General features: G+C 42.3%; 1 protein-coding gene across 2 annotated transcripts; it reads left to right on the plus strand.

Moving 5' to 3' along the window:
• Window positions 1–21,918: 21,918 nt before the first annotated feature.
• Window positions 21,919–59,981, plus strand: FERMT1 (FERM domain containing kindlin 1). Of its 2 annotated transcripts, XM_081346643.1 has the most exons (15): window positions 21,919–21,978; window positions 26,241–26,395; window positions 29,251–29,484; window positions 36,001–36,153; window positions 38,892–39,105; window positions 40,174–40,276; window positions 43,424–43,531; window positions 46,254–46,385; window positions 47,023–47,072; window positions 47,817–47,941; window positions 49,061–49,167; window positions 52,004–52,225; window positions 53,055–53,179; window positions 56,333–56,474; window positions 57,652–59,981. In XM_081346643.1, exons 2-15 carry the CDS (start codon window positions 26,245–26,247, stop codon window positions 57,823–57,825), a joined length of 2,040 nt encoding a protein of 679 aa, XP_081202769.1. In that variant the 5' UTR covers window positions 21,919–21,978; window positions 26,241–26,244; the 3' UTR covers window positions 57,826–59,981. The 2 variants fall into 2 exon arrangements, with proteins under 2 accessions (XP_081202769.1, XP_081202770.1); XM_081346644.1 differs by lacking the exon at window positions 43,424–43,531.
• Window positions 59,982–60,948: the final 967 nt, after the last annotated feature.

The raw sequence follows: 60,948 nt of genomic DNA on the forward strand, positions 1-60,948 counted from the left end.
GCTCAAGAGCTCTGACAGCCCTCAAAGGATACTACAGAGGAGATTTAAAAAAAAAAGCACAAGTGCTGTAAATATATATATATATATATAAGAAAAGGTCATACCATCCCTTTAACGGGACACGGTGGCTCAGTGGGTTAGGACGCTGAGCTTGTCGATCAGAAGGTCGGCAGTTTGGCGGGTCAAATCCCGGGTGCCACGTAGCAGAGTGAGCACCTGTTACTCGTCCCAGCTTCTGCCAACCTAGCAGTTCGAAAGCACGTAAAAAATGCAAGTAGAAAAATAGGGACCGCTACAGTGGGAAGGTAACAGCGTTCCATGTGCCTTTGGCGTCTAGTCATGCCGGGCACATGACCACGGAGACGTCCTTGGACAAGCGCTGGCTCTTCGGCTTTGAAACGGAGATGAGCACTGGCCCCTAGAGTTGGAAACGACTAGCACGCATGTGTGGGGGAACCTTTACCTTTACCTTATCCCTTTAATATCAAGTAGCACCAACCCACTTAGTCAAGCAACCTCAAAGGGCTTCAAAGCCCTTCTTAATAATAATTCCATATTGACCGCCTTCCAAAGTGCAGCCAGGGTGGTTGCTGATTTGACCAGCACTCTATTCAATAGAGTGGGGGCCACCATCTTCACCAGAGCCCCATTAATCTCACCTCTTTTGGAGTGGAAACTCATAATATTTCCACTCAGGACAAGCATATATGAGAGTCATTTCTGCCTAGAGGAGGTTGAGTGGTTAAGCCCTTTTTAATAAAGTTGCATGGGTATCCATTAAGCTGGAAGATGCTACATAGGCGGACTGCTTCCTCTTTTTTGGTGTTTTGGGTTGTTGCAATGCATTTGTGTTCATCTGAATGATGTTCTTACACAGCTCCTCTTGCGGGAGATTGGGCTGTTATCTTAATAGTGGGGCACTCAGTTGGTGCAGGTAGTTTTACATAGATTTGCTGCCATTTCCTCTGCTGATCCCTTCTCCTATAATGGCTTGGCACATATTTCCCACCATATCCTGCGCCAGTAGGAGCTATTTTGTCACAGTGGTTAGAATACAGTATTGCAGACCAATTCTGCTCACTGCCAGGAGTTTGATCCTGACCAGTTCATGGTTGACTCAGCCTTCCATCCTTCTGAGTTCAGTAAAATGAGGACCCAGACTTTTAGAAGCAATATGCTGATTCTGTAAACAGCTTAGAGGGCTGTAAAGCACTATGAAGTGGTCTATAAGCCTAAGTGCCATTGCTATCTCCCTCTTTCCATCACAACTAAAATTCACTCACCTCCCATATAATTTTTCCCATCAACCCAAATGAGGAGGCACCTTGCATCCTTTTGCTAACAACAGAGTTTCCCAAAAAGTCATCACTCCCCTGACATCATCTTTCCCATGCCTTTCACTTCACTCAACACTTAGAAAATGTCCATCCCCTGTCCTTGTGAAGTCATATTATTTCATTCAAATTGAATTTAATAATTTATTTAAAAGGGAGAAAAATGTTTAATACTGTAGATGTATTTCATGAAATCAAACATACACACAGAGACACAACACATACATTTATACATACATACATACTATAAACTTTGAAGTAATAAGATAGAAAAAATATTGATCTAGTTGAAATTTGGTGTGGGAGAAAACTCTTGAGATATCATGCACAATCAAAATATCAAACGAATCATGAAAGCAATCAACCTAGAGTTCTCCCTCAAGGCAAAATAACCTGGCTTAAATTATCCTATAGACACACTATGTGAAGCCCCAGCTCTCTGGAAAAGAGAAGAAAGGATGATCAGTAGCAAGGTGGATGGATTGAATTACAATGGTCATAAATACATAGTTGGGAGGCCTAAAAGACCAGGTTAAGGACTGAGAAAGAGACAGACAGATTTTTTATCCCATCTTTAATATTTTTATAATTAAGTCAAGGTGGGGAGCATATATAATAGTTTGTTCTCCTATTTTTCCCACAACAACAATCATCGTGGAGAAAATCTATGTCATCGCTGGGACCCAACACTGACTAATGGCACGTAACCAATATTCATACTATAAACAATATATTACTTCATATTTTGTAATAGTAAGCATCTTAAAAGGACTGATGAGAAATAAATGAGTGACAAAACTGACATTTACTGCAAAATTTATTCTAAACCTATGTTTTGCTCTAAATACATAAAAGGTTATTATTGCCCATATCAAAACAATAACAATGTAATCCAATGAATGTCTACTGCTAAGGGTGCCAGTACTTACAATATTTGTAAGTAAGTTATAGTACTTACAATACACTTCTGTAGCAAACTTTCTTCAGGAAGAATAAACCTGAAAACATTTTCTGCTTTTCTGAATTGTAAATCTTTGGCGTCAGCTCTTGAAAGAGACCAATAAACAATGATGTAACCATTCATTTCCTCAACTCTGCCCTCAGAGTAATTGAATGAATCACTATCTTGTAAACATTTAGATAACTTATCTTATTTATGCAAGATAATGAAGTTATGTGGTGAGAATATGGGATTAGAGTGACTCTACAGACTAGAAGTACTACCGCTTTTTTCATTGATTCATCCCTTATCCACTTAACAGCAAGGTGCAATACATCTTTAGAACGAATTTCATTACACTAAATTCAGTGGAATCTGCTTATGCATGTTCAAGCTGTGAGCGAACACTGAGTCATGAAGTTGTAGGACGTGCGTGAGTGAGCCCTCCATTTCTCCCAAATCTGCTAACAAATTGTCCTTTTGGCTTAAACTACTGGCCACTCAAAGACAATCTTGCCTGTTGGTGTAGATAGAGTGACATCTACTGATCATAATAAGCCACACATTTCCCTTTTTCCAGCCATTCCCGACATAGCATCCAGTAGATATACTCAACTAATTCCTCTAATCTCTAGCCTGGGGATTATGGAAATAGAAATCCAAAATTTTTAGGTAGTCTATCTGGGAAGGGCCCTTTAGTTCATTTTTTTTATTATTATTGTGTAATTTTCCTACAACCTCTTCCAGGGTTTAAAATCCTTCCCATATCTGAGTAAATTCGAAAGATGGTACTTTTCTAAATTCACCAAAGGAATTACTCAAAGGATTTGCATTTGTAATTAATAATTGCCGCATGAATAATAATATTAATATTATTCCACTTTAAAAGCCAAATAGACGATATAATTAGTTTTATATGGGTCAGCTAAAATTGAGGAAAGAGTTCTGGGGGAGGAAGAATCAGAATGGTAGCCAGATTGCTAGTTTAAGGGCCATACACTAAATTTGCCATTGACCATGTTGGCTGAGTTTCTGGGAGTTGAGGTTTGGGAGGGATGACATAGACTGTGTGAAAACAACAACAAATGAGGTTTATTCCTGTGAACCATAGGCTTCTTTCCAGATAATCAGTATTTTCAGCCTCAATAACCTTGAATAAAAAGTCAATTCTTTAGTCATCACAACAAAGACTTGAGAATAGAGAGAAGAAGCAAACTAAGGACATTGAAGGAACAAAATTTAAAGAAGGTTTACACCTGTTTGGGAGAATGTGGCTGTTCTCCTACCTGGGCTTTCAATCGCTGTTCCACCTCACTCAATTTTTCTTCACTTTTTTCCATAGAAAAAACAATCAGGAATTAGCCTTTGAATTCCCAAAAGTACATGCAAGTATGACTTTGTTTTGGTCTAAGTGTGTTCCCTAAATTTAGGCAGTTACTCCTTGCTACTAAACAGGGGTCCCCAACCCCCAGTCCGTGGACCAGTACCAGTCTGGGGCATGCCAGTAACCGGTCCACACAAACAAGCAAAGCCCCATCCGCAAGATGCAGGCAGCACACAAAACTGCAGAAAAACCTCTCTCTACGGAACCGGTCCTTGGTGCCCAAAAGGTTGGGGAACTCTGTACTACAGTATCTGCCAAAAGACAGTGCGACTAAACTACAACTCCCAGCATCACTCACCACTGTCCAAGCTGGATACATTTGCTGAGGCTGTAATTCAGCCCTACAAGGAGATCCCCCAAGTTCCCCACCCCTCTGCTATGGGATCTGAAAAGAAGCCTGCCAGTGAAAAAGGCAGGGCCTCGTTGCCACTCCCAAGGAAGCAAAATCATGAAAGATCTAACCTTTAGACAGAGAAAGCTAAGTTCTTTGCTTGAGCAAACCAAGTTGCCAGAGAGTCTGCCAGCCCTGCAAACCTTGGGCAGAAAATTCACACGGTGGCAGCTTCTGGCTGCTTCTCATAACTTCTTGTCTGCCTCTTTCTTGCACACCTAGCCATAATGGCTCCTTCGTTTTGATCCTTTGCAGGCTGGCCTTCTAACTTCAGGCTCAGCAAGCTCCTGCTTGCAGTTTCTCAGGGAAGGCTTTGGAACGATGCCCCTTGCTTGCTAGCAGGCACGTCTCCCTGATGTTGTCGCCAATAAACAAGGCACAATCTGGGACTCATCCAACTGGGTGTAAATAAACAAGAGGGGAATGAATAGGTTGTGTGTGTGTGTGTGTGTGTGTGTGTGTGTGTGTGTGTGTGCGTGCACATATTCAGAAGCAGTGTGAAAATATACTAGGGTTTTAGTTATTTTGGTTGTGTTTTCCTGACCTGGGACTACTGACTCTCTTTTGAAAGTGTTGCTAAAGGTTTTACAAAACATACTGTGCAATTATTTGGAACTTCCTATGTTTAATGAATTGTATCCGGATTTGCTTTGATTCTAATCATAAAAACTAGGGCAGAAATTCTATAATAAATAAAATGTATTTACCTTAAAGAAATATGCAGTGTGGGAAGTCAGCCCCCAGAGAAGGAAATATTAAAAGGACAGAAAAATATAAAAGGATCTTAAAGTGGCAGAAAAGCATGCCCAGTTTTTCTTAATAGCCCCAGGTCTCTCTCCCCCAAACAGAAACCAGCACTGTACAAATGCAGATGTAAATCCAGGAAGGTTACAGGCCCCCATCTGGGAGATTAAGAAGACAAAGACACTTAAAATCTACATACCCCACCCAAACTCTAAGAGTCATCAGCCCCAGCCCCAGGGAAGCAGGATATGACCTTTGGGACATAAAAGGATTAACCCATCACCATCAGAATACCAGAAAGGCACACTCAAACTCAGGCCAAAGTTCATGCCACAGGAACAACTCCAAACAAAAGGCTCCACAGGGTATAAAAACCCACTCCCTACGTGTGCTCAGCCCTTTTTCTGCCAGAGCCATCTTCCTGTCTGGCTCTCCTCTTCAATAAACTACAACCTTCTTCCTAAAGTAGTCGCCATGTTTATTCCCAGCTTGGACTGAACCACAATGAAGACTTTTCTTTCAACAGCAGTCTTGATTCCCTGGAGAGTATAATGCTTACTATGATCTCTCTGCAGGTAGTAACCCCTAGCCAACCTTGTCTAGGCTCAAAGCTAAGAAGTCAAGCCGGATTAATGTTGTGATGGGAGACCACTATAAAATCCCAAAGTTGTGTTTGCCCCAATTTCTCTCTCTCTCCTTCTCTTCTACAATCTATTAAGGGCCAACTGAACTTTAAATTACAATTTCTGGAACAGCACTTCCCAATTTAGGCATCCTCCAGATGTGTGGAATTCAACTCCCCAAGTTCCTTGGCCAACAATAGCCATTCCTAAGAATTCTGGGTGTTGGTTGACATATTTGGAAAGTTCCAAGCTAGGGAAGACTGCTAGTTTTCCAGAACTATCTTAGCCTTAACCCTCCTGAGACATTAGTTGCACGTTGTTCAGTGGAGCTTACTTTTTAATACATTTTGGAGCCTTAAGAGTGTAGAAAAGTATTTCTGGATGAGTGTAACTTGAACATGATTTTACAACTGCAGTTTTGGTGCCAGGAAACACTTTCAGAAACAAATCACCAAACAATTGCCTCAGGACTGGAATATATTTGTCTCTATTGAGCAATTACATTGGCAGAAATGCCGGGGAGCTCAATGGAAGTGCCCACAGTGTAAGTACTTTTCCAGGTGGGGCAGGAGGGAAGGACAGAAATGGAAGTCCTTCACACATCTTGAAGTAGTGATTGGGAGGAATAGAAAACAAGAGGCCTTTCTGAGATTCTCTGTATATACCTACACCTATGATGCTACATGGAACAAAACTATGGCTGAACCTGGATTCAAGTTGTGAAGAGGATGTGTAGCGTCCCAATCCTGCAGACCCTTGTCAAGCAGCGCTTATGTGCCATGTCCTGGATAGAAGGAAGCAAACTACCAATAATCTTTTCTGCCATCCTCAACACTCTCTGCACCCCCTTCCTGTCTGAGACAGTAATGCTTCCAAACCAGACAGCAGTGCAGTATGACAGGATGCTCTAAATTGTCCCTCTGTAGAAAGTGGTAAGGACAGGGGAAGGAAGATGTGCTTTTTTCATGTGATGCAGAAAATGCAGGTGCTGCTGTGCCCGCTTCACCAGTGTCTTACTGTTAAGCGACCAAGCTAGTCTTCTAGTTAGCTGCACACCCAAACTTTGATGCTGCTAACCACCTCCACAGGAGAATCATTAATACACAAATGTATGTTGCTGTGCCTGCCTTTTCTGATATCGACAATGATCTCTTTAGTTTTTCCTACGTTTAAAATGAGACTGTTTTTGTTACACCAGTTCACCAAACCCTCTACTTCCTTGCAGTGAGCACCCTCATTGTTATCTTGAATAAGGCCCACTACTGTTGTATCATCCGCATACTTCACAATATGGTTGGTGCCAAACCTGGCACAACAGTCATAGGTCAACAAGGTGAACAATTGCTGCTAGTTTTCCTGCAGAACCATTCTTTTTTCCAATCACCTTCATCAGTCATTTACAACAGAGTAGACAACTTGCAGACAAAGACCTGTCTCTACTTGTACCTAGCCATAGCACAATCATATCCTGGCAACACGGAGTTTCCCCAACAACCCTCCCTTCATCCTGACCCCAGGACATGACTCAAATTGCCCTAGGTCAGGGGTGTCAAACTGCCAGCCCGTGGGCTGGATGCGTCATGCAGAAGCCGCGCCCACCCCATTGCCGACAATGGCAAAACAGTCCCAATACGTCGTGCGACGTCATGTGACGTTGTGAGTTTGACATGTCTGCCCTAGGTTATCATTAGCTGTATCAATGATAAAATACAATAGTATTTTTCCTGCTTACTATAATATCATTCAAGGAGACCCTCAAGATGGGTAAAATCTGTTAGGTGTAGAGGTAAACTAGCAGAGGGTGTGATGAGAGAGATGTTTGTTTGGCATTTCACACTAGTGCAAACAGGTGTCCTCTCTTATGCTCAGCCCTCTACTACCATTCTTCAATACTCTCCCAAAAATTTGACGTGCAAAATGTTTAAAAATATTATTCTAACTGAATTGAGTTCTAAGTTAGAACTGAAGAAGCTTCTTGAATGAGAAGCGAAATGTCTTCAAGGAGAAAAAAAACCCAAGAAAGTCCAGTTGCCTTTTGAAGAGCACCTTTGGGACCACCATGACCTGAATGACTGAGAATCTCCATAGACATCAGTCAGGCTGTGCACCCTCTGAAACCAACCTGTTTAATTAAGTGGAGAATTCCACCCTATATTTGTTCCTTCATCCCAGATCTAGGAAAATAGAAAGGAAGTTGTTAGGGATCTTCCTGCAAAGTTAAGAAAGTTAAGAAACATACTTAACACATAACAGTAATGATCCTGAAACACAAGGGGTAGCTATACAACTGTTCTACCTGATACATGGTAATGTTGTCTGAGAAATTACGTTACTGGAACACAAGAGGTAGCTATGCAGCCATGCAAGCATATAGAAATGAAATGGTGGGAATATTCTAGCTCATCTTATCACCCATTAACACCTTGAATAAATTTTCCTGGGCCTCCAGTTTCAATCCTGATAAGTAAACTTTCTTCTTACTCCTTACTCTTTTTTTTTCTTCCCTGTCCCCCTTTTTCTCTTTTAAGGAATTATCTCCAAATTCATACACTATAGGAGATGAGGGGGAAACAGCCTCTTGGGGAAGGTAATGGTAGCTTTGCCCAGGGACTTTTCTTGGATGCCCTGGACCAGTAAAGGAGACATTGTCTAGGTCAGACATATCCAACCCACAGCCCATGGACTACATGGAGCTCTGGACAGGTAGTAATGCAGCTTCCCGATAATGTAAAATATAAAAAAATAAAGTTTGTTATTTATATAGCGTAAGGTAAAGGTAAAGTTTCCCCTGCACATGCGTGCTAGTCGTTTCCGACTCTAGGGGCCGCTGCTCATCTCCGTTTCAAAGCTGAAGAGCCAGCGCTTGTCTGAGGACGTCTCCGTGGTCATGTGGACGGCATGACTAGATGCCAAAGGCGCACGGAACGCTGTTACCTTCCCACCGTAGTGGTCCCTATTTTTCTACTTGCATTTTGACGTGCTTTCGAACTGCTAGGACAGGTAGTAATGCAGCTTCCCCATAATGTAAAATATAAAAAAATAAAGTTTGTTATTTATATACCGTACATTACCTATAATATATTGTACATTTTATATGTGGCCCAAGACAATTCCCCTTCACTCAATAGAGCCCTGGAAATCCAAAAGGTTGGACAAAAGGCTGGTCTAGATTTAAACTGACCTCCCTAATGGCCTTTAATGCCACCAGTTCTGCCTCTGCAATTACCGGTATAGTATTAATTTATTTCTAACCGTTTTCTTATTATCTGGCTAGGTGGGTTTCTTCCCTGACAGCAGGGAAATTGCAGCTGGATATTTAAGATTTTTTCCAAACTGTTTTCCACAAAACCTTGGGATTTCAGGAGAACTTCTCTTAAGCCAGGCTGATTGTCCATTTCTGGAGCTTCATCTCTTGATCAGCAATTCCAAGATTTTTTTATTTTTTATTTTTTTTTTTGGCTAACAGATTCTGTGGTCTGAAAAAGTTTCAAAATCTGTGGTTTACGATGCATAATGATCTACTGAATCGATGTCAATTCATTCCGTAGCCGAATTAACCTGCAACATAACTCTATGAATCATCTACATCCCGAAAGGAAGTGCAGGGCTCCATGGCTGGTGGGGCTCAGCCTAGATATCCTCTGTTAAGTTCGGAAAGACGAGCGGAGACAGCGAGGTAGAACAGGGAAACGTTTATTGAACTCACATGGGTCAACTAGCTAGCAGCCGTTGAACCCTACCTTATATACTGGGTTCCTTTCAAACATAACCAATCCCCGGCTCAGAATCTCCCGCCGGGAAGTAACAGCCAATGATTGCACTAGGTTTTCCCGCCGAAGGGAAACCACTCCCATAACTCTGGACACAACACCCCTTCCCCCCTGGATAAAATTTACTATTTGACATAGTCCTTCAGATAACTAGGTGGTTTATGAATCCTGGCTGGGTATCTGCTGGCCATACTAACTGCTGAGGTGTCTTCAGTTCCGCCATTTGCTCCCGCCTCAGACTCTGTTGTGTGTAGTGCTGGCTCTGGTGGTATTTCCCTATTGGGTTGTTGTTGATGTTGTTGTTGTTGGGATTCATTGGACTGACTGGATGACCCTGGTGGGCTGTCAGGGGAAGCTATTTCTATCTCTGCATTACAATTCTGGGGGTTTGCTTCTACTGTCCTGAATTGTATTCCCCTCCCTTCACCCCCTGGTGCTGTGTTAACCCTGGCTGGGGGGGAAACAGTATCTGATGTAGTGATTTTCCTCTCTTTGTTAGCCTGTACGCCTTCCGGGGCCCTTTTCCTTAACTGATCGATGTGTCTCCTAATCAGCTGATTCCCTTCCCCCTCAATTAAATAAGATAAGGGTCCAGTTTTGTCAATTACTACTCCTTGTGACCATTTGTCCCCCTGTCCATAATTTCTAGCCCACACAGTGTCCCCAATGTTCAGAGACTGGGTCGAGGTGACCGGGTCATGTTCTGCAGGTAGCCTGTCAGGGTGTAGTCTGTCCAATTTTGTTATCAAACGCCTGCCCCACCTCATTTCAGCAGGGCTCTTCCCTGTGGCCGTGCACGGTGTAGTGTGTTGGGCCAACAGGAACTGAGCCAGTCTCTGATGCCAGTCGCCTTGGATGATTCGTCTGAGGGCGTCCTTGGTTGTTCTGACGTTTCGTTCTGCCAAACCGTTGGAGGAGGGGTGGAAGGGTGCTGATGTCGCGTGCCTAATCCAGTTGGCCTTGAGGAAGTCCTGAAATTCATTAGATGTGAATTGGGGCCCATTGTCAGAAACAATTACGTCAGGTAACCCGTGAGTGGCAAAGAGTCCCCGTAAGACCTGTATGGTTTTGGCTGACGTCATGGACTTAACAGGCACGACCTCCAACCACCGGGAGTAGCTATCCACTACTACTAGGAATGTGAGGCCCTGGAATGGGCCAGCGAAGTCAATATGGATTCTAGACCACGGATTTCTGGCCACTTCCCACTTGTGTACCGTCGTGTGTGCTTGCTCTGGTCTGGATCGCTGACACTGATAGCACCCAGCTACTTTGTCCTCTATTGCTGTGTCCAACCCTGGCCACCATAAGTGGCTCCTTGCTAGGGCTTTCATACGCACATTTCCTGGGTGCCCTTCGTGTAATTCCCCAATCACTGTGTTTCTATGACTCTCTGGGATAACAACCGTGTTTCCCCACAAGATACATCCTAAGTGTGATGACAATTCGTCCTTCCTTCTAAAGTACGGTGTGAACTTAGGGTCAGGGTTTTTGCTAGGCCACCCCCCTTGTACCCACGCTGCTATTCTGCTGAGTATGGGGTCCTTTTTGGTAGCTGCTGCAATGTCCCTGGCAGTCAGAGGGCACTCAGAGAGTTCTTGTAGGGACATGATTTGCCCCCCCGGTGCGGGGTCTGTGCCAGTATCCTCTAGAGGTAACCTGCTGAGGGCATCAGCGTGCCCCATTTCTTTGCCCAGTCTGTGTTTAATTGAGAATGTGTATGCAGAAAGGAAAATTGACCATCTGAGCATCCTGGGTGACATAATTTGTGGTGTCTGTCTATTGGTAGTGAATAACCCTAGCAGGGGTTTATGGTCAGTGTAAATGGTAAAGTCCCTACCATACAGGTAATCGTGGAACTTTTTTACGCCCGCCACGATGGCCAATGCTTCCCGGTCAATCTGTGCATAATTCCGTTCCGCCTTAGTTAAGGTCCTGGAATAATATGCTATAGGCCTCTGTTGACCCTGCTCATCCATGTGGCTTATGACTGCTCCCACTCCATAAGGAGAAGCGTCACACGCTAAGAAAATGGGTTTGTTTTCAATAAAGTGGGTGACTGTGGAGTTGCTGGACAATATGTCCTTTAGTGTTTGAAAACTAGTCCTGTGTTTTTTCTGCCACTGCCAGGGGGTCTTCCTGTCCAAAAGTCTATGAAGGGGTTCAGCGATAGCTGCTTTGTGAGGCAGGAATGTGTGATAAAAATTAATTAAGCCTAGGAACGCTTGTAATTCCGCCTTGTTCTTGGGTTCAGGAGCTAATTTAATTGCCCTGATTTTTCCTTCTGTAGGGTGAATGCCTAGTGCATCAATTCTAAATCCTAGAAATTCAGTAGATTTTACCCCTATGCAGCACTTATCCTTTTTTAATTTTAACCCTGCCTCTCTAAACTTCCCCAATACCTGTTCTAGTCTCTCAGCTAGGATGTCCTCAGTTTTTCCAGCGATTAGGACATCGTCGAAGTAAGGGCATACACCTGGAATGCCCTTCAAGGTCCTCTCCATCACCTCCTGGAAGATGCCTGGAGCTGCAGCTATCCCGAACTGAAGTCTGTGAACGCGGAACGCCCCCTTGTGGGTAACTATCGTTTGAGCCTCGGCGGCTTCCTTAGACACAGTAAGTTGCAAATACGCCTGCGCCAAGTCAAGCTTGGCGAAAATGGCGCCGTCCTGGATCGTCGCAAGGACCTGCTTCACCGTCGGAACCGGGTAAGCGTGTTTTTTCATGGCTAGGTTCAGGGTGGCCTTATAGTCGGCACAGATCCTCACATCCCCGTTCGGTTTCAGGGGTGTGACGATCGGTGTCTCCCACAGGCCCCCCTCTACGGGTTCTAGAACGCCCTGGCCCACTAGCTTATCTAGTTTGGCCTCGATTTTCTGTTTAAGGGTGAAAGGCACCCTCCGGGCCTTAAGCCTAATGGGCCTGACCGCGGGGTCTAGATTAAAGTTAATGGGGGGTCCCTTGTACCTCCCTAATGACCCGTCGAACACGTCTGCGAAGTTATCGCAGACAGACTTTAGGGTTTTACTTTGTATAGTGTTAATTCCCCCAACCCAGATGCCCAGGGCCGAGAACCAGTTAATGCCTACAAGGCTAGTTCTCTGGCCCTCAGTGACTAGGACAGTTAATAATCCGCTAAACCCTTTGTATTTAACCCTAATGGTAGCCTCTCCCACTAATTCTATAGGTGTTTTCTGGAAGTCGGCTAATTGTAGTTTAGTGGATTTAAGGGGAATTCTATGGCCACTTCTGTTTTCTATGTACCTAAGGGTGTCCCTTGAAATTATAGATACTGAGGCCCCGGAGTCCACTTCCATCTTGCAAGGAATGCCTTGCAGTTGGACTTCTATTCTTAATTTAGGCCTCAAAATGTGATTAATTCTAGGGGTGTGATTTAGTCTAGGGGTTCTCATGTGATTGACCCCCACCCCTGCCCCCGGGTTGGAAGTGCGTGCCTTAGGCCTAGGGATCACTCTGCCACTCCGTTCGGGGGTTACCTCACCTGAGGCCCACGCGTCGAGCTCATGGAGACGGTTGTCGTGCGGTCGGCTTCGGCAGATGGCCTGGATGTGGCCCGTTTTTCCGCACCCTCGGCATTTGGCATTCCTGAACCTGCACGTTGATCTGAGGTGATTTCCGCCACAGCTTCCGCACCTCGTTTCTGGGTCGCGAGGTCTGGTTGGGTTGTCCCTCTGGGGTCGTTGGAACGCAGGGGGTTGCTGTCTTCTGCTCTGGTCGGGTCCGTCGGTGCGTGGTAGTCTCGATGCCAACTTCCCGAACCTTCGGGCGATCTCGGCAATATCGTCTTCCCACTGGTAGTCCACCTCCCCACCGTCCACATGGCTCTCAAGGTTTACTTTGGCCGAGGCAGCCATACTGTTGTAGGGGGGGGTCGCGTCTGCCTGTAGACTCGTACGTGAGTAGCTCGTCTAAGACTTCTTGCAGATTGCCTGTGGGCTTGGAGATAATTCGGTTTTGCAAGTGTTCGTCTCGCAGCCCCAAAACTACTCGGTACCTAATGCGAATCTCGAGGTTGTCGTATTTACAACGCAGGGCCGCTTCTCTGACTGCTGCCACAAACTGTTGGATTGATTCGCCCAGCCGTTGGTTCCGCTTCTCGAATATCCTACGCCAGAACAGTTCCGACCGCTTAGGGGTGAAATGGACTTTTAGCTTGGCCAACAGGTCGGCGTACGATACGCTGGAGACCAGCAGGGGTTGGCACAGGCCGACGGCCACCTGGTAAACCGGAGTGCCGCTGAGGGTTAGGAGAGCCGCCGCCTTCTTCCGGTCCTCCGTTATCCCGTTGACCAGCATGTACCCCTCGACTTGACCGACGTATTCTTCCCAGTCTTCAGGGTAATTAGGGTCGAACTCCTTCAGGGAACCGACTTGCGCCATCCTGTAAGTTCAGTTCGATTGCCGCTCGGTTGACTGTGATTCAAAATTCCTGCTTTTTTGCTCTGTTGGCTTCCGCGGCTCCTTCGCTGTTCTGCCGTCGGATCCCACCTTCGTCACCACTGTTAAGTTCGGGATGACGAGCAGAGACAGCGAGGTAGAACAGGGAAACGTTTATTGAACTCACATGGGTCAACTAGCTAGCAGCCGTTGAACCCTACCTTATATACTGGGTTCCTTTCAAACATAACCAATCCCCGGCTCAGAATCTCCCGCCGGGAAGTAACAGCCAATGATTGCACTAGGTTTTCCCGCCGAAGGGAAACCACTCCCATAACTCTGGACACAACACCCTCCATCTGAAAATACGAATTGTCCTAGTTTAGCTGCATATCCCAAATGTCATGGGGAGGAGATGGTCATCAACAGAGATCGAGACTGACAAGTGGCTTGCGTTTATGCTGGCATTCCTGCGAAGTTGGCCTCCCTATTCCTTGAATAACACAGGCCCTTCAAGCCCATTTTTTTTTAACTAAAAGGAGTAGGAATATGGGAAACCTGATATCACACACGCATTGTGTGCTTATTTGAACAGGATATGCCAATAACGCCTCTACAGCATTAGTTTTAACATAAAAGTTATCCCAAACAAATATGTGCTTTACAGGTTTATAGCAAGATTTCCTGTTGCATAAAAATCAAAACTGAAGTGCCTGCATTAGTCTACCTTGTGAACGATAACCTGCCTTTATTTATTTTTGTTTGTTTGTTAATTTTGGTGGCACTGACTCCAAGATAAAAACGTAGTAAGAAGCAACCAACAAAAAAAAGGAGAAAAAAGAAAAAAAGTGAGAACAAAGCTGATGGACATTCAAAAACATTTCACCAACATCTAACATTCAGTGGCACTAGCCAAAGCCTGTGATAACAGACAGGTCTTTATGGCCCTCTGAAATGCAACAGGATAGGAACCACTTGGAACTGATTCCAGAGGACTGGTGCTGTGACAGGGAAAAACACAAGAGATGGTGTATTCCTGCCCACATAACTTCTGAATCAAGCAAGCCTATTTCACTTTGGCTGGAATAGGTGGTGAATGAAGGCCAACGGTGGGATTCAAATATGTGAACAGCCGGTTGTCTCTATGGATGCTGCTTCTAGAAGTCCGTTCTGGGCTTGGGCAACAAAAAATTAACTACCGGTTCTGCCGAAGTCGTGTGAACCGGCTGAATCCCACCACTGGGTGAAGGCCATCATCCATAAAATTCATAACAGTAAGGGGACTTGGTGGGTGCTTTAGGGAGGCTGTCAACATGCCACACATAGAGACAGATGAAACTGTGGTAGAAGACAGTATTTCAGAAAATGCATATCCAGGTTCTTCCCCGTGTACAGGTAGTCCTCGACTTACGACCTCAATTGAGCCCAAGATTTCTGTTGCTAAGTGTGATATTTGTTAAGTGAATTTTGCCCCGTTTTACAGCCTTGCTCGCCACAACTGCTAAGTGAATCGCTGCAGTTGTTAAGTTAGTAACACAGTTGTTAGGTGACTCTGGCCTTCCCCGTTGACTTTGCTTGCTAGAAAGTTGCAAAAGGTGATCACATGAATCTGGGACACTGCAACCATCATAAAGATGAGCCAGTTACCAAGCGTCTTGCCCTTGGGGATGCTGCAACGGTCATAAATGTGAAAGATGGTCATAAGTCACTTTTTTCAATGCTGTTGTAACTTCAAACAGTCACTAAATGAACTGTTGTAAGTCGAGGACTGGCTGCATTGGCTTCCAGAGCCTTACACAGAGACGGTTCATGAAGAACTCCCTTTGTACAGACAGTTCTAGGTTAAAGTCCACTCATTCAGTGACTTTAAACTGGGTCACAACAGTGCCAAACAAGTGATATGAGCAATCCTCAAAATTTCAGCCATCCCAGCACTTCTATAGTCAGGTGGTTGAGATCTGGGCACTTGGCAACTAGTTCACACTATAACAGCCATGTCCTCTGGTCACACGATCACCATTTGCCACCTTCCCTGCTGGCTTCCCACATATAGGTAGTCCTCGACTTACAGCCACAATTGAGCCCAAAATTTCTGTTGCTAAGCGAGACACTTGTTAAATGCATTTTGCCCCATTTTACGACTTCCTGCCACAGTTGCTAAGTGAATCACCGTACTTGTTAAATGAGTAACACGGTTGTTAAGCGAATCTGGCTTCCCCCGCTGACTTTGCTTGTCAGAAGGTTGCAAAAGGTGATCGCATGACCCCGGGACACAGCAACCGTCATAAATATGAGTCAGTTGTCAAGCATCCAAATGTAAATCATGTGACCATAGGGATGCTGCAATGATTGTAAGCGTGAAAAACGGTCATAAGTCACTTTTTTCGGTGATGTGGTCATTTCAAAGGTCATTAAATGAATGATTGTAAGTTGAGGGCTGTTATATACTGGGTTCGTTGCTTGATTGACGAGACGAGGCGAGTGATTTCAGCAAGAGTCATTCTTCATTTAGTTACAGAAGCTGAACTGAGAAACAGGGCTGTGAATGCAGCTATTTATACCCTGGCCTCTAGGTGGCGGCCAATAGGTTTAAAGCAACCTATTGGCGCCCTAGAAGCAGCCAATGGCGGCGCTGGAGACAGATTGTCTGAGGAGCTGGGAGCTGTTAGCCAGCTTCCCTGCTTAAACAACCTTCCAGCAATTAACCCCACATGAAACTCTTTAGTGAGACAAAAACCCAATACATTACAAGGGCTACCTGTATAAAGTCAATGGGGAAGATAGCAGGGAAGGTCACGAGTTAGTCCTGCAAGTTGTTCTCGCTTCCATTGCTTTTTCTCCGTAGGAGCCCCACTCTCTCATTTTTCAACTGGTCAGATGTAATGATAGGAGCAGTTTTAAAACATTTTGGTTTCCATTGGAAGACATCTGGTCTTCCTGGATCTGGAGACCTCTGGGTTTTTTTTCAGACCAATTGTTTTTATTTATAAAATTATAAACGAAGCAAGACCAGGGAGTATAAACCCCATGCATTCCCAGTAATTAGTAGGTATATGCTGTCCACTTCGTACCCCTAAAAAGAGGAATAGCTTTTCAGACAATTCTCCCCTTTCCATATATATCTTTTGGTGCTTGTTGTTGGGGGATTTTCAAACAACTGCTTCTTAAACACAAGCTTTGATTTCCTCTCCTTCTTGCCTGCAATGCCCAGGCCTAGACCCTTACTCCAGCCAACCTTCTTCAGGAAGGGTAACTTTACTTTGCTGTAATTTGCTGTTTGGGGAAGATGTTCATTGGCTATATTGTCCATAGCACTGAGCCAAGTCTCAAACAAATGTAATTTAGTCCCAGCCAGCGGTGGGATTCAAATATGTGAAGAACCGGTTCTCTGTGTGGATGCCGCTTCCGGAAGTCCATTCTGGACTACCGGTTCTGCTGAAATGGTGCAAACTGGCTGAATCCCACCACTGGTCCCAGCTATATAAAAAGAGGAAAGCCTTCTCCCCACATGGGAGATTTACTAGAGAAAGCAGCACCTTCTTTTTTATATATATAAAAGTTTTATTATTATTTTTAAAATTACAGTCTTTAGTGCTTAGTAAACAACATGTTGTCTGGGTTCAGATATTTAACATTCACTTCTTCAATATAAATCTGTTCAATACTACACAATCCAGTATTTTTTCCCTGATCCTCCTTTCTTCTCCATATTTTTTCCATTTTCCCTTCAATACACCATTACAATTTTTGGGTACTGTTAATGTATACAAAGTTAGATATAAGCATCTTCATTGTATTTTACTAATATAATACAAATAACAATAATATCAATTCACAAATCAATGTTTGATTTCCCATCAGTATTTGAAATGTCTTTATCAGTTATGATTTTCTATTAATTACATTTACATAGCTGAAAGTTTTATTCAAATCAATCCTCCTCTTATCTTCATATTTCCCATATCCAAAAAAAGACAAAAATGCTATCTTAATTCTAAATCATATCTTGCATTATAAAGGGTCTAATTATATCTAAGGGTTTTCTTTTAATCTTACTCAAAGAAGTATTTAAACAGTTAGTTCCTGACAGTTAGAACAATTAATCAGTGGAACAACCTGCCTCCAGAAGTGGTGAATGCTCCAACACTGGAAGTTTTTAAGAAGAGACTGGACAGCCATTTGTCTGAAATGGTATAGGGCAGGGGTCGGCAACCTGAAAAAGGAAAAGAGCCACTGGGAACCGGTTCCATCCCACATAAAAAAAGGTGGGAGCCGTGTGCGTGCGTCCATGCACACGCATGCGCAAAACGGCTTTTTCTTGCACATGCGCGGACGCACACGGTTGCCATTTTTTTTATGTGTGATGGAACCGGTTCCCGGTTGCGCGACGGCGACAGCCCGTTTGCAGAGCTACCGCCTTCGGCACCCTGTAAACGTGCCGCGGCAGCTATCTCAAAGAGCGGCACCGCTGCCCATTCGCACGGAGGTACGCGCGCACCTCTCCAAAGGTTTGGGGAGGTGCGCATGCACCTACGGTCGTTCGGAGAGGTGCGCGCGCACCTCTCGGAATGGGCAGTGGCGCCGCTTGTTGGGAAAGGTGCCGCGGCCCGTCTGCAGAGCTGCCGCTTTCGGCAGCCTGCAAACGTGCCACGGCAGCTTTCCCAAAGAGCGGCGCCGCTGCCCGTTCGCGCGGAGGTACGCACGCACCTCTCCAAAGGTTTGGGGAGGTGCGCACGCACCTACGGTCGTTCGGAGCGGTGCACGCGCACCTCTCGGAATGGGCAGTGGCGGCGCTTGTTAGGAAAGCTGCCGTGGCCCGTCTGCAGAGCTGCCGCTTTCGGGAGCCTGCAAACGTGCCGGGGCAGCTTTCTCAAAGAGCGGCGCCGCTGCCCGTTCGCGCGGAGGTACGCGCGCACCTCTCCAAAGGTTTGGGGAGGTGCGCGCGCACCTCCACCCATTCGGAGAGGTGCGCGCGCACCTCTCCAAACGGGCGGTGCCACTCTCCATTTGGAGAGGTGCGCGCGCACCACTGCCCGTTCGAAGAGGTGCGTGTGCACCGGGCGGCTGGAAGCCGCAGGAGATGGCTCAAAGAGCTGCAAGCGGCTCTGGAGCCGTTGGTTGCCGACCCGTGGTATAGGGTTTCCTGCCTTAGCGGGGGGTTGGACTAGATGACCTCCAAGGTCCCTTCCAACTTTATTATTACTATTATTATTATTATTATTATTATTATTATTATTATTATTGTTATTATTGTTATTATTATTATATAATGCCCCCTCTAAAAGGTCAAATCTTCTGTTTTTTAAATCTGACTCTCGCTTTCTTTGCCAAATCGCTTTCCAAGCCAGGGCAATTAGATCACCCAAGAACTTTCTATTTTTGTAAAAATTGCTTGGCATGAGGAAGACAATTTAGGTAGGGCATTTTTTATATTTTTTTTGGGGGGGGGGGAATTCCACCCATTTATATTCCTTAAACAACTCCCAGTTCCTTTCTCCCTCCATTTCTCTTTTCAATCCCTGTCTCCCAAGTTGTGACATTTCTCTTAATAGCTCTATATTCTCTTTTTAAAAAATCTTTTTTCCTTTCCATCCATTTTGCAGAACTGAGGGGGTAAAAGATCTTTTGCGTTTTCATTGTTATAGCTAGGTTTTGCAATATTTTGTATGTATATAGTCTTTTGTATTTCCCTTCTTTTATCTCTTCCATCTCTAAATCCATTTCCTCTGTTTTGACTTCTGATTTCTGTATTGTTTGTTCATATTTTGTAGTTGTTATCTGGGAACTTTCTAGTTGTAATTTGGAGATTTGCTCGTTTATATTGTCTAAATTGTTTTTAGTCTCATTATGATTTCTTTTTATGTCCTCTTTGCATTCAACAGTTGTTTGGTGAATTACTGTAGTTGTAGCATAGGATATATTTCTTTTTGAAAGGTGTTTGTTTTTTCTTGAGGCACCATTCCTGGAGATTAGTTTTCTGGTCTTTAAATGTATCCTTTATAATCCACTAGATTCCAAAGTATAGGTTCGGTTCTGGAAGCAATATTTTATAGTAATCCCTTGTCTCAAGTATTCCAAAAATTGTCAATCAGGCAAGGTTGTAATCCATAATGTTTGAAATGTTCAAAATGTTCAACCTCTCTGAAAACAGCTCAAAAGTCTCTCCCAGCCAGGCGTAGTCCAAGGTCAAATTTTTCTTTCTCTCCCACTAGCTCTTGAAATTAAAAGTCCAAGCTCAGTAGGTATTTATAATCCAAGAAGGTCAGGGTGATAAGTATGCCAAAATATTTTCCTTTATTGCCAGCTGTTCTCCCAAGCTAGGAATCCCCAAGCAAAGCAAATTATGGTGCTATACACAAATCCATCACAAGATGTCATTCAAAGTCGACTTTCCACTCTTAAAACAAAGGATTGATTTCTTATATTTTCCTTGGGTTTTTTTCCAAAGAGAAAATCTTAACAGTTATCTCAGTGTTCAAATTTATCAAAACTGTAGATTTGTTACTTCCACTTCAATATTGCATGTTTCTGTCCCCCATAAAATTAAAACGCCGCTTCTGTTTACATTTGGAGGTTTTTAGCTTTTTAGGAGCCTTTCTCAGGAAATTCGGTTGTAAAATAGTAAGGAAAGGATCAATATTCTCACCCAATTCCAAACATGCTGTTTACGATGTCTAAAGTAGTGCTTTTTTTTCTCCTTCAGTTGTCAGCAACTAATGGCCAGCCACAGGAATGTAGCCGGTTTTTCCCCTACTGGTTTGGAGGGCTTTCCTTGGATCGAACAGAAAGACCGCCGTCTCTCCGTGATCAACAAGGCACCCCTCCTCTTCATCACCTCTTTGGGGCGATTTTAAGCCTTTTTCAGGGACCCCAGCAGGGCAAAATTGGGTGCAGAAGGCAGAGCACAAACAGGAAGTCCCCCTTGGTGCTTTTTTCTATCACTTGTTTTTCATCCCCTTAAACAATTTTTTCACCCAAAGAAATTTACAACCTATCCTTACAAACATTTCCCTAACCATTTTGCCAAATTCATACAAAATAGTTCTTGATTAAATACATAAAGAACTGCAGCCAAGTCTATTTATACACTGTATCTACAAATAAATCCTTTTCAAAAGGAATATTGTCATTGAAAATCACATTGGGTCGAATGGGATTTATTCTTACAAGTCTCAGATACTGGGCAGATTTAAACCTGATTAGTACTTAGATGGAAGATCACTGGAGAATTCTATGGCTGTGGGTTAGACTAAGAAGTCACCAAAAAAAATCCTGGAAAAAGGCAAACTAGTTTAATTTGGTTACCACAAGTTGTGTTTTGACTCACATGCATAGGATGGATGGATCAATGGGATGAACCACATTTCCAAGCAAAATGTCACAGAATTTTGAAAGATTTCTAGAAAACCTTAATTCCATTGGAACCCTAAGTTATCCAGCCATCTCTTTCATCTTTCTAAAAACTATGAAGAGAAAAATAGCACAACAGCAGAATGCCTTTGAATGGCAATACAAGAAGCCAGATCAATTAAACCTCATTACATCCACAAGACTTGGAAATCAGTTCATGATTTGGAAATTTGATGGCATTGAATAAAAGTTGTGCTCCCAGAATTCCTGAGCCAGCATGGCTCAGCTTGGAAACCTCTCCTTTTCCCCTCAGCATGGCTGGCTCAGGAATTCTGGGAGTTGAAGTCCACTAGTCATAAAAGAGCCAAGGTTGCCTACCCCTGGACTAGAATAAGGGTGCTGGTTATTAGCATATGGCAGGGGTAGGCAACCTTGGCTCTTTTATGACTCGTGGACTTCAACTCCCAGAATTCCTGAGCCAGCATGGCTCAGCTTGGAAACCTCTCCCTTTCCCCTCAGTGTGGCTGGCTCAGGAACTCTGGGAGTTGAAGTCCACGAGTCACAAAAGAGCCAAGTTTGCCTACCCCTGATCTAGCCACAGAAATGCTGGACTACCTGCATTTAAAATATTCCGAGGGCGGACCTGCAATCTTCGAAGGCTGCAGCTCTCGTTGCTGCAGAAGGCTAAAAAGGCGTCTGAGCTACAGCTCCCGTGTACTCTCTTGCCTTGCTTCCTGGTGCCAGACTAAATAAGCCATCTGATCCCAGCCATGCTCAAATACCCCACCCGACCCTGCTCGCGGGGGTCTGTCAACCGACGGAGGAGGAGGAGGAGGAGGAGGAAGAGGCAGCCACAACTAACTGGGACACCTGCTGCTGTTCGCGGCCCCACCGCTTTGGAAGGTGGGGCTGGGAGAGCGGCTGAGGTAAGCCACCTCCTCCGTCCTAACTACTCGAACCTGCGCCAGGCTCTAGTAGTCGGCGTCCAGGAGTGGCGGCGGGAGCGGCGTGCGCGAGTTCTGGGCATTTCCCGTGGCTGAGCTGGTAGGAAAATTTCAGCCGTTGACTTAACTCGGCTTCTCCGGAAAGTCGGGGATTTATTTTTTTCGTCCGACGGGGAATTACGAGCTTGATTGTAACCAATGGGATATCGTTTAGGCATATGCTTTGTGAATACGAAGGGAGGCGTACTAGCTTATTGGCTGTATTCATACAAGACTCTTAACCCGGGTAGGGTAAATTCCCGCAACGTGCAATGTTTGTCCGGGGTCGGTATTGTGCGTTGCTTTGTTTTTGAAGCCTCTCAGCCTGGGCAAACTCCCAAGAGCATTTGGTTAGAGCTGTGATGATTCTTTTAAAAAGCTAAATGTCCAGGTCAGCCGCTTAACGGCGACTCGGCACGGCGTGCAAGGTTAAAAAAACAACAACCCATTAGAGCAAGGGTCTTCAAACTTGGCCCTTTTATGACTTGTGGACTTCAACTCCCAGAATTCCTCAGCCAAGCACGCTGGCTGAGGAATTCTGGGAGTTGAAGTCCACAAGTCATAAAAGGGCCAAGTTTGAAGACCCCTGCATTAGAGAATCCAGCTAATGCAAAGAAATACATATTTCTGAATATATATTCCCTTTTGAGCCGTGGTCCGCTAAAATTGATAGAAAGGAAGGGAAATGCTAAGGCTCCTGTGCCGTACACGAATCAGGCGCTCCTTTTAAGCATTTTGCCAAACCGTGAAAATTAGGTGGCTGCTCTAGGGTTGGCTTGTTTTAATAGGCTTCTTATTTTCAAACCTCCGCAAGTCTCGACTAAAATGGCATCGGATCTTGCTGGACGCTAACGTAGTTTTACGTGAAGAAACGAACACACGTGGTCTCCGAGTCCCGTTCAAAGGAAGGCGGCGATTAAAATGTCAGAGAGAGTATTATCCCAAGGGCAGACGGCCGGACCGAGAAGGCGCACCGCCTGGGTCCCGTCTCATTCAGATGGCTCTCTCTTAGCAACGGGACCTGGCGCCCCTCGGACAATGCACGGAGAGTAACAATGGGACAAAAGCGGTCCCTCAGCTAGCCAAGCCGGCTTGGGTCAGTGTACTTGCAGGAAGCAGGACAGCTGAACCAGTCAGGAGGTACAACTCGTTGGGGCCTTTAAAAATGCTCATCTTGCCTCTTTCGAGCCCCAAGTGGAAAGGCATCGTTTTTCTGTTGAAAGCGAGGATGCGGTGGTGTCAGTGCAACGAACGTATTTGTAAGCCAAAACCCTGGAGTAGGAAGCGGGAGGCATGTTTTAAAACAGTGGTCCTCAAACTTAGCCCTTTTATGAGTTTTGGACTTCAACTCCCAGAATTCCTCAGCCAGCATGCCTGGCTGAGGAATTCTGGGAGTTGAAGTCCACAAGTCATAAAAGGGCCAAGTTTGAAGACCCCTGTTTTAAAAGCTCAGACACAATCTTCCAAAAACACTTTGAAATATGGACTGGCCTGGAGACATTGGGCCCCGAATTACTTCCTTTTGTTTTATTTTCTTTTCCCTCACCACACTTCAGGAAGTTCAGGATAACCTTTTTCACAACCTTTTCGGTTGTGACGGACATAGGTAAATCACTGAGAGCATTTCTCAGAGTGTTGAATTCTAATTGCCATTGTTCTGATCCGGCAGTGTATCAAGAACCGTGTTTCTTTACCTTGGTAGCTTGAAGATGACCTTCGCTCCTTCCACGCGGTCTGAAGACCTACCTATTTGAGCAAGCCGGCCTGGCCTGATGGGGGATGTGCTGGGGTTTTTATTGGGGATTTTTAATATTATTCTACTGTTTTAGCTCGGGCTCTTATTTCTTTTTAAATTTTTGTATTCTGTATTTTTTATGTGCCCTGTTCATCGCCCTGAGTCCTTCGGGAGAAGGGCGGTATACAAATATAATAAATGAAATGAAATGAAATGAAGATGTGTGGACTTCAAATCCCAGAAATCCCCCCCCCCTGCCAGCATTGCTGACTGGGGAATTCTGGGAGTTAAAGTCCACACAATCTTCAAGCTGCTAAAATGAACAATGAGGGTTAGAGCTTGTGTGTTTTTTCTCATAATTCTGGGAGGGGAGAACTAAATGAAATAGGAAAATATTAGAATCTTCCAAAATAAGACATTGTGGAAGAAGGTTTTACTAATTTAAATCTTTGAATGTCGTGGCTTCACAGAACAGTAGAAATGCTCTTGCAATAATATAAAATGGGGTTCCTACAATCTTCAAATGAGGTTGCTCTTCAAGGATATAAAAAAACTAGACTTTCTGGCATAGTTGTTCTTTGTTTAAATGATGACGATGATGATTAAGGTTGACATTCTATTTCACTAGTTCTGTTCAATCTATCTAAATTTTGTTAATCGGGTTAGTATAATAAAATTCACAAAAACATGATGGTGAATGTGCATTTTTAGAAAAAGTTGCTGGGAGAGTTATATAAAACCAAGAAGGAGGTGGTGTCCTGTTGGGATCTAATGCTTCAGCTGAAGTTTAACTAATAAGAAATAAAATACATGCAGCTAATCCTCAATTTACAACCACAATTGATCCCAAACTTTCTGTTGCTAAGCAAGGCAATTGTTAAGTGAGTTTTGCCCCATTTTATGATCTTTTTTGCCACAGTTGTTAAGCAAATCACTGCAGTTATTAAGTGAATCATAGGGTTATTAAGTGAACCTGGCTTCTTACCATTGACAGCTTGACAAGCTGGCTGGGAAGATTACAAATCCACATGACACCAGGACAATGCAGCTGACATAAATAAATGCCAGTTGCCAAGTACCTTTAACCACATGCTGCAACAGTCTTAAGTGTGAAAACTAATCGTAAGCCTTTTTTCAGTGCCTTTGTCATTTTGAACAGTCACTAAATGAGTAGTTTTAAGTCAAGGATTACCTGTATATTGACTGTGATATACAGAAGTACTTCTGAATGTTTGCTTGGGGATGCAACACATCGCTTAGATGTTAAAAACAAATAGAGCAAATTTATGAGAGATTGCTTTTGTGGTTTGCAGACTAGATGGTTTCGAACTTGGTACAGTACCACAAGTACAAACCTATTATTCTCAGTCCTTAAAAGACAGAAAGCATTTATTTTGAATGTATCCCAACATGGTTAAGAGGCTGCTATTCCACATTCAAGGGGGGGGGAAAGTAAGCTGGAGCCATTATCAAGCTGAAAAATATTCCTTAACAATGATCCTCCTATGAAATTTAGCCCCTGCAGTCAAGCAGAGTAAAACAACTCTTAGGAATTGTTAAAGGATGTCTGAAAAGACCGCAAATTGTTAGTTACTTAATAGACTGTTGTGTGTTTTACTGCCAGACAGTGGGAGGAATGCTTGTGGAATCTTCTGCCTTAGGTGCCAAAATAACATCAGCAGCCTTGGGTGTTGTGTCTCCACAATGTGTCTGTGCATGCTTGTCCACCCCAGGGAGCAAACATTCTAGAACTGGCCTGTTAGGAGATCAGATTAGATTTCCAGGAGCTGATTCATCACATCAAAAGTGAACAGAGGAGCCTGTTGTTGTTGTTGTTGTTGTTGTTTTCCCTTCCAGGATAGCGTCTTTAGCCAGATTAAGCAGACTAAAATTTTATTTATTCATTCATGCATTCATTCATTCATTCATTTAACAAATTACTAGTATTATTGTTTGTTGTTTTAAAATGTTAAAACTCTAAAAAAAGCACAAAGCAAAAAGAGAAAAATATATTGGGTGAGGAGCAGATGTTAATAACAATGAAGCCACCTCAATATTTCACCATGCTCTTAGACAGGGGTGTCAAACTCAATTTTATTGAGGGCCGCATCAGCATTGCAGTTGCCCTCGGGGCCGGGTGGGTGTGGCCAGGGTGGGTGTGGCCTACTGGGTGGGCGTGGCTAGAGTGCTTATGGCCTACTGGGTGGGCATGGCCAACTCTACATCATTCGCATCAAGGGTGCCTATGGGGGCCTGGGCAGGAGTGGGACAGATCTGAGGGTCTCTGGCAGAAGGAGGGTCTCTGGGCCAGGGCCAAGGCAGTGGGGGCCGTTCCCTCACTGTTTCCAGGATGGCTTCGCGGGCCACATGAAACCACTTCGCGGGCTGGATCCGGCCCCCGGGCCTTGTGTTTGACATGTCTGCACTTAAAGAACAATGACACAAGAGAGAGAGAGAGAGAGAGAGAGAGAGAGAGAGAGAGAGATGATATAGATATAGATAGATATAGATGATATAGATATAGATGATATAGATATAGATATATACTTGTTTTTAAATTTTGGAACAAATGTTGTAATTTCCAACAGGACTATGATTTCTTTAAATGAATATGGTTCCAATTCCTGGGAGCTCAAGGTCACAGTTGATCATCACAATGGAGAAGAACAAAAAGAGATTACCCTTCAAGTATCAGGGGAGCTTCATGTCGGAGGGTTGATGCTCAGACTTGTGGAACAAATTGGTGAGTATAGTGTTTTTATTTATTTATTTATTTTATTTATTTAGTTGCATTTATATACCGCCCTATTCCCTGAGGACTCAGGGCGGTTTACAGGGAATTAAAAATCCACCATACAAAAGTTAAAAAACCAATTAAAAAATATTAAATTACCCTGTATACATTAAAACCCGGATTAAAAATTTCTCCTCAGCCTGGGCCTGAGAGCTCAAAGAGCCAGGTCTTCAGGCCCCGGCGGAATGATCGGAGGTCGGGGGCAGTCCTCAGCTCCACCGGCAGCTGGTTCCAGAGGGCAGGCGCTCCCACAGAGAAGGCCCTATCCCTGGGTGTCACCCGCCGGCAATCTCTCACCGGCGGCACCCTGAGCAGACCCTCCCTGTGGGAGCGCACTGGGCGAAGGGCGTTTGATGCCGGCAGCAGGTGTTCCCTCAAATAGCCCGGACCCAGGCCATGTAGGGCTTTATAGGTAATAACCAGCACCTTGAATTTCACCCGGAGGGCAACCGGAAGCCAATGCAGCTCGCGGAGTAGAGGTGTTACATGGGAGTATCGGGAAACCCCCATTACAACTCGCGCGGCCGCATTCTGCACCAGTTGAAGCCTCCGAGTGGTCTTCGAGGGCAGCCCCATGTAGAGAGCGTTACAGTAGTCCAAACGGGAGGTCACAAGCGCATGAGTAACTGTGCGTAGGGCGTCTCGGTCCAGATAGGGACGCAACTGGCGCACCAGGCGAACCTGTGCAAAAGCCCCCCTGGTCACGGCTCCTATGTGATCTTCAAAATTGAGCCGTGAATCCAGGAGGACGCCCAGGTTGCGAGCCCTATCAACGGGGGGTAACACCTCACCCCCCATCGTTAGAGGTGGAATAACTTGGTTAACCCGAGTTAACCTTTTTAAAGGACAGAAGAATTCAGGCAAACTGAAGCAACCCCAAAATAATATATATGTCCCTAATAACTCTAAAAATACAAATCCCAGGCATATTTGTGCAATAGTATAAAATCCTTGAACTCTGGGATAATTGTAAAACAGCTGTTTATTGTTTAAAAACCATAAAACAATAAAATCAACCATTTATAAAATCTAAAAATCGGCTGTCTTAGCTTTTGTTGATCCACTGTCAGCATCATCAGAGTAGACATTAGGGAGTGGGGAGTTTGCTTATAAACCCAGTTTTATATAGCAAACTCCCCACCCCCTAATGCCTACTCTGATGACACTGACAGTGGATCAGCGAAAGCTAAGACAGTTGATTTTTAGATTTTATAAATGGTTGATTTTATTTTATGGTTTTTAAACAATAAACAGCTGTTTTACAATTATCCCAGAGTTCAAGGATTTTATACTGTTGCGCATGTGTGTGTATGTGTGTGTGTATATATATATATATATATATATATATATATATATATATATATATATATATATATATATATATATATATATATATATATATATATATATATATATATATATATATACACACACACACACACACACACACACATACATACATATACATATATATATATATACACACATACATACATATACACACATAAACACAGAGAGAGAGAGGAGCAGCTCATTCTATACTGTATATACAAGTGAAATTGGAACCTCCCAAGTAATATACGTATTTTGTGTGTTTTGAACTCATGTCCCTGAACGCAGAAAGCAGATAGCAAAAAAATCTGCTTTTCTATTCATTATTTATTTTTCACATTTTTGAACCACTTACCTCCCTCAGGGTGGGAGGGAGCTACTGAGCAGACATCCTGGGCTATTGACACTGTCCTTCTAGTGAGGAAGCCTTCTAGGAAAATCTAAAAGCTCTGCAGGTTTCTGTATAGCACATCACTTATACAGCTGCCCATTTACTGCAACTTGTTTCATGCTGTTATGTCTACAACCATACTAAAAACATCTGCTGGGAACAACCCAGACAGCATATGTTTGGAGTGTTGCGGAGGTCATAACAAGCAAGGACTGACTTATAAGAAAAGCCAGAATCACATATTAAGTCAGATTTGGGTATTTATATATAGCAGGCATTGACTTAACGGCATCAGTAGGCAGAATGAAAAGCAAGAATAGAAATTACGGGTTGCATAATTTCTATTTATAGTTGTTTCTATTTATAGTAAAAAAAATAAGAAAGAAAGGGCAAATGTTAAGCCCAGGAAGATTATGTGTTATCAAGTCAGGGTTGACTCTTCACAACCACATTATCTCCAGGATGCTCTGACCCCAATCCCCAGTCTTCCAGTCTTTGAATAGTACACCCATCACCACTGTACTGGTTAAGATATAGAAGATACCCAAAGCCACCTAATCCATCAGGCAAAGTCAGTAAGTTATAGATATGCCTGAGGGCTAGTATTTGTTAGATTTATATCTCACCTTTGTTTAAAACTTCAAGGTAGGCATAAGTAGGTCCTCCTCCCACTTTTCCCAATAACCACCCATGAGGTAAGTTGGAAACACTAGATACAGAAAATCACTTCTAACCTGGTGAGGGCCTGTCTATCAGCCTGTTGCTTTTTCTGCCTTTTTTTAAGGCTAGATAGCTTACAGATAGTTCTAGTGGAATACATATCGTCAGTGGTGGGATTCAGATATGTGAACCACCGGTTCTCTGTGTCGATGCCGCTTCCGGAAGTCCATTCTGGGCCTGGGCAACAAAAAATTAGCTACCGGTTCTGCCTAAGTGGTGCGAACCAGCTGAATCCCACCACTGCATATCGTGTATAACCAGGTCCTCAGCTCTGTGGTATTTTTCAGAAGAAGCATTTGTGGTATCCTTCTCAAAATTCCTGCTTTGCTTTATTTTTCCTTTTATTTATTTATTTTTTTAGGGATATCACAAGATTGGTCAGACTATGCCATTTGGTGGGAGCAAAAGAAATACTGGCTTCTGAAAACTCATTGGACACTAGACAAATATGGAGTGCAAGCAGATGCCATACTCTTGTTTACCCCTCAGCACAAAATTCTTCGCCTTCGCTTGCCAAGTATGAAAACTGTGAGACTGAATGTCAGCTTCTCTTCCGTGGTATTCAGGGTTGTTGGGGACATCTGCAAGAGCCTGGGTGAGTGGTCTTCACCTATTCCGCCCTGATGTGCTTCCGGCACATGTTGTAACTGATGTCCAGATGTCTGTCTTGGGAATGTTCCACTTTATGTCCGAATTCTCATGGAACACTGTTTCCAACAGTAACAGAAGCATAACTGGATGATTTGATGAACATGGTCCATTTAGTACAGGGGGTATCTGTGAGCTTTGCAATGAACTAATAAGGTTATTAGTAATAAGGATAGTCAGCTTCTTCATTACTTTCATAAATATTCCCTCATATTTCCCTAAGTATGAGAGCCAGTTTGTTGTAGCGGTTAAGGCACTAGGCTAAAATCTGAGAGACTATGAGTTCTAGTCCCACCTTAGGTACGAAAGCTGGCTGGATGACCTTGAGCCAGTCACTCACTCTCAGCCCTAGGAAGGAGACAGTGGCAAATCATTTCTGAAAAACCTTGCCAAGAAAACTGCAGAAACTTGTCCAGGTGGTTGGCAGGAGTCAGGACTGACTTGAAGACACACACACACACAAATTCTTTAAATCAGAAATTAATCCCTTGATATTCAGAGTGATGGCTTTCACCATGCGTCATGTTCACCCATTTAGATGCAGCCTTCACTGCTACAGAATGGCAGCCCCAATGAGATATGAAGACATATTGCTTCTCTCTCTTTGGAAGTTTATGAGAAAATAGATTTTGTTCAATAATTGTAATATATTAAACATTTTTTCATACAACACTGAGTCACTTATTTTGAGAAGAGCATTTTTCCCCATTACTATGTTTTTATAGCAGGTCCAAGATATAAGATATAAGGATCAAGGTGCCCATCTACTTTGAATCGAACTGTGATTGAATTTTGCTTCAACACTGGCATCTTCCCACATTGAGCAGACAGATGCAGAGGAGAAGAGGGCTCTTGAATTTTTAACATTTCAGTACAAGTACCTTGTCATGCAAATTATAGTTGGTGGCTAGGGCATTTCCATACCATGGAGACAGCCTCTCTGCTTCTTTTAAGCCTTTTATCTATGGAATTCTCTTCTGGAATTCTAAGACAATACAACCAGATCCTCACATCTGAAAGTTAACCAGGTTGAGGAAAGGACAGTTACTGTGTATTGCCGGTTCAAGATCCTAAAGTTTGTGTATTTGATTTACAATTCTAAAATCCATTGAAAGTAAAAGGAAAATGAGAGCAAAATGTGGGCTGTGCAAGATAATAGTTTGATTTTTAAAGACAGTTTAGCTCAGCCCTTCAGCTCCATGGATAGCTTGAGAAATTATTCTAACCATTTTATTTATTTATTATTATTATTATTATTATTATTATTATTATTATTGTTGTTGTTGTTGTTGTTGTTGTTGTTGTTGTTATTAAAAAGGGAGGGGGTTTCAGATCAGCATCCTTGAGAGAAATTGCCACTGAATCCTGCATTCTCTCAAATATAAAGAAAATAGGATTTTGGCTGAATAAGACCAATAACTTTTGTTCATACAAGTGTAATAATAAATGAAAAAAGCATTTGGAGCTTATTTTACCCAAAGCAAATCACTCACTTTATTCTGAGGTATTTCTGCATAGTTGCCCATTACTGCTTATTGTTTTCACCCACTCAAGAGGAACATCAATTACATGTTTTAAAAAGCAGAACAAGATGTGTCTACACATATCTCAGGATGAAGGGGAGGCAGGATAGGACTCGCAGTGCAAAGAGCCTTTCCTACTATACGTGAGACTCTTATCGGTTAGAAGAATCATCATTCACAAGAGGAAGTAATACAAGACCTTTGATCAGGAAGACATCCATCTAGACATCCAGACTGCCTGAGGCCTTATTTTGCATGCTTTTGCAGGCCCCCAAACCACATGGTATCATTTAATGGTAAAGCCCCCAAACAGCCACAAGACTCCCTGTCCATGTTCAGTGGAAACCTTTAAAAACCCAAAAATGTGTTTGAAACTCCTGAACATAGATAATTGCGCAAAGTCAGGTTGTTGATTCCTAATGGGACATTGGATAGTTGCTCTGTAGTCTTGGTCCCTGTAATGTAACAACAGTATTTCTTTTGTTTTGGCTCTCAAATACAATTAGTCACCCAAAGTTAGAATGAAAGGGACAGAAAGTACCTTGTAGATCATCTAATCAGGGATCCCCAAACTCTTCACCTCATCAACCCCTTCATAAAGTTTCAGATTATTCATCAACACACACAGCCCAAGACACCTATGTTAAAATAATTTCATAAATACTACTTTAACTAATGGTACTATGAATAACAACAACAATGGACCTTTGAGGACCAATAGTGACCCTGAGAACTCTCATCTAGTCTAAACCTTGTCAAGCAAGGAATTCTGGACTGAGATAATCTTGTGTGTATAATTTTGCTCCCTTCCTTCCCATCTTTTATTATTTTTAGTGTTAATATTTATTGTTTTGATATTTTAATCTTCTTATTTTTACATAGTTGTATGCCTCCTAGAGTCGCCCCTTGGTGAGAAGGGTGGCCTACAAATTTAAAAAATAAATAAAATCCATAATTGCAGCATGCCTGACAAACCGTCAGCCTTAAACATCACCAACAAAGAGGAGTCTATAGTTTATCTTGTGTATTTGATATTGGTTGAATTTTTTAATGTCATGAGTTCTGTTGGTTGATCTTGATAAATAAAACATATCCGTAAGATAAAAATAAGTTATGGTTCAACAGATAAATCTATTTATTTGCAGCTGTACGTTAAAGAGCAGAAAGTTCTAAAATAATTATAGTGGATATTGCATTACCTTCATACTGATTTCCAGGTTCAGAGATCTTTGAACTCAATAGTTTGGAGCCAATGTTGAGGATTGTTGTTTTAAAGTTATGAAGTTGTGCACAAACATAATTTCAGTTTATCAATGTACACCTCCCCAATGATATGCTACATTTTCTGTAGATGGAATGTATCACCTCAAGCCATGTTAGCAGCTGTGCAATTCGCAATATAAATTCCTAGCACATGTCTGTAAACATACTACAATTACAATGATTAGAGCCTTGGGTATTGCTTAACCAGGAATTTATCTCTGAAATATTCCTAACCACAAATAAGACTTGTACCAGCCTGCAGAAAAGGATTGTAGGTGTGTGTAGATGAGTAGATGTGTGTATATGACTGTAGTGACAGAATAAAATATTGTTTTCTATAAATGCTGTAGAAGTCTTCTGTAGTACAAGTACTAGCCACTGATTCATTTGTTAGATATGAGAAAATCAAATCAAAATCCTTCTTTCATAGATAAAAGATCATGTTTTTTTCTTCACATGTGCAAATATAACTGCAAATTACACCTCAGTGAATTGTATTATTTGAACAGGAAATGGCCTGCTATCACCACTTTAGATGAAAATGTGAGTGAGGTAGATAAAGTTAGGGATCTGTATAGAACAGCAAGGAATGGTTTGCTGAGTTTTAACAAGCACACTGTAGGTGACATGACTGAATGAATTCTGGCTTTTTCATAACCTGAGAACATTGTTGATTTGCTGGAGATTAGCAGAATAGAATTGCCTTTTTTTATAGATAGAAAGAATAGGAATTATGGGGTAACAGATCTGGAAGTTCCTAGGCTTGAGAAGACCATACCAGAGAGACAGATGGATAACTGAGTAGATGCCTGACTGGCTGGAGTGAGAAGATACAGCAAAAAGGATCTGCAAAATAGGTTTTTAAAATGAATTTCTACCTTGCGTGCCCCTGAATGCCACAATGGGTCTTAACGGGACTCCTTCCTTGTGTATCTTTGGCAGACCGTAGAACCTCGCCATTGCCGAGTCTCTTGGCCGTATGGCCCTCAAATCCTCTTCACTAATTTTCCCCCGTCCTCTAAGCCTTTCTTTGTTAAGCTGGTTCTTAATGGGTGTTGTGGGGTCTTTTGTGATTACCCTGAATGCGCTGGCGTCACTAAGTAGGGATCGGGCCTTGCGGTTGTATTCGGTCTTATCCATAACGACCGTGGCCCTGCCCTTGTCAGCCGGTAGGATGACGATGGAGTTATCCTTCCGTAGCTCCTCCAGGGCCTTCCTCTCTCTCTTGCCGGTAGAATATGACGTTGTTTACGGCCCATGAGTAGTCCCGTGACTCATCTTATGGAATTTCTTACCTCATCGCTGGTGGTTATGCGTTGTATTGCGGGTTCTACGGCTGCTGTGAAGTCAGTGGGTTGTGTGCATCCATTACGTTGAGGCCCGTGTCCCATTGTAGAAGCCTAGTTTCTTCAGGCAACAGAATTTCATTTTTAACGTGGGCCAGTGTGCTCAGAGTAAAAAATGACAATAAAGGTTATCTAATCTAAATAAGAGTTTGGGGTCAGTTTTAGGTCACTGACCATAAGGAGAGTGTTGTGTGGTGGAGAGTTAAGACTGGATCATCTCACATCTCCTTTCTGCTGCTTTTATCAGCTGGGCTAGGTGGAACCTTTTTCCTCTCAGAGGCCATTGGAAGAAAATGCCTTCAAAACAGAAGCAGCAGGGCCATCTCCATTTGATGGGTGTGGAATATGCCTTTCCCCTCAAACAATTGCAGCAGTTAAAGGAATGAAAGGATAACGTGGTTTCTGGGAAACCAAGAGCAACAATGTCTAGCTTCATTAGAATTCTTTCAAGGAAGGTCACCTCTAGACTATTTGATTCTTGTCAAACCTGGTGTTTGAATTAGATCCACCTGCTTCCATTGTTACTTATCGTTAGATAAGTGGTTTAACATTAAGAATTGGTTCCTGGTTGTCTTCTTTTTTCCCTCTCTGCCCTTTTTTTCCCCTCTTGTAAAGTCTTCTTACATTGATAGACCGTAGGACAGATGCTGTCTTCTTTTATTCATTGTCTCCTGTCTAGCTGGAAAGTGGGGTTTAAATGTTTTCACAGAATAAAGTTAAAGCGAAAGCAGGTGCACTTCCAGTAAGCGCTAATGTTTTATTTGCCTACTCCATAATCCTGTTTCTCTGCTTCTTGTCCTCGCCAACTTTTTGAAACAAAATACTTTAATGGAAAGGTAATATTCTTCTCTGTTCCATTTATTAAAAATTTATCAAAAATTAACCCCGTAGCTGATTTCAAAAGTAGAGAAATTCCTTTGGTGGTGAGGGATGTTTGCCTAGTTCTACTTTGCAAAATTATTATTATAGCTGGTCACACCGCCAGCCGCATGTTTAGACTGGTTTGGCATTTGTGCCCATCTAGCAAGTCCTTCTCAAGGACCTGGGAGAGGCAGATGTTATTTAATAATATTAAAGATATTATTGCAGGATGTAAATGTTTCCAAGTAAATGATTTTGTCAATGCCAATGTTGGTACTATTGTCGTCGTCATCGTCATCATCATCATCATCATCATGCCACTTAAGGATTCTGGGCTGCTCAGAAAATTAAAAGAAATTACAGTAAAACACACACACACAAAGTAAGCAATATCTCTCTGCAAAAAAGACCTGAGCAAAAAAACCCCAGTCTTCACAGTTCTTCTAACCAATAGGGGGAGGGGGCATCCAGATCTCAGGGGGAATCTTGTTCAGAAGGATAATACTACAGGATAGAATTATCTGGGCAGATATTATGGGAGATATGAGGTCCCTCAAGTAACCAGACCTATGTCATGTAGGACTTTATAGGTAATCAGCACCTTGAATTGCACCCAGAAGCAAATACTCCCCAACTAACATCAACTGCAGCTGGCCCCGGAGAAAGATCCACAACCTTGGGTGCCGACTCACAAGGATACCATGGTCAACTTGAGCCTTGGTGGAGCAGTGGGCTAATGCCTCCTTAAGTAACACCAGCTGCCTGCAATTAGTGCAGGTTCGCGTCCCACCAGGCTCAAGGTTGACTCAGCCTTCCATCCTTCCGAGGTAGGTAAAATGAGGACCCAGATTGTTGGGGGCAATTAAGCTGACTTTGTAATAATGCCGCTTGGGGTGTGTGCGAAAGCCCTAATAAGCAGGCATATACATAGAATGAAGGCTACTGCTAAGCTTGTAAGCCGCCCTGAGTCTTCGGAGAAGGGCGGGATATAAATGGAATTTTTTTAAAAAAAACTTTACTGAAAGCCACTTGACAGGTCAAGAAGCACTAGGATGGATGCACCATCGCCATCCTGACACAATTGATTCAGGCTGTCTCAGTACTAAACCCTGGTCTGAAACCCAACTGAAATTGGCCTTCATAATGTGTTTCCCTTAGGGTTCTCGCCACCTTTTCAACTACTTTCCCCAAAAACAGATGTTTGGAGACTGAGGGTAGTTGTCAAAAGCCATTGGCTCCAAAGATGGCCTCTTGAGGAGACACATCACCATTTCTTTCCAGGCAGGAAAAACTCCTTTTCTCAAAGAAACCAATAACCATGGTATGGGCCCAACCACGAGTCATCTTTTTGGCCCTTTAACAATCCGGGGGGGCGGGGCAAAAGAACGTGATGTGTCAAATTGATGGATTCTCTTGGATGATAGAACCCACAGGTCTTCCAGCCTGTTGATATTTTCAACTGTGTTGCAGGTATTAGGCGATCAGAAGAACTGTCTCTGCTGAAGCCAACCAATGAGACAAAAAAGAAAAAAAGAAAAGACAAAGAGAAGGACAAAGACAAAGAACCAGTCATAGAAGATATTTTAAACCTGCACAATTCTCCAGTGAGTTTGGGATTGCCAGGTAACAGTGCAATAGACAATACTGATTTTATCAATTCTACTTATTTATTGGCTGCCTTCTCTATGCATTGAACTTTCAAAAGTAATGGGGGGGAAAGGCCATGTAATTAATAGGTTAAAGAAACCTTTGAGTTTGTTACTCTATAGTTAGTTTTTAACTTTGGCTGTACTGACTCAGAATGATGGGGATTATTGGGGATTGGAAATGCTGCCCTCAGGAAGAAGTATTCACTTCAATTACACATTTTTAGGAATACGTATGAAGCTTTGACAATGACATGTTTTTGGTAGGCTAGGAAAGTGAAACAGTTCTTCATTGGTTGCAGCTTTTTTTTAAAAGACTTTGGTGTTCAAGGGAAATACCAGTTTAAACCACACCAACTCCTGCTGCATATGTAATTTTCTTTCTACATTGCTGGTAGGCACAGCTTATGTGACCGGCAAAAGTCCAGAGGGTCACTAGCTGGCAGGAAGTCTTTGCTTCCCATCTAATGGCTATCCCAGGGGTAGGCAACCTCGGCTCTTTTATGACTCATGGAGTTCACCTCCCAGAATTCCTGAGTCAGCTATGCTGACTCCATGAGTCATAAAAGAGCCGAGGTTGCCTACCCCTGGGCTATCCAGTATTTGGATGGAACTCACTGATATGTGTACTTCAGCTCCGTGACGACTTATTAAACTTATTCTGCATTAGGGGTGTCCAACCTTGACAACTTTAAGTTGTCAAACCTTCAAACAACTCTAGCTGCAGCCATCTTTTTTCGTTTTTCAGTTGCCACAGCAATGGGAAGGAGGAGATGGATTCTTCTAGTTTAGTCATAACAATAACTTTCTTGTGGGAACCAAGGTCAAGCAGCCTAAGTGTTTGGCAGGCTGGAGCTACCGTTAGAGAGCCCGCCAAATTTCTTAATTGGGGATTGTGATTTATGACACACATAAGGGTGGGGAGTTCAACTTTTACTTTGTAACCTTTTGGGGGGGGACTTTCAGTCTTGGTTTCACCTTTGTTCGTGCTGATATTATGTAGCCATTAAAATTGTTCTTTGAGGAAAGCAAATGCCTCAGAGTTCTTATTTCTACTGGTCTCATCTATCGGAACCATGACATTAGACCACAAGTCTGGCTGACATGACCTCAACTGGCTGACATGACTGGCTGGGGAATTCTGGGAGTCAAAGTCCACAAGTCTTAAAGTTGACAAGGTTGGACACTTGACAAGGTTCTGCACTGTGAAAGATTTAAGCATTATTCTTTCCGTGTGCCCACTTGGGAGCATTCTCCCTTTTTTCTAGGGAAAGAATTGAAAGAACCTGAGAGCCATTCAATTCATGTCTGGCACAGTACCATCTATAGAATAATTATGGTTATTGATACTTACATGCTAGAAAGAAAACTGTTGTGGCATCTGAAGTTAGAAAACTAAAAGTACATTTAACTAATTTTTTTTTGAGCAAGCACAATTACCCTTACAGATATAAGATTGCTAGAATTTTCCCAAAGATGCTTTTCCACGAGGCAACTGGACTTCCTTGTTTTTCTTTGAAGATGTTTCGCTTCTCATCCAAGGAAGCTTCTTCAGCTTCGAACTGAAGAAGCTTCTTGGATGAGAAGCGAAACATCTTCAAAGAAAAAACAAGGAAGTCCAGTTGCCTCATGAAAAAGCATCTTTGGGATAACTATGACCTGGATGATTGAGAATCTCCATAGACGTTGCTGGATTTTAGTTTTCTATTGAAAGCTGCCTGTAAAACTATTAAATGGAATCCCCAAAGAGTTGTTTTTCAAAGACATATGGGTACCGTATTTTCCGGCGTATAAGACGACCCCCCAACTTTTGAGATGATTTTCAAGATTTTCCGTCTTATACGCTGGAAAATCAGCGAGCCCGGGAAGGCACGCCCTCCCCTCTCACTGTGGAGGAAACAGGGCAGGCTGGCATCCGGCGGGAGCCGGCAGGGCAGTCCTGCGCACACGCGCGCTCCCCGGCTCCTAAGGAGTCCTCAGGGAGCCATGGCAGGCGCCTCACGCTCTTCCCTCTTGAGGCAGCATCGGCGGAGCCGTCCGGCGTCAGGCGGGAGCCGGCAGGGTAGTCCTGCGCACGCCGGGGAGTGCACGCGTGTGCAGGACTGCCCTGCCAGCTCCCGCCCAACGCCGGACGGCTCCGCCGATGCTGCTTCAAGAGGGAAGAGCGTGAGGCGCCTGCCATGGCTCCCCGAGGACTCCTTAGGAGCCGGGGAGCGCGCGCGTGCGCAGGACTGCCCTGCTGGCTCCCACCAGATGCCAGCCTGCCCTGCTTCCTCCACAGTGAGAGGGGAGGGCGTGCCTTCCCGGGCTCACTGACTTGCAGCCAAGCTGGAGCCGAAATGGGCTTTTCCTTCCACCCACCCTTTGGAATAGACGCAAGAGCTCCCGGGGTCTGGCGTTTGCAAGGGGGAGGGGAAGGGGCTGAGAGGCTCTTGGGGGTGGGAAGGGAGAGTCACGTTGGAGGGGGGACTGGACTAAAGAGGCTTGAAGTTGCTTTGCAAGAACGGGGGCTGTTGATTGATTTATGTACTATTTTCCAGCGTATAAGACGACTGGGCGTATAAGACGACCCCCCAACTTTTGAGATGATTTTCATGGGTTAAAAAGTCGTCTTATACACCGGAAAATACGGTAGTTTATATTAGAAAATCATCTCTTTTGACATTCAGTGATGCTATAAACTGATAGTTTTGTTTTCTGTTCTCACTATTTCAGCCAGTCCTGGCTTATATAGCAAGACCATGACCCCGACCTATGATCCCATTACTGGTTCTCCTCTCCCTTCCACCCTTACGTGGTTCAGTGACAGCCCCTTGGCACAACAGAGCTGGAGCACCCTTGCTTTTAGCCATCATAACTGTGCACCAGAGACACTTGCCAAAATGTATCAGCCTCGGACATTGGTCGACAAAGCCAACCTGAATGCTGGGTGAGGAATCTTTCTCTTTGAATACTAGCATTAGACCATTATGACAAGCCAAGGCAATGTTGGTTACGTGTGGTGTGTGTCCATACACAAAGTATTAATCAGGTTATCTGGCAGTTTTCTCTGAAACTTAAGCCAAAAAAACCAACAAAAACCCCTCTTCCCTAGTAGATAAGTATAGGGATAAGTATACTTCCCAAGTATAATTTAGAATTTTCTTAGAAACAAGAACGTGAAGATTTGGGATGAATGAAAAGTAACACCTTGACGTATTCTGTTAGGAATAAAACAAGGCTCAAATTGCTCTTTGCGCTTTTGATTGTTCATAACTGGATTTCTCTCTTCTGAAACACAATTGTTTTTTTCAAAACACACATATTTTTCCTTTTATGCACATAGGATTTGTAATTTCTAAGTATGTTCATTTGCTAAAATTGAAAAACTATACAGCTACCTCTATTTCTGCTAAATGTTGTCCCAACCTTAATGAGGCTCACACTTTAAGCCTTTAAGTTTAAGGGACTAAGGTAAAGGTAAAGGTTCCCCCGCACATGCATGCTAGTCGTTTCCGACTCTAGGGGCCGGTGCTCATCTCCGTTTCAAAGCCGAAGAGCCAGCGCTTGTCCAAGGACGTCTCCGTGGTCATGTGGCCGGCATGACTAGACGCCAAAGGCACACGGAACGCTGTTACCTTCCCACCGCAGTGGTCCCTATTTTTCTACTTGCATTTTTACGTGCTTTCGAACTGCTAGGTTGGCAGAAGCTGGGACGAGTAACAGGCGCTCACTCTGCTACACGGCACTCGGGATTCGACCCGCCAAACTGCCGACCTTCCGATCGACAAGCTCAGCGTCCTTTATTGAGGCTAACACTGTCAGGGCAACATCTAGTAATAGGCAGGAGCATTACAGTGTGTAGAAATATATTTCAGGCTTCCTTACTATGACTGCATTTACTAAATCCTGTATTTCTCAGTCCTCCATACATTTCTGATATCTGTCTTTTTTTCTTTTTTCTTTTTTGCAACTTGACATTTTTGTTTCTGTGGAATTTGTGTTCTCTTCCTTTCAGCTGGTTAGATTCATCTCGATCACTTATGGAACAAGATATCCAGAAGGACGATCAACTTCTACTCCGTTTTAAATACTATGATTTCTTTGATTTGAATGCAAAAGTAAGAAGAAGTTCTTTAAGATTTCCAATTCGTCAATTAAAAAGCAAGTTTAAGAGCCCTGGTGGCACAGTGGTTAGAATGCAGTACTGCAGGCTACTTCTGTTGACTGCCAACTGCTAGCAGTTCGGCAGTTCGATTCTCACCGGCTCAAGGTTGACTCAGCCTTCCATCCTTCTGAGGTCGGTAAAATGAGGACTCAGGTTGCTGGGGGGGAAATATACTGACTCTGTAAATTGCTTAGAGAGGGCTGTAAAGCACTGTGAAGCGGTACATAAGTCTAAGTGCTATTGCTATTAAGGATTTCATTTTGTATTCTCAACTGAATGGTCAAACCACAGCTTATAGATCGGAGTACAGTAATCAGTTCTATTTTAACATAAGTAAAATAAATGAAGTAGTGTAATGATTTTTTGTTGAATATTCTCTTTAGTTTGACTTACCTATTTGATTTTGGGATCGAGAAACTCCAGGCTGACTTAGGGTGTTCACAATATAAAAGAACAAAATAGAAATAGAGTAGAAACAAATGAATAGATGACATATCCATTCACAAAACATCAGTGAGTACAAACACATGCCCAATACATGCAACAAGCTCAAGCCCACCTAAGACCTAGGACATGGGTCGGCAACGCGTAGCTCTGGAGCCGCATGTGGCTCTTTCAGCCTTCTACTGCGGTTCCCAGTCCTCCTCCGCCATTTGCAGAGAGAGGCACTTGCACTTCCCTTCTCTCTCTCTCTCTCTGTCTCTCTCTCTCTCTCTCTCTCTCTCTCTCTCACACACACACACACACACACACACACACACACACAAACACTTTCACTTAATGGGGAAAGAGGACTGGGCAGACCAAGGGCAGAAGAGAGCCAGCCCAATAAGAATGTGTGTCAGCTTGTTGGAGAACAGCGTTAGGCCAGCTGGCCAGGTGAGCAGAAGATCGGAGAGAGGGAGGGGGGAGAGAGAGGGAGGGAGGGAGAGAGAGAGAGGAAAGAGAGACGGCGAGAGAAAAAGAGCGGGAGAGAGAGGGGGAGAGGAAAGAGAGAGGGAGAGGAAAGAGAGGGAGAGGAAAGAGAGATATAGAGAGACGGAGAGAGAGAGAGAAAGACAGAGAGGGGAGAGGGAGAGAAAAGAGAGGGGGGAGGGAGAGGAAAGAGAGAGAGTGGGAAAGGAAAGAGAGAGAGAGAGAGAGAGAGAGAGAGAGAGAGAGAGAGAGAAATGAGTATATATTGTCCTTACTGGAATTTTAGTAAAGAACGTTTAATGAAATATTTTGATTTTTTTAAATTAAGAGATGAGGTATGGGGATAATTATGCTGTATTTAAAGATGGTAGATAAGCTACTAAAATTGTTTTCACCTGTTGGGATGAAGGAGAAAGGTGTTGTTTTTTCCCTTCTTTCTCCGGCATAAAAATTTCTTTTCTTTGAAGCAGTTCATTGATTTCATAAATGCAACACACTATAGTTTTTTATACATACTGTAGTGTAAAGGTAGAAAAGGATATATGCAGCGTTATCTTCATTTTAAATGTCAAAAGGGTTTTGTGGCTTCCAGTGTTTTCTGCGAGAAACGGTCCAAGTGGCTCTTTGAGTGTTTAAGGTTGCCGACCCCTGACCTAGGAGAATAGTTTTTAAAGCCTTCCAGGATACTATCAAAGTAAGAATGCTTCTCCATATCTCCCTGTCTTGCAAATTATCCTTGTTTTATCTTTGTACACTTACCGCTTCATAAATTGCCTTTTGTTGCATAATCTTATCAGTGTTATCAACTTTGTTTTGCGCTTCTTCTCAACCAGCTCATTCTTCTTCTGTATACTTCCTTTGAGATCTGATGCTTATTCATTCTCTCTATTTAACCAAACCATCTGAACTTATTTCTTTCATACTGTACTTGCTATTCAGTTTTGTATTCAGCCTACATTTACTCATCCCCCATTCATTCCTCATGTTATCACTTCTTCGATTACTAAATATTTCTTAAATACTTCATTCCTACTGTATTCAACTTATGTCTTTGTTTCTCTGGACAGACCCACCACTCATTTCCATATTCCATTTAAGTAGGCAGAAGCATGCTCTTACAGTCTTTTTTGCTTCTTTTGTTAAAGATTAATTTCTCCCAACAGCTCACTGTATTCATGTCCCCAAGCAAAATGTCTCTAATATCATTACAAATATTCCTTATATATTTAGCCATAAAAATACATTACACAAAAAGGAGGTCATCATACATCCTTCTTTAACTCCTTGCTCAATACTGAACAATCTTGAAAGCATTTATACTTATACTTATTTTACTTCCACCATACGCCTCTCTTACCAAATTGAACAGCCAACCTTCTATTCCATATCTATGCAAAACATTCCCTATATCTTAGCTTATGTTTTGCTTAACTGACCCACTGAACAGCAAACGCTCTGGTCAAAGTACCCTACTACCTAGCATAAAATTACAGTGAATCCATTTTAGTTTTTACCTTAATTCTTATTACCTTTTTGTTTGCATATTGGCACAATAATGGCATTCTTCTTATCATCTGCTATTGGTACTTTCTTCAGACATTAAGTAAGTTGCATAGCTACTCCCTGAGCAAACCATATGTATATTTTAACACTCAATCTGTACCTGCAGCCTTCTCATTTTTCAACATTATCACTTTATCAGTTTGTCTTGGACGTTAATATGTATGGCATTGTTCCAGTTCCACACTTGAACATATCAGTATCATCCCTCTTACGGCTGTCTAAAATACTACTTATCTATTTCACCTTATAAAGCCATTAAACCTTCCCCCAAAGTCTGATCCTGGCACCACTGATTTTTGTTGTGCAGCTGTTGACACACAGTGCAAAATGTGCAGCTCTCTAACTGTGTGTGTCCTGTGCAGCTCTCTAGTTAACTAAAGTTACCCCATCTTGATCATCATGACTGAGGGCCATCAAGATGGCAACCACGCTATTTTTTCTCCAGGGTGATCTGTTCCCAACCGCATCCTTCAGGTCTTCCAACGGTGTGTCCTTTGCTGAAATGGGAGTACAAAACGTTTCAAAGGACTGTGTATCTGGAGGTAATTAGGCTGCTTAGCTGTTGCACCTATGGCAAAATCTGTTTATTTCTAATGCAGCCTGATGTGGCTTCTCTTGGCAGTATGATGCAGTACGGATCCACCAGCTATATGAGCAAGCTCGCTGGGCTATTCTGCTGGAAGAAATAGACTGCACAGAAGAAGAAACCTTCATTTTTGCTGCATTGCAGGCATGTACTTGATCTTGTTACAGAACCAGTTTTTTCCTGTTTGAAGCAGCCACCTGCCAGAACATGAACACCCAAGGAGCAGGACCTGGATTGATTGTTCCAAGCGAGACCTTTCTCCCTCCTTTCTTCAGGAGTGATAAACTAGTTTGCTACTTCAAATTCTGTTTGCACATATGTCAATGATTAACAGAGGATATTTTATGGGGCGGCTAATTCAGATGTTGTAGAGCAACTGCAGCCGTACAAATGTTGAAATGTCTTACCTCCCGAATACAGAACATAGATTGATCACGATGTAATCCCATTTCCCAAATGGTGAGAAAATGTCATTAATCCCTAAAGTGCTAAATTTTGAGTTTTGAGCTTGGTAAGAGTCCTTCCTCAGACTGGAGGTCATACAAAAGGACAAAAGGCCCTTTTGCACATTTTATTAACCAGGTTGGATTGTTTTCAGATCATTCCACAAATTAGTACTTCAGATATAAACCTAAACAATAATTGAACGACTGCCGTTCTCTGCATGTCTAATTGGACAACAGCAACAAGGAATTGAATGGGATTTTATATTCTGAAAGAGTTTATGGGATTATCCCCTAAAGGTACCTAGCTGCACAAACTTCATTTTCATTGAGTATGCAAGGCAAACTTCTATAGGGAAGCTATTCTTTGGATGAATTGCTATAACTCACATATTTATGGAATGACCTTGTTTACTTTTTGGAATATTACTTTCCTGCTCTTTTATCTCTGTTCTTTTTTGCTCACCATTTCTTTCTTTTCTTTTTTCTTTTTTTAATTTATATTTATTAAGATATTTTTCACAGAATTAAATACAAATTAAAAGAAGGAAACAAGGAAGTGCAAAAACAGAATAGAGGGGGGAAAAACTAAAGTTAAGAAATATGACTGCTGACATTTTTCAACAGATAATTTACAAACGTATCGCTCTTCCTTCCTCGTAGATTTTATACAAGTTCCTTCAGGTCCTCGCTTAATCCATGTCTTAATCTTCAAACCCAAACCACATTGATTTTCATGCATCAAGTCCTGCAAAGCACCTTTCAATAAAACTGTAATAAATAACTTAAGAGTTATTGTTCAGGAAAGAAATTGGTTGACTATTTTTTTCGGTAAAGTAGCACCCTGGTACAACCTTTGGGAAAAAAAGTATGAACTCTTAGTTTGGAAAAAGGATTGCCAGAAAGTTGGAAAGGACCATTTTTTCCTTTCAACATCTCTCTTCCTCTTGTAGCCAGCGAGGAAGCGATAAACTGGTGCCTGTTCTGTCTGTCGGTCCTTTGTGTGAATAAACTATAGAAATGAGAGGGAGAGGAAAAAGAAGAGAAGGTGAGAGAATGGGAAAGACTGAGGAAAGTAAAACTAGAATGAGAACTCTGGAAAAACGATAACAAACATTTGGCTGTAAAAATGCTGGCATAGCCTCGAAGTTCTCTAGACCTCTAAGTGGGATATGGGGTCCATAGATTCCGCCTTGGGAACAGAATCCAAAGTGGGGGGGGGGAGGGAGATGCAAAATTTAAAAAAAGAGGCCCTATACAGTAATATATATTGTTTCTGTTTCAGGCAGATTGCCCCTTTCTCTCCTGTGCCTGAGGAATACATTAGCCCAACTCTTTAGTAAGAGTGCAAAAGGCCCCCCTGACTAGCAAGCCTGTTAAAACATCTTTTGCTGGGGGAAGCTGAAAGAGCAGCCTGCCTAAGGATGATTTTCTCTGCTTCTCTTTGCAGCTGCTGGTGTGTTTTGCTGCGTAGAAATGGGTTAAAATAAAGCCATGTTATTGGGCCTGTTTTAATTTTTTTGTATGAATAGTGTTAGCCTCTCCAAGAGTGTAAACAGCCAGGAATTACTTGATTTTGATAAATAGGTCATTCAGCAGCCCAGGGTAAAATTGGAATTACTGAGATGCTGTAAATACGTAATACTGTATATAAAAAAAGAGGATCAAATAATTAATAAAGTCATATCTGCTTCCATTGCATTTTATACATGTGGCGAGTCAGAATATACTAATCAAATGTGTTGTGTAGTGGGTTCTGAAGAGTAGGAATGATGCCAGGCAGATGAGTAGAGTCAAACAGCTCTTTATTTGGTGACAATAACTGTACTGAGGGGTTAGGGCAGGGGTAGGCAACCTCGGCTCTTTTATGACTCATGGACTTCAACTCCCAGAATTCCTGAGTCAGCTATGCTATGCTGACTCAGGAATTCTGGGAGTTGAAGTCCATGAGTCATAAAAGAGCCGAGGTTGCCTATCCCTGGGTTGGGGGTACTTGCACTCTTTATATACCTTTCTGAGTACACAGCCAACCAATTAGTTTGAACCTAAATCTCCCGCCATAATTGACTCCCGCCAAAACAGTTACAGTTCAAATGCATACTGGTAGCGTCTGTTATACAATTGCTTAGGTGTTTCTTTAAGCCAGGGGTCTTCAAACTTGGCCCTTTTATGACTTGTGGACTTCAACTCCCACAATTCCTCAGCCAGGCATGTTGGCTGAGGAATTCTGGGAGTTGAAGTCCACAAGTCATAAAAGGGCCAAGTTTGAAGACCCCTGCTTTAAGCCTTAATGCACAACAAAATGGAAAGGCTAAATAAATTCCATTTTAAAGATATTACTGTTAACTTCTCAGTTTCTTTCCTGTATATGAAATCAACAAGCTTACCAGATACTATCTGGGTATCTTTTCCCTTGACTGCAGTACCATATCAGCAAGCTGACCTTATCATCAGGGTCACAAGACTTCACAGTTGAAAGTGAAACTGACGAAGTGGAAGCAGCACTTTCCAATCTTGAAATAACACTGGAAGGTGGAAGATCAGAGAACATATTGGTACGTCATTCACTTTATTTGGGCACAGGGTCAAGGTAATATTCTGGGTGTAGTAAATTAGATTGTGACTTATCAATGAGCTTATTTCCCAACATACCTGGTAGCCCAGAATGAGGTTTATATGGCCCTCTGGAAGTTGATGAATTGCAACATCAACTATCAATATCTGCTTGGACTAAAGAGAATTAGAGTTCAAAAATAACTGCATATTTGTACAATATCTCTTTAACTCAAGAGGAGGGGAACCTTATTATCACATTATCACTTTTCTCTAGTTCTCCTTTTCAGGTATTTTTAGTACAAGGTAGTTTGTGCATAACTTCTGATTCACCTGAGATTTTAAGAGATACAAAACTTCTTTTAAAATTTGCATAATTTCAGGGGAAGATAGCTTTGGGCTATTTCATAGCTCCCAAATTTAGATTTGTGGGTTTGTTTTGGAGATAAACTTTTAAATTTATCTGCAATGTATTGCTGAATTAGACTTAAAGTATGGGGAAATAAATAGCAAATTAGCAACCATAATATGCAACAATATTGCACTAATTATGCAACCATAATATGGGTCAATCATTGACATGCAACTGGAAGTATCTAGCTGTGCCTTGTTACTAGCATAATTCTTGGTTCTCCATAGGAGGATATCACAGACATTCCAAAGCTTGCTGATAACCTCAAACTATTTAGGTAAGGAAAAGGAGCGATGGTAACCACCCATATATTGAATGAACTGGATTACTTAGCATATTTCATTGCAATTTATTACATTGAATTTTGAAAGCAATCAATATCATAAATCGCAAAATTCAATATGATATTATATCAGGGTCATTTCAGTTGAATTGGAAACTGACGTAATATGTTTATAATCCATCCTTAGTATAAGAACCATACCCCGGATGGTTTACAAAATTAAAATAATATTGCCACAATAAAACTCAATAATTAAATCCATTAAAATACAACTGCATGAAAAATGATCAAATTCGTGTTTTCATAAAGAAATGACTTACTTGAAATCTCTCAGGAAAGCAATCTTTGTACATGAAAACGTAAAATGAATAACCAAGATATTTTGAAATTCAGAGATTTGTGAAAGTAGAAGAGGGGGCAGGTGATAAAATGTGCATTACAATATTACAATACAAGCCCCACAATTTCTCTACTTTTACTTGCACTGAGAAGTAAGCTCAAAGGCCAGGTTTTCCATGTTTTGTCTTTTGGGGGAGGGGGTTCACTGTAGTTTCTACTAGCCCCCCCCCCCATGATTTGCTCCTTTCTGATAAAACAGGTAAAATAGAGAAAACACATACTTCTGGATGAGACAACCGCATGGACTTTCATAATAAATGGGAAATAAAACTCGGCCAAAAAGGTTGATAAATATTCTCATTAGAAGAGAGACTTGATGAAGCAATTCTTCGTTTGCAGATCCAAAAAGCTGATGCTGAAAGCCTTCAAGCAATATTGGTTTGTCTTTAAAGACACATCCGTGTCTTATTTTAAAAACAAAGAAGCTGAAGATGGAGAACCTATTGAGAAGCTTAACCTAAGAGGTAGAAGCTGTTATTTCACAAAGCATCTTATGAAGTGCCGTTGCATCTATAGACATCTCCTAACACAATAAGCATTTTTGTTCTCTGTTTATATGTCTGAGTGCACATGTGTGCGTGCATATACCTACCGTAGATAATCTGTCTTTACACAGTGTTTACTGCAACCTGTTTTTGTATAGTTAGAAGTGTTTCGGTCTCATTTACTGACAAATGTCCATGACATTGTTGCCCACATAATATGTGGGCAAAGTGTGGATACCACTGCCATGAGTGAAGATGAGGAACATCAAGCCACATTTTTTATTTTTTATTTTTTGTTGTTGTTGTTATTATTATTATTATTATTATTATTATTATTATTATTATTATTATTATTATTATTATTATTATTATTACTACTACTACTACTACTACTACATTCCTTTGCGATTACACTTCTGGCCACAGAAATTGTATTACCATAGCTTCACATAAATTGTGCCAGGCTTTCGCTGCCCTAAGCTCTCACACTATGCCAACATTAGTGATCAGTGAGAGGCTGTGAAACCCCACTGGTGCAAATGCCCTGTGTATATTGCAAATCCCATATTGAACATCTGCTTATTGCATGCTTCAGTGTCACTTATATTTGTCTGGGGAAAGGTCCTCACAGCACCAGTTCTCTATCATTTTAAATACATCAGATGACGATCAATAAACATCATGGTCTCCCTAAACAGTATCCATAAGACTAGGTGCACACCAGAATAAAATTACTTTGGTCTGCAAGATTACAGACATTTATCCTCTTAGTGCAGCAGTCCCCAACCTTTATATGTCCAAGGACGGGCAGCAGCGGAGGGGATGGTTTCACCTGCACAAATGGAGCTTCACATGCTTGCCCGCCATTTGTGTGGCCCGGGTTCCCAACGGAACGTAGACTGCTACTGCCCCATGGACTGGGGGTCGGGGACCCCTGTTTTAGTGGTGTAATACTGTGATTAATCATTTACCCTTTTAAAATTGGCCTTATTCCTTTTTTTATGTGCTGTTTGTTCTCCCTGTCTTTCTAATGTATTGTTCTTAAATGAAGATGAGACATAAGTTTGCATATAAATTCTCTTCTGTTTTGTTGTTCAGGATGTGAAATTGTCCCAGATGTCAGTGTGTCAGGGAAAAAATATGGGATTAAATTACTCATCCCAGTTGCTGATGGAATGAATGAAATACATTTGAGGTGTAGTGACGTGAGTAAGAAAACAGCTGAATGAATCCATTGTGTGCATAGAGGAGGGGCATTAATGTGCTTTTTGTGAATTGCATTAGCCCTTGGGAAACCTCATTAAGGTCCAGGTGCTTGGCTGGCATTTCAGTGCACGGCAAACCCACACAGTGCATAAATATTCCCAGCTATTTGCGCACAGAAATAAAGCAAGGCTTGTGTAGAAAAAAAAAACAACGAACCAAACCCCAGGTTGCTTTGCATGTGTATCCCCCTGCCTGCCTCTTATTTGTGAGAGGGGATTTTTGTCTAGAGGTCTGTGTCAAGAGCTGCTTTGCCAAACAATTCTGTAAATTTGTCGGTATTTGTTCTTTGCCTCACATGACCTCCCAGGCTGAAGAATTGTTGTGAAACTCAGTTTGCCTTCCTAAAGTCATTAACGTCGAAGGGTTCCATGGACAAGCTTTTTCAGCAACAGTGTAGTTTTGCCTTATTTGGGCTATATTTTGCATGGTCTAGAGAGCTGGGATTTCCCCGGGCTCCCCCAAGATGGACTGGTGGGGTGGAGAGAAATTAAAGGACAAAGGTGATCTAAGAGTTCTGATAGGTCAGTGGGGAGGAAAAAAGGGTTCAGTGTTTTCTATACATATATTTTATTTATTTATTTATTTATTTGTTTGTTTTATATACCGTCCTTCTCCCGGAGGACTCAGGGCGGTGTACAGAGCAATAAAGTAAGAATACAATAAAGCAATAAAGTGAGAAAATTTTAAAACCCAAATCCATCAGGCCAGGCCGGCTTGTTGGAATAGATAAGTTTTTAAATCAGGCCGGAAGGAGCGAAGGTCGGGGGCCATCCGGATTTCAGCTGGTAAGCGGTTCCAAAGGATTGGCGCACCCACCGAGAATGCTCTCCCCCTGGGGGTCACCAGCCGACATTCTCTGACCGGTGGCACCCTGAGGAGGCCCTCTCTGTGGGAGCGCACAGGACGGAGGGATGTTGACGCTGGCAGTAGGTGCTCCCGTAGGTAATCCGGACCCATGCCATGTAGGGCTTTGTATGTCATCACCAGCACCTTGAATTTTACACAGGTAATATAAAGATAATAATAAAGAAAATGTAATCAGGTGATGGTTAAGGGCCTAAGACCCCACCTTCTCCTTGTGTGCATCTTGATCACTTCCTTGCCATCTTTGTTCATTTTGAAGTCTGTTTTTAGTGATAATATTCATTGTTTTAATACAGGGGTGTCAAACTCAATTTCATTGAGGGCCGCATCGGCATTGCGGTTGCCCTCAGGGGGCCGGTTGGGTATGGCCAGGGTGGGCGTGGCCTACTGGGTGGGCGTGGCTAGAGTGGGTGTGGCCTACTGGGTGGGCGTGGCCAGCTCTACATCGTTCGCATCAAGGGTGCCTATGGGGGCCTGGGCAGGAGTGGGACAGATCTGGGGGTCTCTGGCAGAAGGAGGGTCTCTGGGCCAGGGCCAAGGCAGTGGGGGCCGTTCCCTCACTGTTTCCAGGATGGCTTCGCGGGCCACATGAAACCACTTCGTGGGCCACATCCAGCCCCCGGGCCTTGTGTTTGACATGTCTGTTTTAATAGGTCATCTTCTTGTCGCCTCTAGGTGAGATGGGCGACATATAAGTTTAATAAAGAAAGAAAGAAAAAAAAGATGATAAAGAACAGCTTCTAATCTTCTTGGCAGCAGTCATAATACATTTTTATTTGCTCTCTCTTTCTAAAGTTACGTCATAATTTCCTTCTTTCTGTAGGCTGCCCTTTTCTGGTTTTCACACCCATTAATCACAAGTTCATTTTTCTCTCTTTTTTTTTTTAGCAAAAAGTTCATAAGAGGCTTCCCATCACTGATACTTTTTCCCCACGATCTTGAAGAACATTCCCAGCATTGTGCCAGAGCTTTGCCTGAATTCTAGAAGGGAAATTTCCTTTTGTGCAAGGAGATTTTATTTCTGGAATACAGAAAGAGGAGAGGAAATTCTTGCCTTCTTACTGCTGTCTGCTTATATTTGTATCAGTATATGAAGGCTCATAAATGATGCGTTCAGTATCACTTTAGTTTAGTCCCGTAGTACTGTATGACACACACACACACCCTTGGAGAGAATTGAAAATGCATTCAGATCAAACACTAAAAGAACGTGAAAATCAAACTTTGATCAGCTTTCACAACTCCTTTTTGTCCTTTGCAACTTCCTTAAACATTTGATCTTCCTCTTAATGTTGCAAACATTTCTTTTCTAGCTTAGGACTTGCCTGCTTGCTAACAGGTGAAAACAAATGGTCATTTTTGTTCTCAAACCCAAACCTGAGGTGAAGAAGAAAGAAACCAGTTCATCCCCTTCATATTGGGTCTTTAAAAGCTACTCCTTTGAATCTCTGAAGAAGAGGTGTGATTTATTTAATAAACAAATAAATCATGCTGATGAAGTGTTGTTGTCTACGGGAATGCTTTCTGAACAGAAGGTCTGCGTTGAAGTTAACCAAAGTGTTCCAAATGATTGCAGCTAAACAATGCAAGTAGAAATTGGTGCCAGAATTATTGTGTAGTGGGTTCTTGGCCGCATGGTCAGACAACAGACAATGGACTCAGCATGGCAGCTCTTTATTGGTAGCAGTACCGAAGCGAACAAAGGGGTTACCTGTACCCCCTTATATACTTGGCCAGGTGCACTGGCAGCCAATCCCTTATTTGGGTTTTCCCGCTGAGCGCTTACCAGCCAATCCAGATACAGTACAGCGCCACCTGATGGTCACAATGAGCTGCTGCTATATTTTATTATCCCCATACATAACAAGAATTTTTTTTCTTTAATATCTCTCAATGGACTGTTCCTTGCAGGAAGAGCAGTATGCCAGATGGATGGCTGCTTGTGCGTTGGCTTCCAAAGGGAAAACAATGGCAGACAGTTCTTACCAATCTGAGGTGCATAACATCCTCTCACTCCTGAAAATGAAAAGCAGAACAGCTGCACCCCAAGAAGTTTCGGATGTAGAAAGCATGGATCTGAAACCGGAATGCTTCATCTCACCACGATATGCTAAGAAATATAAATCTAAGCAGGTAAATGGGGAGCCAAAGAAAATACAGGAACAGCTGGATCTTGGGCAAATTGCAGGGGGCATCCTCAAACTGACTCAGGGTCTAATGGATAGAGGATTCTTGTTTAACAGGTCAAAAAGTGAATTTCAAGGAGGATTTTTCTGACAGCAAAATCTAGGAGTACTACAAATAAAATCTGAAGAGTCACCGTAATAAACCTATAAGTAGAATATTGGACTTAAATTTGTGAGATGGGGATTCTCCCCAAAACTGTTTTTCCTTTATCTCAGTGTATTGATTTTGTGTAGCTATTCTTCTGAGTTTTTGCATCTGCAATAAGATAGTAAAAGATGGTATACTGTTAAACTCTTCCATGTTCAGAAGTTCCATATTTAGAAGTTCTCATCTTCAGCCTCTTCAACCAAAAAGATCCTGTCTAGCAGGAGCTGAGGCAAAAAATAATCCTGTAATTTACCCCAGAAATTCCCAATTCGGAATCTCAAAAAAAAAAGTCAGTAGAGCAGCATTTTACAGAATTGATCAAAAGTCACAGCTGCTTGTCACAAAAGTTACAGAGGTGCCGTTGTAGCTAAAATAACATTTCCACTCACCTGTGCAAAAAAAGGAGATGAAGAGCCAAAATAAAGGGTGTCCGTATAAGATGGGGTTGCCAACATTTTCACATCCTGTATTGACATTGTGTTCTGTATTCAGTATTTGGTTTGCTTCCTTAAAATGGCAGATTAGTAAAGTAGCAAAAGTATGTGGCCCATGCTTTTTCACTATTTGAGTGCTGCTTGTTCATTTCTGTTTTGGTTAAACCTGTGTTTTGTTTTCCATGTTTTCCTAGCTAGCATCTCGCATTCTAGAAGCCCACCACAACATCATTCATCTATCTCTTATGGAAGCCAAACTGAGATTTATCCAGGCATGGCAATCACTTCCAGAATTCGGCTTATCCTATTATGTTGTAAGGTAATTCTTGTGTTCCTCTGCCCCTAAATTTTTATAGAAGAGTACTGCTTAGAACCCTTTGAACTACTTTTGTTTTGATTACAGAAATGGTCTTTTTGGGGGGATGAAATACATTTTAGGGTTCTGGTGTGGAAATCTTCCTAAAGTTATTGTTCTATGTACAGGTAGAGTAGTCCTCAGTTATGACTTTAATTGAGGCTGGAATTTCTAACTAAGCAAAACCATCATTAAATGAAACATCCTGTGACTGTGCTGCTTAGCAATGGCAATTCCAGCAGTCCCAGATGCAGTTGTTTAGTGAGGAGCAGTCAGTCATTAAACAAGGACCCTTACATGACCACATTTTTTCCCCATTTTTTATTTTTTATTTTGCTTAGAAGCCAGCTGGCAATCAAATCTCCTGCCTCCCAAAAGATTCAAGCCATTCCTGGCTTGGTCCCTCCCAGACACGAGCCTCGGTTCTTCCAAAGCTAAGGACGTTTTCAAGGGGTCACTGAGCCAGAAGAGGCTGACTTGCTTCCCCTGCCCTGCATGAACTATCTCCCACACACACCACACACACTTATCTCCCACCATCCTTTTGGCCACCCTACGCAACATGGTTGAGAGGAAGACACCTCTGTATTCCACTGCCACCATTTACCCACTGCCACCACTCCCAGAGGACATTCCTCTCTGTCCTCTTGAGCACCATTGTTGTTTTCCTCCTTCTCTTCACTTTTGCCTCGTCTTTCTAACATGGGACTCACCAACCCTGGTCATCCTCAAGCCCCATTGGGCCTCTGTTGGAACTGGGCTTGCCCCATCCCTCATCCCTCCCTCTGAGGCCAACACTGACAGAACTCTGCTCTGTGGGCCTGAAGGCCAGAGAATGTTGGAAAGCCCAGAGGGGGAGGGGAAGGGAGCCAGGGGTGAGAAGAGGAAGAAGATGGATGTGTCAAGGAGAAGAACCAGGAGGAAGATCCGCTGCTGCTGCTGGCGGTGACAGAATATAGTAGCTGGCTGAGGAATTCTGGGAGTTGAAGTCCACAAGTCATAAAAGGGCCAAGTTTGAAGACCCCTGATATAGTCTCTTCCCACATTGCTCTTGGTATCTTTAGGGGAATAATCAGGGCTGCAATATCTGCTTTGTGGGGCTTTTTAAAAAAAAATATATTCTGCCTTTCAATAGCAGGCAGTGACTATTTCTTTTCTTTGGAGATTATTTTAGAACATGAAAAGATGATTAATAAATCTGATTACGTCAGCAGAACTGCTTGAATCTATTGAACACTGGAAATCCCCGTTCCTAGCATTTGGTGTTACAGATTTACAAATACTTACATGCACACCTGTTTTGGAATTATTTATTGACAGCTTGCTTCCCCATAATTTTCAGGTTATTCTGCCAACATCTTTTTAATTGATTTTAAGTTTTGTAATTCTTGTATTGTTTTTTTTAAAAAAACCTTGTGAACCGCTCTGAGTCCTACGGGAGAAGGGCGGTGTATAAATTGAATAAATAAATAAATAAACATCTAACCCAGACTTATTGACAGTGTTTGATTATGTGCCGTCAAATCAGTGACAGCTCTTAATAACCACATGAATAGATTTTCTTCAGGATGGTCTGTCTCAACCTGGCCCTTCAGGGTTAACCAGCATAACATAATATCATCTGGATCAACTTTTTTTAGGCAGTGCAGAAGTCGAAAAGCCGCTTCTGAAAGTTATCTGCTTAGGTATTTTTCCCCAAGTATGTTTAGTAGTTCTACATTTGGCCAGTAGAGGGAAGCACAGCCTATGATGTGAAGTCAGCAATAAATGTTTGGATTCTGTCTTTTTTTTTTTTTTTTTTTTTTTTTTTTTGCTTGAAGCCATTTTTAGCTCCTTGTTGGTTTTGGATTTGTAATGAAATATAACTTTCTGCAGTATCCCTGTGAAGGAGGTTCCCCATGCTGTACCCTATAACTTGTTGTTTACCATCTTGCCATGATGATAGAGAGGACTGCACTCTTCCCTGCACCGTCCCCTTTTCCATCTCAGCAGTAGCTTCCACTGGGATGGCACTGTAATCCGTCCTTTCCACTAGTGCACATTTGCATTTAGAGGCTAACTTGATAATATTTGTGTTTCCTGAACTGACATGCAAACCAAAATGCAATTGCCACTTAAAAGAAAATGCCTAGAGATGCCCAAACACACAGACATGTACATTAGCAAAAGGGGGATGAGAAAATGCACATAATAGATGGACTCAAAAGTACTGATTCAGGAGTGAGCAGGGGAATCGAGTTTGAATGGAATATGCCCCAAAATCAAAGCACTTCCTGCTGTTTTAATTCACTGGCTTTATGAAGAGGATAATATATGGATAGTCCTTGACTTACAACCACAATTGGTACTTGAATTTCTGTTCCTAAGCAAGGCAGTTGTTAAGTGAACCACACCTGGTTTGGGGAACCTTTTTGCACCGGTTGTTAATCTCTGCAGTTGTTAAGTGAATTATGTAGTTTTATTAAGCAAATCCAGCTTCCCCCATTGACTTTGCTGGACGGAAACCAGCTGGGAAAGTCTCAAACAACCATCACATGACCTGGGATGTGACAACCGTAGAAAATAAATACAGCTGCCAAGCACGCAAATTTTGATCACATAATAGGGATGCTGCAAGGAGGACTGGATTTAAGTCATTTTTTTTTCAGTGCCCTTGTAATTTCAAACAATTGCTAAATGAGTGTGTTGTGTACTGGGTTCGTTGCACAGGAATGAAGACGAGGCGAGTGAGTTCAGCAAAGAACATGGTTTATTTCTTGCAGGATCTGAACTAGAGAACAGGGCTGCAGCTGCAGCAATTTATACCTTGGCCCCTAGGTGGCGGCCAATAGGTTTGAAGCAACCTATTGCCGCCTAGGGGCAACCAATAGCAGCGCTGGAGATGATTTGTCTGAGATGCTGAGAGCCGTTAGCTAGCTCCCTGCTCTCGTAACCTGCCAGCCGTTACCACGTGGTGTTAACGAAAAAAAACCCAATACATTACAGAGTGGTTGTAGGGCAAGGACTACTACTAATTCTTTTCTCCTGCTGCTCAGTCTGAGAGTAACTAATGCACGTGGGGATAATTGCTTGGAGAAATAGAACCAATTGGTTGGGTTTTTCTCTTCTTTCCCTTAGATTTAAAGGAAGCAAGAAGGATGATCTCTTGGGGATTTCTTATAACAGGCTGATTAGGATAGACACTGCTACTGGGGACCCAATTACAACCTGGAGGTATTCAAATATGAAACAATGGAACGTAAACTGGGAGATACGGCAGGTAAAATGAACTGTTTCCTGGATGTCAACCATTTCTGCTCTGTTGCTACTTGACTAAAATTTCTTCCCCTGAGAAATAGCGGGCTGAAGAATTGCAAAAGAACATGTTTACTGCTGCTAGCAGAGAAGAAAACAAGTTGGATCTAGAAGATGAAATAGGATGGGTGGAAACATATATTCTCCTTCCCAGATCACATCCTTTTCCAACTGTTTTATTGGTTGAGAAGGGGCTCTGCTGGCAGAAAATGCTTCTTATCTGATTTTCAAGAAGAATTTGCCATGACCCAGCCCATATGTGACTGCTGATGATCAGCAATATGGTATGAATCGGCATCTCCATTAATACATGGAAACGGTCTCAGTGGGTTCCCCATATGATCTAAATGCTTTATCATTATTGCTATGAGTAAAAATGTATCTGCACTTAGGAGAAAGTTTCAAAATAAAGCTTATATTTTGAATTAGGATGAAACTAGGCATAATAGAGACACGGCATACACATGATCCCCAAGGTTTGATTTTTATCTATTGAGTTGCAATATTGCAGGAAAAGTTTCCAATGTCGAAGGGGAAATCATCACAGAAACATACATTTTAAAAGAAAAAGGCCTATGGTGACTTTTCCTTTTAAAATGTATGTTTCTGTGATGATTTGTGATGTACCTGGTTACAGCAGGTATATGAACAATCCCAGAAGACCCGTCATGAGTCCGCTCAAAATTATCCTTTCAAAGCTGATTTTTCTCCCTGCAGAGGGAAAAAAAAGTATTTACTGGAAAGTGTCAAAAGACTGAAGGAGGGAGGTTTTAAGTCAGCAGGCCCAACGGAATAGGATTAAGCAGCTTCGCTTTTCTGCTACTTCTTATGCTTGGTGGAAAATGAAAAAGGAATGCTTTCCCTGGAATACAATATTTTAAAAAGTGAGCCATTAGGACATGTCAGTATTTCTCAATCTCAGCAGCATTAAAGACATGTGGAACAACTCCCAGAACGCTGGGAGTTCAGGTCCACATATGTTAAAGTAGCTGAGGTTGAGAAGCAGTCTCTTACAATATACCAGAATTAACCTGAAGATGTTTGTGCCTCGTGTGAATATAAGAGCGGTGAGAAAATGGCAACCACAGCATTTATATTCTTGGTATTTCAATTGCTTGGACATCTTTGTCTTTCCCCTTCAGGTGGCCATTGAGTTCGATCAGAACGTTTCCATTGCGTTTGCTTGCCTGAGTGCCAACTGCAAGGTGGTCCACGAATACATTGGCGGCTATATTTTCCTGTCAACCCGTTCCAAAGACCAGAATGAGACGCTGGATGAAGACTTGTTCCATAAATTAACTGGTGGAAGGGAATGAAAGGAAACCAGAAGCTTTTTCTGGACTGCGCAGAAGAGCCAGAGGCGATGGTCCTCTCTTAGTAACTCCAGCCTGATTCCTGTAATAAAAATAAAGAGGAAGTGGGCACACTGCGAACCAAAGCACCAGCCTTTGGCATCGAGATGGATGGATTTTCACTTTCTGATCAAAAATCAATGTTCTGCTATTGTCTTCACCGCCACCACCGTTTGGGGGAGGTGATGGTGGAAAGAGGCAGAATTATAAATGAAAGATGACGTCAGATGGAACCCTCGCGCTATTCCATGCATAAGGCAATTAAAAACCTGGCTTTTCGATCTATCCGGCCTGGACTGAGGGGGGTTTTAGTTTTAAATTTTAACATTGTTTTATTGTTGGGCTATTATTAATTTAATTCTTTTTAATTCTATTTTTATCTTGATTTGTATTGTTTTTTAAATATTACCCTGTAAACCGCCCTGAGTCCTTCGGGAATAGGGCGGTATAGAAAACTAATTAAATAAATAAATTAAATAAAAAATAAATAAATTACATAATAGAAGTCTCTAGTGTTCCAAGGTGTCAAACTTTGGAGCACAGTCCAGTTGCTGCTTACTGCTCCCTTTTGCACACCACTCCTGTCAACTCTTGAGTCACTGTCCTCTGCAGCCTTCCAGTCATTCTTCTAAAGAGAGCTGGCCTCCTGCAACACAAATTATTTACAGGAAGTGTGTTCTTTTGGAAATAATGCTTATCCTTTACACTACTCTGGAGCACCAGAGAAGGAAAACTTAACCCAAACTCAAAAGCACGACCTGCTTTCAAAAGAGCTTGCGGGAATAGAACGTCTCTGAAAGCTCGTTCTGAGAGAGAGAGATGCATTCTTGTGCCAGCTGTTTCACAGTAGGTTGTAGACTTTCAAGGGTGTTAATTGTCTTAGACAAACTTTCTGGAAAGGCTCCCAAAGGGTTTCATGTCAATATTCAATGACCGATATATATTTTGACACAAACGTGGAACAATGTTTTCCCATGTGTTCCTCCCGGTTGGTTTTTCACTAATGGTTACAGTGGAGAAGAGGAGAAGCAAGAATTATCCATACGTGCTGAGAAGAAAGGGAGGAAGACATTTTCTGGGGTTCTTTAAATCTTAAATGCAGAACAGTGACTGCATTCCAGTTCCCTTGCACATGTGGCTGGAGCTTATGGGTCTTGGAATCCAGAAGTGTAGATTCCTCATCCCTGTTATCCTTGAATGACGGCATTTTTCCCATGCCTGTGACCTTTTCTTAATTAAAACAGTATCTAAATAAATATGCATTCAGTTCCATTATTTTTTGCTAGTATTATTTGCCCCTATGTAATTATAATTTAAAATGTTATTAGAGGTACTGAGATCTAATGTTTTATAGATGTACCATCATGCGTTATAACTGACATTGCATGGGAGAAGATGAGAAGACAACAGAAATGAAAGACGAATGTACCATATATCAGCGTAGTAATTTTTTAATAATCGGTTTGGTCTAGTGGTTAAGGCACCAGGCTAGAAACAAGGAGACTTGTGAGTTCTAGTGCTGCCTAAGCACGGATGAACTTGGGCCAGTCCCTCTCTCTGAGCCTTAGGAAGTAGATAATGGCAAACCACTTCTGAAATCTTGTCAAGAAAACCGCAGGGGCTTGTCCATACAGTCGCAACCAAAAATGTGGTGATAAGCTTTTCAAGGGTTAATTTACACAGATTTATATTTCCTTATATTTGTGCCTGATTGAGTCAACGTGGGAGAGGCATGCATAACACAGGTGAACGGATCTCATTTGGCAGAAATAAAGGGTGAGTGAGTGAGTGTAAATGTGTAGAATGAAAAATCGATTTGCTTTTTTTTCAGCATCATTGCTGTAAATTGGGTTTCTTGTGACTGGCTTTGCACATTATAGCAGCCGTTCTATAGATATTTTAGAGACAGCCTTTTTTCAAAATTCTAAATGTATCATCCAAAGAGTTAGAGAATCCAGTTCATTTTAATCAAAGGGGCTTTTGTTTTGTTCCTACGGTTTATCGTATTTTCGTCCCTTTTTATTATTATTTTTACTATAAAATGCTTCAGCCGTTTCTGTATTTTGCAGTTTTGTAGAATAATGATTAAAATGAGCTTTATTAGGTTTTGCTGTGTTTTAGCTGCAATCATTGAAAATAAATTCTAAAATGTTTTTAAACTGTTTTAATAGTTTGGGCATTTTATTTCACTTGCTAGCGATAAAGTTGACGAAACTGTAAACTGAGGGACGGGGGATTTGATACTGAGGATTTATAAGGTAATTTGCTGTGTCAAACACGATTTGGAATCTTTTCCGCTTCAGTTAATATTCCCAGCATTCTTTTGAGATTGTCACCTTCAGGATTTCACTTAGTAAGCATATAACCTGGTCCTTTTATCTCCAGAGAGTTATTTGGGATGATGAGATAATTGAACTCCAAAGAGGTACTCTTTGTATACTACTATATTCCCACAAAATAAATGAAACTGGCACAAAAGTTATGCAGTATGGATTTATACAAACAAAAGTCTGGGAATGCCTCTACAAACCAGAAGTCACACAGAAGTGTATAAATTTGGATCTTTCTTAATAGCATCTTTAACCTCCCCAAACGTCGGCAGGTCTCCGGACCTCCGCGCCCTGCCTGCCTGCTTCTTTCCGCAGCGGAAAGAAGCAGGCAGGCAGGGCACGGAGGTCCGGAGACCTGCCGACGTTTGGGGAGGTGCGCGCGCACCTCCCCAAACCTCCCCAAACTTCGGCAGGTCTCCGGACGGCGGTGGCTTGGGAGAGGTGCGCGCGATCCCGGAAGCACCAAAGCCTTGGCCGTGCACAAGTCCTCGGTAAGTTTTTTTGTTGACTGGAGTATAAGCCGAAGTGGAATTTTTCAGCCCAAAAAGTGGGCTGAAAAATTCGGCTTATACTCAAGTATATACGGTAATTTCCAGATAAAATACAGATTATGGAGACTTCTCCATCTGGAACCATATAAGTTTAGGGTCTTTGCAGTTATATTTTGTCTATTTATAGTATTGTGCTATTGTTATTAGAATATATATTTATATATATATATAAATTTTCTATATATAATATGTACTAGTGTGCATTA

This window comes from Vipera berus, assembly GCF_964194415.1.
Source record: "Vipera berus genome assembly, chromosome: 1".
Taxonomy (NCBI): Eukaryota; Metazoa; Chordata; class Lepidosauria; order Squamata; family Viperidae; genus Vipera; species Vipera berus.

What these genes read in the sequence shown, in the direction of transcription:
- FERMT1 (XM_081346643.1), top strand. Translation starts at nt 26,245, where the DNA reads ATGATTTCTTTAAATGAATATGGTTCCAATTCCTGGGAGCTCAAGGTC. An exon ending in AGTGAGTTTGGGATTGCCAG is followed by an intron (nt 36,154 to 38,891) that starts GTAACAGTGCAA and finishes TCACTATTTCAG; the next exon opens with CCAGTCCTGGCTTATATAGC. An exon ending in TGAGAAGCTTAACCTAAGAG is followed by an intron (nt 47,942 to 49,060) that starts GTAGAAGCTGTT and finishes TTTGTTGTTCAG; the next exon opens with GATGTGAAATTGTCCCAGAT.